Below are 57,757 nucleotides of genomic sequence, written 5' to 3' on the forward strand. Positions count from 1 at the left end.
CATAGCTGTGGACAGGGAGAGATTTTAGGACTACCAAGTCAGGGAGAATGAGTCTTACCTGTGCTCTCTGTATTACCAGCCACCTTCTGAGAAGCCTTGTCTGAAATGGAGCTTGAGTGGGTTGCAGTGGCAAAAGATACACAGGGCCCTTCACATGGCAAGTGTCTGGGCAGAGAGACAGAGCTGGTGATTATGAGGTATAGAGTGAAGGGCTTTGGGTCTGATAAACAGTAACCATCCAGATGAGAGCATGAAAGGCCAGTGGGCAGATGCCTAATGGCCCCATGGATCTCTCATCTCCAGATTTTGGGTTCTTCCTGCATGAAGTTACTGTAAGCAGGAGCAGAGGAGAGGAAGGAACTCAGATCTACTCCGTGGTTCTGTGGCAAGAAGAGTGTCAGAGAGCTGGATCAGGAGTAGAGTTGTAGAGTTGAGGAGGGCAGGGGGTCAAAGGGGAGAGTTCAGGAAGGGGCATGGGGGCCGGGTATGGGAAGGGGGAGGGGCTGAGGGAAGGGAGGAAACAGCTGCAATTGCTGAGGGGCAGAGGGGCTGTTCCAACTGCTGGGCTCTGCAGCTGGGTCAAGACCTTGGGGCCACTTTGGGTTTTGCTTTTCCTCTCTTTGGTATTTTCTTGTACTAATTCCAATATACTTGGAGGGGAGGTTCCCTGCCTCTCCCAGGTGTACAGAAGGTAGGGTTTGGAGGGACTTACCTTGATCATGAAGCTCTTGGGGTTGGCATATCCAATCTACTAATTCCCCTGTAGGCATAGGGCACCTCCTGGGGGGCATTCCACACTTCAGTGGCTCCTTTCAGGAGGGAGCAAACCTGGGGCAAGAGGAGCAATCACGGCTCAGATGGACCTGGCTCTGCCTGGCTCATGTCTCCCTCTCCCTCTCTTTCTTTTCTGGAATACACTCCCACCCCACCCACTCTTTACTGGAAACAAGAGTGCATGGCTCCCATTTCACCCAGGTTCCTTGCTCTTCCTCCTGTGGGTGGCACAGTGGAAAGGGCACTGGCTGGGAAGATGAGGCCTGAATTCCTGCCATTCCTGGGTGTGCCAATACCCATATGTGCATAAGGAACAGGGCAGCTTCTTTGTGCCTTGTGCCCCAGTTACCCTTTGAATCTAGCTTATTTGTTCCTTTATTTGAAAGAATATTTGTCACAAAAGAGCCAACAAGGGGATGCTAATGCATAGTGGTTAGGGTCTGACATGCTGGAGCTAGACAACCTTAGTTGGAATCTTAGCTTGGCCACTTAGTAGTTCTGTGACCTTGAGCAGGTTTCTTAATCCCCCTGTGCCTCCCTGTCTTCTGTGTAAGATGATTAAATCCATCTCACCATTGTGAGTGTTAAATAGGATAATATATAAAAATCATTGACAACAGAGCTGGCTATCCATCTGGACTTGGTAAATGTTAACCATTACTAGTATTAATCATGCATATTTACTCTAAAAGATTAAAATTTAAGATATTTTATTAATAGTTTACCCTTCCCTCCCCACCACATACACTCAGAGCAGGCAACATGGGGTACCCTGATTAGAAATCAAAGAATAAATTCTCTCTTTTTTGGAAGTATTTTTACCCTTTAGGACAGAGAGTCAATCTCCTTGGTCCTCCCAGCCCTCTGGGACATTACCTCAAAGTAGGCAAGAGTCCCTGCCTCCTGAGTGTAGGCTCTGGCAGCCCCCAGGCCAGAGGTGGGACCATCCAGGCCACGGTTGGCAGGGTTGGTGAGAGTGAAGGTACTGGCATAAGCCCCAAAGCCCACCATCAGTTTCTCAGCAGGGCATTTTGGTTTTTCCAGTAGTTCATTGCATAATCTTAGAGGAAAGGTAAGGAAGATGTTTACTAAGAAGCAGCTAAGCTTGTGCCCAGAGGCCTGTGGAATAGTCAACACTTTCTACTCAGTTTCCCAGCCACTTTGGACATAGACTCTTCCATAACCCAGCCTCATAGAAGGGAAAGGTGTACCCTCCCTTCTGGAACTGGGTGTTATAGGCACCCTTGTTAAGAGGTACATTATGTAGGTAGCAGGGCTCAGTGTCAATTAGGAATGAAATGTTCCATTATCCTTCTTCCCCTCATACTAGACTTGGCATTTGGGATGTAACTGGAGTTCAGTCATGCATCCTCTCATTTCCACAACTGGCAAAATATGGCATCTCAGAATGTTTAAGCATAGGGTTTTCCCCTGGGAGACTTTCCCATGCCAATTTTAAAGTCTCTGGTTGAATTCTGCACTGAAATCACATCTAATCAATTTATACATCTACTAATCATTAAGAAGGTTTATTATATAGCTACCTATGCCATACAAGTCAGGAAGATCAATCTTATAGAATCGGGAGAAAGTGGATGAAAAGTGAGGAAGATTAAGGGCAAGATAGATCATGAAATGTATTCTTAACATCAGTGAAAATGATAGTTATATTTTTTCCCCAATGTTTGGGATTATCCCAAACCACAGTGCTGCTTCCTCTGGTGTAAAAGATAAATGAGTACAATTAATCATAGGCATAAGGAAGTAGGCAACATGAACTGAGTTAAGAAAGCTTATCATCTTCATCTTGTCCATAAAGCTTCCTCAGGCTCCCTTTTACTCCTTGGCCAGAGATCTCAAGACTTGGTTGAAAATATCCATCAGAGCTGGTTGGCCCAAATCCTCACTTACCACACTAAAGTATTTGTTGTCTCCCTTGTCGTAGGGTCCTAAAAACAAGGGGCTGTCCTCTCCTGTGGAACCATCCCAGGAGACCCTAAGGTTATAGGTCATCACATTGATGGGGTCCATGTACCTTGGGAAGTGGGGGGTAGGATACAAGAGAAGAAAAATGACCCAAGGAAAATAATACTCTCCATCCTACTTCCCCTAAAGGTCCTAGTCCCAACTGAATATGGTTTGTAATCATGTCATGAAGGATTATGCTTTAGTATTCTTTACTCCATTCTGTCTCACCTTTATTTGAAAAGTTGATATATAGAAGACGCACAATCTATAACCAATAACTCATTGCACTCAGACCTTCAGGTCTTATAGAAGTTTGAAACTCAACTAACTTTTCCAAGTAGCCTTTTGTCATTAAGAATTTTGACTGGCTTCCCATGTCTCTCTCAGGCTTTGAGATCATCTTATTCTTTTGGGACAGAGCCTTCTCTCTCCAGGGTATCTGAGCATTAGCCAATCTATGGGGGAGGTCTCAGGGTTAATTAGCTCTGAACTTGGGCCCACAGGCCTGGAGGTTACTTACTTTGAATTTCGGGGATCTGATAGACAGTCTCAAGGGTACCTTTGCCAGCTGACATAGCCGCAGAAATCAGCAACCTGGGCTTGTTGCTCTGGGTGACTTCGTGCCCAAAAGCCTCATACATTTCCTATGAGACAGAGGAAAGATCAAGCTTTACTGGACTGAAGTTACAAGGCGTTCATTTGACATTTGGTGGCATCCTACTCCAGTACTTTTGCCTGGAAAATCCCATGGATGGAGGGGCCTGGTAGGCTGCAGTCCATGGGGTCGCCAAGAGTCGGACACAACTGAGTGACTTCACTTTCACTTTTCACTTTCATGCTTTGGAGGAGGAAATGGCAACCCACTCCAGTGTTCTTGCCTGGAGAATCCCAGGGACAGGGGAGTCTGGTGGGCTGCTGTCTATGGGGTTACACAGAGTCGGACATGACTGAAGTGACTTAGCAGTAGCAGTGCTGGGGTATAGTGATGAATAAAATAGTTTCTGCCCTGGAGGAGCTTTTTTGGAGGAAGGTATAGATAAGTAGACAGTCAGTTAAAATACAGCCTGGTAAGAGCTATGATCAAGGAAGGAAAAACTTCAAAGAGAACTCTGATGAGAAAGTTAAGGGATACCTAAACTGATACCTGAAATCTAGAGACAACCTGTGTCAGAGAATTTTAGAGCACTTGACGTCTGGATGAGACTGAGTAATCTGGGAGTGATTCTGCCTTGAATACAAAGTCTTACCCCTGGGTCCCGAAGTTCCAGCCTCCACCAGATATCAGGGTTTTCAGTTCTGTATTGCTGGAGATAGGAAGATTCCAGTGTAAATGAAATTCCCCAGGGAGAGTGAAGTCATCTGCTGACCACCCTCTTATCCCACACCTGAGCAGCCCCAGGTTTGCCCTATTACCAGTCTATGCTCTTGTGCTGGGAGCAAAGCTCTCTGTAAGAGCAAGGTACTCTCTTACTGGGGCTTCCCCAGTGGCTGAGCAGTAAAGAATCCGCCTGCAATGCAGAAGACACGGGAGTCGTGGGTTCGATCTCTGGGTTGGGAAGATCCCCTGGAAGAAGGCATGGCTACCCACCCTCACATTCTTGCCTGGAGACTCCTATGGACAGGGGAGCCTGGTGAGTTAGAGTCCACAGGATGGCAAAGAGTTGGACACAACTAAAGTGACTTAGCACACATGCACTCTCTTACTATAGGTACCTCCAGGACACAGTATTAATTAATACTCATTGAACAGATTCCTGTTTCTGGCCCTGAGAGTGGGCTGATGGATTCTGCTTTGACAGGAAGCTTCAGGGGAAGACAAGGCAGGCCATCCTAGGGAGGATGAAAGACTCTAAAAGCAGTCCCTTAACACAGATGGTAGGTGGGCTGGAGTTGTCGGGACACACAAGACTGGAAAGCTGAAAGTCTGAGTCTTGTAAAGGAAACAGCAGGGAATAGGGGCAGTAGAAGTGTCTACAGTTTACTAAATGCTTACCAAATGCCAGGCATGTCACACGCACTGCTCCTGTCACACTTATAATCAGGCAGGAACTATTAGTCTCACATTGCCCTCTAAGCAATATTCAGAAAAGTTAAGCAATTTGTTTCACATCACCCAGCTACCAAGGCTGGCAGAGCAGGATTCAAACCTAACTCCTCTATTCCATGGTGACTCCCAGCAGGCACCAGGTCCTTTGAGCTTGATCTTAAAACCTACCCACTGATTCCCAACTGGACCAAAGCGTCAATTAACCTATCTGATAAACTGGCCAAGCATTCCTGGATTCTGCCACTTACTAATTGTATGGTCTAAGGAAAACCTCTATATGATACAGTGTCCTCAATTTAAAATATCTGTTAAAACTTTGCTTCTGTTCTGAAGGTTACATTAAAAAAAAAATGAAAAGCACTTAGCATAAAGCCTGGCTCACCCAATTCATAGGTAGTCACCCAATAAATATGCCATGTATTTAATTGGCATGAGAGCCATCTTAAGTTAAACTGGTAGCTAGCTCATAGGGTGGTGTGGGACTTCACTGCAATGCAGCAAACTCCAGGAACTGTACTCACAATGAATCCCTTGTAGGTAATACCTTGTGGGACCTATAGAATATGATGCAGAGGGTCTGCTAAGAAAATAATCTAGGCAAATGACAGCAACCTGCCTCCCCTGGGGAGAGTGATGTTAACAACTCTGCCAATGAAGCATGAGGGTGATTGCAAACAGGACTCAAAGACTGGGCATTCTGATACTGGTATCTTTAAGGACTTCTGAAAGGCTTCCAACTCAGCCCAGAGCCCAAGCACAGAACTCACTAGTGCTTGAGTCTGTTAATGCTGGCATAGAGTGTCTCATCATTCCACTCGATGGTTGTGATCTGGTAGTTGGTCATGCCAGCAAAAGCATAGATGATGTGTGTGCAGAGGCAAGGGTCCACATTCTTGGACATGTAGCAGGCAACCCCAGAGCAGTACTGGCTCCAGTTAGTGAAGTAACAGACAATTTTGGTGGCTGTGCCTGGATTGGCAGGGAAATAAGAGATGGTCCCTGCCCTGACTAATGTCCCTTGTACCCAGGGACCCCTGATACTCTGCATCCATGGGGCACTTACCCAGCTGCAGCAGGAGGGCCAGCCCTAAAAGGAAGACAAGAGATAAATAGCAGGGTCATTATTTCCCTGGCTGGCCTGGGACAGCACAGAGCAGTAAAGTGAGAAGGGGAGTTGGGGCCTGCTGTAAGTCCTTTCCCAACATGGACCCCTGCGTGATGCTTTCAAGGAAGGTGGCTAAGGTAGGCATTCGGTGAGCTACCTGAAAGCTCAGATGATAGTGAGCAGTTCAGGAACTAGCTGTTATTTACCTGCTATTTATTCAACAAAGTCATATCAAGTACTGGTTTGTTGTTCAGTCTCTAAGTTGTGTCTGACACTTTCGTGATCCCATGGACTGTAGCCCACCAGGCTCCTCTATCCATGGAATTTCCCAGGCAAGAATACTGGAGTGGGTTGCCATTTCCTTCTCCAGGGGTTCTTGCCAACCCAGGGATTAAGCTGGCATCTCCTGAGTCTCCTGCATTGGCAGGCGGATTCTTTAGCCCTGAGCCACCAGGGAAGCCCAAATATTGGCTACTGTAAACAAAAAGAAAAATTAGGCAAGCTCCCTGCCTTCAAAGAACTCAGAACCTGGTGGGAAATCAAACCTATAAGCACAATCAAACCTCAGTGCAGTGCAATGACACAAGCAATAAAACTGGGATATGCAAAGTATTATAGAAAACAAATCAGGGAAGACCTCCCCAAGAGAGATAATATTTGTAATGTTCTCTGTGTTTCCTCTAGGTTTCTTCGGGATTTGTGCTTTCTTCTCCCTGTGACAGGGCTTCCCTGGAGGCTCAGACAATAAAGAATCTGTCTGCAATGCAACAGACCAGGGTTTGATCCCTGGGTCGGGAAGATCCCCTGGAGAGGGGAATGGCAACCCACTCAAGCATTCTTGCCTTGGGAATTCCATGGACAGAGGAGTCTGGTGGGCTACAGTCCATAGAGGTCCAAAGAGCTGGACATAACTGAGAGACTAACACACACACACACACACACACACACACACACACACACACCCCTATCTCTGCATGAATTACACTGAAGGCACTAGTTTATTGGTCTGCCCACTAGACTATGAACTCCCTGAGGGCAAGGACTGTGCTTACACTGCTGAAACTCCACTACCCAGTCCAGTGTTTGGAACATGATCTACTCTCTATTAACCTGTGTTGAATGAACAGACTCGAAAGATAATCCAAAGTGGTGGAGAAGAGCATAAGAGACAATAAAGGTGGAGAAGGGGTGGGCAGGCAAAGGTCACTTCTGGTAGCACTGAGAACTAGAACTCACCTTTTCCAGAACAAGCTTTGCTCTACTTCTCAACTAAAATGATGGTCTTAAATTTTATTTTCATCCAAGCTATTAATACCTAGTCATACCCAGGATGAGTCGTTGTGCCTGGCCCAGTGGCCAGTCTCACTGGGCTCCTATCCACAGTCTGGGCATCATCTCTGGGGGTGAGTTAGCACTGGAGGAATTGCATGAGCTCTTTTAGATCTTGTCTGCCTTCCTCCTTAGAACCCTCACACCTGTCCCCAGAGTGTTCATTCAGAAAAACCTCTGCCTCATCCATTTTTTTTTTCTGCTAATTGTTCCTGTTAATTAATCTTAGTCCAGTCTATGCACTGAGCTCCTTCTGTGGTTGGCAGAACATTGGGATCAGAATGGCTAGCCCAAGTCTTTTCATCATCCTACATGAGGAAATGGCCTTGTCCTCCTACACCAGAAAGATCCACTTTCTTTTACCTCTGAAGCTCTTGGGTGGTCACTTAGTCCTTCCCTCCTCCCTCTTTCCCTCTTCTTCCCTTCCTTCCCCACTATGTTATGAACCCAAAGAAGCTTCCAGAGAGAAAGGGGACAAGGAAGCCTTGGAAGAGAGCTAGGGTAGAGACAGAGTAAATGGAGGAGAGGAAGCCGGTACTTTGAAAGCTCAGCTGGGCCTCCTGGGACAGACTCACCACCAAGAAGCAGTAATTTGCCATTTTAATGGAAAGTGCTCCATGCGAGTTCCAAGGCTGAATGGGCACTTGACAGCTTTTTATAGGTAGCACTGCAGACCTTGCCACCACATACCTGGCTCCCCTCAGCAAGCAAGGTGGCAGCCCAGAAATAAAGGGACATGAGGGGTCACATGGTTCCCATTTACTCTCTGAATCTTATCTGTGTTTTCCTTCTTAGACAATCAACCCCAAGACACAATGGAGACTTGGTAGGAACAACCTTAAAAGGTTATTGACTGAAGATACATTTAGGAAAATGGCTTACCTGGCACAGGAATAAAGCAGGCCTTGGGTTCAAAGTCACTACAGGTCAGAGTGGGCCCCACAGGTCAAAAGGGACCATCTGGACTCTAGAGGAGGAGTGTGGACAAGCGAAGTGAGTCTGCCATTTGACCAGGATTTGTCCCTGACTGGACAATGGGAGATGGTCCTACCCAGCCTCCTGCTCTTTGTAGCAGCATATGTCAGGTAATGGCTAGAAGTTTGTGAGGTTTCACCAAGTCTGGAGTGAGAAAGTATCACTTTCCAAACTTGCTTCTGTTTAATTGAAGGTTGCTTGGTTTACAGAGGATGGAAGAAATTCAAGGAGGGGTGGGGCACACATTTCTAGTTAGGCTTTTATTCAGAAGGGAGAAGTAGCAAGGGCTGGGACAAGGCCCCAGAGAGCCATAAAAATCAGAGAAAACATAGCTGTAAAAATGGCTGCAGATCAAGGCTGAGAATCTCAATGTTTTAGGATCTGCCTCCCTTCACTCCACTCCACTCCCAGCCTAACTACCCAGACAGAAGGGGATGCACCTACAGGAAACCCACCACAAGGTCATATCCCAGGTGTCCACACTGTGTCTCAGGATCACTCAGCCCCAGAAGGCAATGAGAGGAGCAAAAGTGTGGTTTTACCTTTGGTGTTTACACCAGCCCCAGGACATCCAATTAGTCTGCCTAAAATCCCAGTTGTGGGTGGTATCACTGGCTGCACTCCGGGTGACACCTCTGACTTAGAGATCTACCAGGTGAGTGTTCAAGGTCTTCAGAAAGATGCTGATCAGACTGTTGGGAGCTTCTAATCCAGACTCAATCTGGATTCACAGAGAATACAGGGAAGGAACATACAGACTTCAATACAAGTACTCCCAGGGCTATTATCCAGTTTCCTCTGACCTTTCCCAGGCCTTAGACTCACTTGGCCTCTGGTCATTGACTGCCAAGAACTTGATGAATTAACTAACTAGAATTGGCCCAGTCCTGAAAATAATAACAGCTTATTTATAAATAAGTAACATTTTATGAGTAATAACATTTACTCAGTACATGCAATGTGCCAGGTGATTAATTCACTTAATGCTAACAAACAAACAAACAAACAAAAACCCCTTTGAGGCAGATACTATTATTGCCTTGCCATCCCTTTTACAGATTGGGGAAACTGAGGTTTAAGGGAACTTAAGTAAAATGCCCGAGGTCACACTGAGAAGCAGAGCTCAGATCCAAGCAGAGATAGCCTGCCCCTGGGACCTGGAAACTCTTACTCCACTCCCCTTCATCCATACCATCTCATGCAACTGTCAACTAAAAGGAATGTACAACCTGAGAGTTATGAGTTAAGTTTTATTTGGAGCAAAATGAGGACTGCAGCCCTGGAGACTGCACCTCAGTTAGCTCTGAGACACTGCTCCAAAGGGGTAATAGGGAAAGGTCAATATATAAGATTTTGGTGAAGAGGGAGTTCCATGCAATCAAGTGCTTACCTTATAAGAGGTTTTCTGTAGTCATGAGGAGTTGATGTCACCAAGAAGGGATTTAGTACTTTCCTAGATATGAAGCAAAGCTATGTCAAAGCTATAGTTAAAGCTATGGTTTTTCCAGCACTCATTTATGGATGTGAGAGTTGGGTCATAAAGAAAGCTCAGCACTGAAGAACTGATGCTTTTGAACTGTGGTGTTGGAGAAGACCCTTGAGAGTCTCTTGGACAGCAAGGAGATCAAATCAGTCAATCTTAAAAGAAATCAGTCCTGAATATTCATTGGAAGGACTAATGCTGAAGCTGGCCAATGCTTTGGCCACCTGATGAGAAGAACTGACTCATTTGAAAAGATCCTGATGCTGGGAAAGATTGAAGGCAAGAGGAGAAGGGGATGGCAGAGGATGAGATGGTTGGATGGCATCACCAACTCGATGGACATGAGTTTGAGCAAACTCCGGAAGTTGGTGATGGACAGGGAAGCCCAGTGTGCTGCAGTCCATGGGGTTGCAAAGAGTCGGACACGACTGAGTGACTGAACTGAACTGAGAGTTAATGAGATAAGATCGGTCACTTAATAGGAGAATTTTCCAAATGAGACTTTTGCAGAATTTATGTTTGTTTCCCTGGAGCACAGAGGGCCTCATTCTCTACCAGCTGCAGCAGCACAGGCTTCAGTGTCTGCAGAGGCAAGTGGCAAATGCTCTTAAAACATCAATGGTTCCTCTTTGGTAGAGAACACTTAGCCTTAAAAGATCTCCTTAAAGGAGTTGTTTTAGGGGTGGGGGAGAGGAGGAGAAGGTTGATCAGGGTTTCTCTCCAATCCCAGCTGAACAAAAGGTCCTAATATCCTTACCCTTCTCCTGGATATTTGCAAAGCAAATGGTTCTCTCCTCACAGCAAGTATGAGAAAGGAATGCATAGAGTTCAGGGCTTAGAGCTCAAGACACAGACCTTCCATGGACTCTTGGGCTCCATGAAAGGCCAAGGTTAATATGTTGGGCAGCTGTCCATGAAAACCAAAGTAACAACAAACACAAGTACCAGCATTCCTTACCCCTCATACCTCTGGCAGCAAGCATGCTTATTATTCCCATTGTACAGAGAAAACAGCAGGGGCAGGGCACTGAGAGGGTAAAGAACTTGACCAAAGTCACATGGTCAGCAAGTTAGAGCAAGGCCAGGATGTGCACTCAGGCAGCCTGACTCAATTATTTCACTCCTCTGCTTCTGGAGAATGCAATAATCAGAGGAAGCAAAGGACTGAGCCAGTGTTAGAAAATCAGAGAAGTGCCCTCAAGCAATGTTTAATTTATAGTAAAAAGATTGCAGATCTTGGGCAGCATTTAGGGGGCCCTGCGGACAAAGTTCCCCTAGTCTCCAGCACCGCTTGCCACCTCTGTTCTTTCGCAAGTGCATCTGACATTTTCTCAATCATAAAGGAATAAATCCCCTTTTCAACTTAAAAAAATGCACAATATGAGAGTTTCAAGTTAAGTTTTATTTGGGGCAAAATGAGGACTATAGCCTAGGAGATAGCACTTCAGATACCTCTGAGAAACTGAAGTAGAGATTACTAGGCAGTCAGTGTAGAACTCTGAGACCTCGGTCTTGTTTTCAGTAAACATCCAACTCCATTGTCCTGAATTCCTGGAATGTGTGTTTAGTCTAATAAATCATCAGCACTCAGATCCAGGGAAGGGCAGTAAACAAATTCTGTTCCATATGCTTGAGGGTAAAACAACTGAGGATCATTAATCTTAAACCATACATCTGGTCCATGGTAAAATGGCCAAAGGGCATGAAAAAGGGTGGTGACTTAATCCAAGGATCAAGAGAAGCCATAAAGATATTAAGTATCTTGACCTTTAAATTGATTGGTTAGAAATAATGTGATTTAAGGAAGGATATAAAAACTGGTGTAAGATCCACCTTGGGGGAACTTTTTACCTCCTCTCAGTATCTATACTGAGGGCTTTGTACTTTCCTCCTCTTTAATAAATTCTATTTGCTTGCTTCTGTGAGTGTTTGCATGTTCCTGGATTCCATTCTTCGGCTCCATGGACAAGAACTCAGATTCTCCTCTCAAAACTGCTCCAAAGGAGTAGGGGGAAGGACAGTATACATGTGATTTTGGTGAAAGAGGAATACATGCAATCGAGCACATATTTATTTTAATGAAGGTTTTTGTTAGTCACGAGGAGCAGTCATCACCATGAAGGATTTTTAGTGCTTTTTTAGACATGAGCAGATACAAGGATTGGGCTCATAAAATTGGCTCCTCAAAATGTCTAACTATCTGAAGACCTGCTCTGTCTGTTTTCAGAGCATGGAGTGCCTCATTTCTGCTCTCCATCTTGAGCTCCTTTCAGGGGGTATTGAAAATCAACAACTGCAGCAGCACATGATTTAATCCTCTAGAGGTAGATGGCAAGTGTCCATGTCAAGTGCCAATTTAGAGTTGACACCCAAGTAGTTCCACTCTCACTCTCCTTCAGATCCTATAGCCATCTCTAAGCACCTCCTCTGCAGAAATTCTGGTCCTGCCACCACTTAAATATATGACCTTACATTCCCCGAGCCCCACTCAGCTCATCTGCAAATTGGGCTTATATACCACCTTTATCAGCCAAGTGAATTAAATGTGCACAGCAAAGTGTTGCTTAAGTTTAATAAGGGACTTCCCTGGCAGTCCAGTGGTTAAGACTCCACACTTCCTCTGCAGGGGGCATGTGTTGGATCCCTGGTTGAGGAACTAAGATGCCATATGCTACACAGCCAAAAGTAAATAGATAGACAGATAAAAGAAAGTTTAGGGTAAAAATCATTTTCAATAAAGAAAGGGAAAAAGAGGGGAAACACAATTTATCCTGGAATTAGGGTGTCTGAATTAAAAAACAGCCTTAGACTTCAAGCAGCATTAGACCCTGCTTTGGGTACCATGCTTTAGATGAAGAATTGCATAGTAATATTTTAGGCTTTGTAGGCCATTCTGGGAGAAGGCAATGGCAACCCACTCCAGTACTCTTGCCTGGAAAATCCCATGGACGGAGGAGCCTGGTAGGCTGCAGTCCAAGGGGTCGCTAAGATTCGGACACGACTGAGCGACTTCACTTTCACTTTCATGCATTGGAGAAGGAAAAGGCAACCCACTCCAGTGTTCTTGCCTGGAGAATCCCAGGGACGGGGGAGCCTGATGGGCTGCCGTCTATGGGGTCGCACAGAGTTGGACACGACTGAAGTGACTTAGCAGCAGCAGCAGGCCATTCTGAGGGCTTCCCATGTGGCGCTAGTGGGAAAGAACCCACCTGCCAATGCCAGCAGCAGAAGAGATGTGTGTTCGATCCCTGGGTTGGGAAAATCTCCTGGAGGAGGGCATGACAATCCACTCCAGTATTCTTGCCTGGAGAAACCCATGGACAGAGGAAACTGGTGGATTACAGTCCATAGGGTTGCAAAGAGTCAGACATGACTGAAGTGACTTAGTATGCACGGACACAGAATCTGTTGCAGCTTCTCAACCCTGCCATTGTGGAGAGAAAGCAGCCATAGACAATATGTAAACAAATTAGGTGCAGCTGTGTTCCCATACAAGTTTATTCACAGAAGCAAGCAGTGAATTAGATTTGACCCATCTGCCACAGTTTGTTCCTCCCTGCTTTTGGTGTTTCCACTTTGGTCCTCCTCCAGCTGCAGCCTTCACTATGAGCTGAGTAGATGGCAGGGCGAAGGGCACATCCTTAGCCCTGAAGCCCACACCTGTGCTCTTTTTAACTCTAATCCGAATACCCAGGCTTCCTGCACAAGTAGCCAAACAGCCTGTTCCCACTTTCAGATCCTGTGCAGCCCTTTTCCCTGTTCACCTATCCTGAGTGTGGACCACAAGGCTGGTGTGAACACCCTTGCCAGAGGATCTGTGTATGCGCACGCGTGTGTGTGTGCACGCGCACTGGGGTGGAGTGAAGACAAACTTTGGATGCAAAAGCCGAGATGTCTGTGTTGCAGGAAGGGGGACCCCTTCCAGGGCCCAAGAGTATACTCTTGTCTAACACTCAGAAATGAATCATCCGAGGAGACACATGTTCTGACAAAGCATGCGATTTTATTGGAAAAAAGGCACCCAGGCAGAGAGCAGGAAGGTAAGGGGAACCCAGCAGGGCTGCTCTACCACATGGCCCTCAGTCTCGGGTTTTATGGCGATGGGGTTAGTTTCTGGGTTGTTTCCAGCCACTCACTCTGAATCAGGGTGCTTCTTGGTGGCACATGCATTGCTCAGCCGAGATGGATTTCAGTGAGGATTCTGGGAGGTGGTAGGACACATGGAGTCTCCTTTTGAGTTCTCCTGAATTCTTCCAGTTGGTGATGGCTTGTTAGTTCTATGTTCCTTACCAGGACCTCCTGTTGTAAAATAACTCATGCAAATAGTTACTATAGTGCCTGACAGGGTGGGCAGTTTCAGTCATTGTTTCCCCTAACAACTTCCCCTTTCCAACATCTGCCAGTGTGTATGTGAGGTCCTTGCTCTCTGAGTCAGGGCTTTAGATGTGAAGGGAAAGGGGCTACCAGTGGGCTGGGAACCAAGGGCACAAGCTGCTGCATTCTGGCACAGAATTCCCAGGAGTCTGGGAATTCTAACTTCAAACCTGGTCTTTTGGGTCATTGCAAAATCATGTTCGTTAAGAGTATAAATCATATTTTAACCCTTGGCTCTTAAATATTTAGACATATGATACGCAGGCCTACACTTGTACCCATAAATGGTGGGAGAGGACAGCCTTATACCACAAGGTCCAAGATTGCACAGAGGAGGCCACGCTGGCTGGAACAACATGCTTTTTCTTTATTGTGCCTCAAGGGAAGCAGTCAGCGCTGCAGGAGAACAAAGCCAGACCCAGTCTGAGGTCTGAGAGAAAGTCAAGGGGAAACTTGGAGAAGAGACATCCTGAGGGCCTCATCTAACCTCCAAGAATCCCACACATGAATTCCTGTAGCAGGAGTACGCAGCAAGGTCACCTTTCCTACTTAGCTATGAATTAAGCCTGGAAAGAAAAAGAAAGTATTTCAAATCCAATCAGTAACATAAGGCCTCAGTCAAGTTACTAAGACATAGATGTTCAGAGTTGAAAGGCTGCTGCCCAATCATATAGTTTAGGAGATTCTGCACTGCTCTGGGCCCTTCTCCAGGACAATATGGCCAGTCCTCTCCAGTTGTCTGTCTGCAGTGATTTCCAGTGTCCTGCTCCTCCACTGAGATGATGTCAGCACACCTGGTTGGTCAGCAGCACCCTCACCTGCACAAGAAGATATAGGATTTGCTTACAGAACCCAGGACCCAGGGATGGAGCAGCAGCCAAACCACCTGCTGTTAAGGCAATAATGGGCATGGTCATCAATAATGACCATGAGACCTCCTGACTGTCCACACTAAAGCAAGATCTGGAGAATGGACCTGCAGACACAGCGGAGGAAGGAGAGAGTGGAACAAATGGAGAAAGTAACATAGACATATATACATGATCATGTGTAAAATAGATAACTGATGAGACGTTGCGGTATAACACAGGAAGCCCAGCCAGGCACTCTGTGACAACCTAGAGGAGTGGGCTGGGGTGAGGGGAGGGAGACCCAAGAGGGAGGTGATGTATGTATAATTATGGCTGATTTGCATTGTTGTATAGCAGAAACTATCACAACATTTTTAAGCAAATTTCCTCCAATTAAAAAAAAAAAAAAAACTGTGGATGGGGAGAGAGGAATAGACCATTAATAACAACTGAGATTGGATCTCTCAGCAGTCAATTGGGAGCATAAAGTCAGATTTATTCTGATTTAGAAAATTAAAACAGGCTGATGATTTTGTAGTGAAGAATTGCAGTGGAGTAAATATTTAATGCCCACTCTACATGAAAAGAAAACCCTTAGCTTAGACTGTGCTCAATAAATGGTAGCCAAATTACTATTGTTATATATTGGAAGTCTTTGGAAGCTCACCAAAGGAACAGAATCAGACTAATCAATAAGAAAAAGGAGAACAGAAGGTCCAAAGGAATTTGAGAATTCATCAGTCCAAATACATGAAGACTACCTCCCCCAGTCTCCTGTGTCCCGCTCTGCCCAGCTCTCTGCCCACTCTCAGTCTGTCCTAAATTCTGTTACCTTTCTAGAGAGCCAAGGCTCCTCTTGACAGCTTGAACAAGAGGGTAGGGGCCCTGGCTGCAGAGTTTTCCAGTGAAGTCATCCATGTCAATAGACCAGATCATGGCGCCTCCCAGGTTTAGATTCTTTAGAAACTGAACCTGAGTGGAGCACAGGAGGGTATACTGAGGTTAGAAGGGGTCCTTAAAGGCCCAAGACCCACGTCAGGTTTGCAGGAGGGTTTGAGCTTAGAATGTAGCAGTAGATTTGCACCCTATGGAGTCATGGATTCTCTGAAGGAAAGGGTTACTTGGGAAGGCTTATAAAATGAAGACAGAGCCACCCACTATTAACCACCTGTCATGGAATAATCACATCCCAGGTCCAAAACCTAGGCCTCTAGGATGAGGAGTAGAAACTAGGAAATCACTAGCAAGATTTCAATTACAATTGGGTTGTCAATTACACTGATGCCTTTGTCCCACTTTGCACCTGGAAAGCAAACATCTTAGCAAGGTCTAAGAACAACCCTGTGGACTGTAGCCCGCCAGGCTCCTCTGTCCATGGGACTTTCCAGGTAAGGAAACTTGAGTGGGTTGCCATTTCCTTCTCCAAAGAACTGGTAGACTCAGAAATCTGGAGCCTCGTAATCCATGAGAAAGACTGAAGGGTCTGTCCTGGTCAACCAGATGGGTGACCATTCTGTATAGGCACCAATGTCTCCTTTGCTCTTTTCCCCTTCTTCTCCCTCCTCCCTTCTCTCCACTCCTTGCTTCTTCCCTTATTCCTAATTCTTTCTTGCACCTTTTCCACCTCTCCTGCACGTTCTATAAGGTGCTCACAGGTATGACTTAGAATCATGACTAGCTTTGCACCACAGAGGCTTCTCTCCTTCCGCACAGAGTACTGAGGCATTTGATCACACACCCTATCCCCCAAGCACCAGAGTGTTCTGCTGTCCTAGAGCTGCTTAAGCAAGAGCCTCTCGCTTGGGGACAACTGTCCCAGAGCCTCTTGCTCCCCCAGAACCCAGACGTACCTTGGTCTCCACGCTCTCCACATCATCATAGCCCACCCACTGGTTCCCCTTGACCGCATAGGGAACTTGCTGATCCTGAAGTCTTGTGATCTTGGCTCCTTGTAGGAACTGACAGATCTGGTAAGGAAAGGAGGAGCAAGAGGTTCACTAATGGGCTCTTCTTTAAGTTTATTGAGATAAAAGGGGAAGGTAAGGGTCTTGGGGACAATATCAGAATCTTTACTCCAGGAATCAATGAGAGAAATTATCAGATACAACACGCAGAATGGATGGTTCAAGGTCAATCTTTGGAAACTGTTGATGCTAAGGCCTCATCAGGAGGAACCACAAACAGATAGAGGGCAGAGAGTACTTGAATTCCACATCAGCCCTCAGTATTGATCAGTAAATCTTCCCATGTCTTAATTTGCAAAACAGAAGCAATTATAATTATGTATCTTATATACCTACTTTACAATATTGTTAGGATCAACGGAACTAATACATGTTAGGAAAAAAAGACAACTTTGAAAACAATAAAGTGCTTTACAGACACGTAGCGTCACAATGCCCATCACCATCATTCCCCACCTTGTAGCTTATCCCCACTTCAACTCCACTACTCTCCCTCTGTCCCTTCCCCCTCCCAATGTGCCTGTGCTGGGATTCCCCTTCTATCATCAGCTATTTTTCTCTTCTTGTTAGCAGAAGTAAGAGCTACTAAAAAAGATAAATCTTCATTGAAAAATGCATTTTAAAGCCACACAGAAAACTCATTTTGTTTTGCTTACTCTTTTTAGATTATTTACACTCATGTTTGCCTCGATGAGACCCCATGGACTATAACCCACCAGGTTTCTCTGTCCATGGGTTTCTCCAGGCAAGAATACCGGGGTGGGTTGCCATTTCCTTCTCTATTGCCTCAATGAGGGTGATAAATGGAAAGTTTAATATTTAAGGAAATACAAATTTGTCAAAGTTATAATGATGTAGGGTGATACACTGAACAATCAGTTTAAAATTTCCATGCAATAGGGGAGTGTGTATCCAGTGGTCTACACTTAAATCCTTCCAGCAGATTCTGAGCTCTGACCTCTTTTATTCCTTATATTAAGTGATTCAGTGAGGACTCTGATGGTGACTCATTCCCTTTTCCCCTTGTCAACTCAACTGATGGTTCTTCAGTCATTCTCCCGTGTGAGGTGAGACGAAAAATTGAGCATTACACTCAGAATATCTCAGTGGATGCCAAGACCATCAGTAGCAGTTCATAGCATAAGCCCATGCCAGTGATGAGGGAATATACTAGGACTCCAAGCGGAAACCAAGATGTAGGGTGTTATTCTTTCCTTACCTGATCAAACTCTTTCCTATCCTTCAAGATCCAGAATACATCTCTCCTCTTCTATGGAGCCTTCCCCATCACTCATTTCTGAACTTGTGGCCCTCCACATTGGCCACTTAATCATATCTAGTTTGCAGTACCTACGTAATGTTATTAACTCTGATAGTTTTAAAACTCTTATTTAACTAGTTTCATTTGTATTCTACATTCTTTCCACCTAGACTGTAAGCCCTTTGAGATAAGGATGAAGAATGAGTTCTAGCTCTCACAGGACCGTCTTTGCGATATGGGAGCAACCCAAGAGTTTCTGTTGGTTGAATTACTGTTTGAATCTTAGAGCTTCCTACACATTAAAAAATTTTTTCTCAAGATTGAGGAGCAGAAAGGAATGATGGTCTAAATAGTCAAACGTAGAGGAGAAATAGGCAAAACACTCTCCGACTTAAATCACAGCAGGATCCTCTATGACCCACCTCCCAGAATATTGGAAATAAAAGCAAAAATAAACAAATGGGACCTAATTAAAATTAAAAGCTTCTGCACAACAAAAGAAACTATAAGCAAGGTGAAAAGACAGCCTTCAGAATGGGAAAAAATAATAGCAAATGAAGCAACTGACAACTAATCTCAAAAATATACAAGCAACTCCTGCAGCTCAATTCCAGAAAAATAAACGACCCAATCGAAAAATGGGCCAAAGAACTAAATAGACATTTCTCCAAAGAAGACATACAGATGGCTAACAAACACATGAAAAGATGCTCAACATCACTCATTATCAGAGAAATGCAAATCAAAACCACAATGAGGTACCATTTCACACCAGTCAGAATGGCTGCGATCCAAAAGTCTACAAGCAATAAATGCTGGAGAGGGTGTGGAGAAAAGGGAACCCTCTTACACTGTTGGTGGGAATGCAAACTAGTACAGCCACTATGGAGAACAGTGTGGAGATTCCTTAAAAAACTGGTAATAGAACTGCCTTATGACCCAGCAATCCCACTGCTGGGCATATACACCGAGGAAACTAGAATTGAAAGAGACATGTGTACCCCAACATTCATCACAGCACTGTTTATAATAGCCAGGGCATGGAAGCAGCCTAGATGTCCATCAGCAGATGAATGGATAAGAAAGCAGTGGTACATATACACAATGGAGTATTACTCAGCCATTAAAAAGAATACATTTGAATCAGTTCTAATGAGGTGGATGAAACTGGAGCCTATTATACAGAGTGAAGTAAGCCAGAAAGAAAAACACCAATACAGTATACTAACACATATATATGGAATTTAGAAAGATGGTAACAATAACCCTGTATGCGAGACAGCAAAAAAGACACAGATGTATAGAACAGTCTTTTGGACTCTGTGGGAGAGGGAGAGGGTGGGATGATTTGGAAGAATGGCATTGAAACATGTATAATATCATATAAGAAACGAATCACCAGTCCAGGTTCGATGCAGGATACAGGATGCTTGGGGCTGGTGCACTGGGATGACCCAGAGAGATGGTATGGGGAGGGAGGTGGGAGGGAGGTTCAGGATTGGGAACACGTGTACACCCATGGCAGATTAATGTTGATGTATGGCAAAACCAATACAATATTGTAAAGTAATTAGCCTCCAATTAAAATAAATAAATTAAAAAAAAAAAACAGCCAAACACCTTTGATAGTTATCTCTATGATGTTAAGTCTGTCTGACTGTGGGACAGAATCTGACATATTTGACTGCTCCTTGCTTCTTTTTATTTATTTATTTTTAATTGAAAGTTAATTGCTTTACAGTATTGTGTTGGTTTTTGGCTCCTCTCTTCTTGAAACACCCACCTCTCACTCTGTTCTTTGGCACAGAACACTCCGGATTCTGCCTACCTTCTTGTAGATCTTGTCAGTTTCATTAAAGTTCTCCTCTTCCTCTGCCTAACCCTTAAGTACAAGAGGTCCTTGGGTTTTGCTGTTTCTTGCACTTTGGCTTCACATACCATCTTTATGCTGATAGTTTTAGAAGCTACATCTCTAGCACAGGCTGGCCTCTTGTGGTCCAAACCCACATACCAAACTACTCACCTTTTATTTATACATCCCACAGGCATTTGGATGTCCCACTTGCTCCTCAAACTCAGAATGTCCAAAACTGATCTCATGATTGGGACCAATGCCCACTCTGCTCCTTCATATCTTCCCCAACTCAGTAAAAATGGCATTACCCTCTACTTAGTTGCCCAAGTCAAAAACGTGAAACAGTCTCCTTTTTTCAATCTCCCATACCTGTTTCACCTATCCCCATTCCTCACTAGTGCCACCTCCTCTCCAGATTTCAGCTAATGTCACTTCCTCCAGGAAGCATTCCCTGATTCCCTCTCAAGTCAGGTGCAGAGCTCCTCTTACATGTTCCAATAGCACTCCATACTTTCCTTCCCAGCACTCAGGATGTGTTACTCTATTATTGTCAGATTGAAGCTGGAATGCCTATCTAGACACAGGGGGCAGCTAAGGGCACAGGGAAGCTCCAGATACCTCATAATAAGCGAGGAAGCCTGAAGACTTGGTGATGGGGCCAGCGGCTCCAGGACCAGAGGCAGGGGCCCCCACGGCAGTTTCTGCAGAGGCCAGTGTAAAGGAACGTCCATACGTGGGGATGCCCATGACCACCTTCTCTGCAGGCATCCCCTTGTTTATCCAGTATCCCACAGCATATTCCTAGAAAGAGGAGATAGACTGAGGCACAGCATGTATGGGAAAGAAACGTGTCAGGCCTTACTAAGCCTCCAACCCAAATTCACAGAAGGGACTCCATGATTCCTTCTCTACATCAGTAACTATGGAGGATCCCATTGGAACCAGAGTGTTTACTCTAATGCTCTTAATGCTCTTCAGCACTAAGTAACCAAGTCAGCTTTTTCTAATCATGAAAGAAAACTGAACAATGAATCAGAAAAGAAATCAGGCAAGTGACCTAGAAAACATGAAATCAAGGTTGTCACCATCTATCTTTCCCCTTTGAGTCAACAGCCTGTGGAATTTTTCTACACTATGATGGGTTGTATTACTGATGAAGGTGATGGGGGTTGTGGCCATCAGACACTAGCCTGTGAGGCCTTACAATAACATTAGGTCCAAGAGGCAAGATAAGAGGTTAGAGGCTAGTTTGGGCCTTACTGGCTTCCAGAAAAGAATAAGGGGTTACAGAAGGTAAGGGTACGTCTCCTCATCCTTAAAAATCGTCGAGAGAGAGGAAAGAATGAAGGGGGCTTGGTTTGATGTGACTTGATCATATGGTGTTCTAGAAAACCCCAGACTAGAAATCAGTATACCCAGCTTGGACTGATCTGTTTTGTAATTTTAAATATGAAGGCTTGGAAATATACAACCCAGACATTTCTTCCTGCCCAATTTTAGGAATACATCCACATGTACCATGACAACAAAACTGTTTTGTTAATGACTTTTTCCCCTTGATTTTCCATTTTCTACCTTTTCAGGATATTCACATCAGCAAGAACTTGAAGGGCCAATTAATCTGCCAGGTTTCCATTTCATCATCTGTGAAGTGAAACTAATGCTTCCTGACCAGCCACCCTCAGATTATTTTGAAGATCAAATTAAATAGGGAATGTGGGCACATACAGGAGAGTACTAAGTTCTGTGCATCCATGTGGGGTTCAGGAAATGTATTGAGGATGGAGAATTAAGAGAAGACTGGGGTGACTGACACCTCAAGTCAGAGAAAAGTTTAGGACATTTCAGTTGCAAAGTCCTCTGACATTTTCTAGGTGACATTTTACTATGCCTGGTCCATGCATTTTCCCTGTTCTCAGGGAAACCCAGCTTACAGGGTTATCTGAGTCCCTCTTGGGCAATGCATGTCTTCCTCAGTTCGAGGCAGAATTAACTCTAGATGACCTGCACTGGCCTCAGCTCCTCTCACAGCCAGTGTACCCAGCACTGTTTCTCCCTAAGACTCACCACATTGTAGTAGGAGCTTGTCCCTCTGTCCAGCTGTCCCTTTCTCAGGGGGCTGTTGTGGCCAGTGACAAGGGGCTTTTCCCAAGACCCATGGAAGTCAAAAGACAGGAGGTTGATGAAATCCAGGTCTCTAGATTGCCAAAAGCAAAAGAAGAGATTCTGCAATGAGCAGAGGTAGAAGCAACTACAGTCGACCCTTGAACACTGCACATTTGAGCTGCACAGTTCACTTTTATACTACAGAACTGTAAATACTATGGAACCACATGGTCTGGGGTTGGCTGAATCCACAGATGAGGAGGAACCATGGATACAAAGGGCTGACTGTAAATTACACATGGATTAGCCCTCGCTTTGTTCGAGGGTAAACTGTACGCGTATTTATGTAGAGCTTTGGATGCTGTTAGAAGGATTGAAATTAGCCATAATGGAGAAGTTCCTGGCTGGATGATGTGGTTAGGATAGTGACTTCATGCTTTCCCTTCTCCCTTCATCCCTTAGACATATTGACACGCATCACTTGCATCAGCCAGGCTGGCGGCAGAGAGATGGAGGGGGTGATCCAGTGCACTTACTTTGCCAATTCCTTGATCTGATAGCTGTTGTCAATCATCTGCCTCCCTGCAGAAACTCCTGCAGTCAAGAGAAGCCTTTCTTTGGTGGATTTTACAAAGTCCTGCTGAAAAGCTTCTGCTAACTTCTGTGAAAAACAAAAAGCCCACAAGTCAGTGCTCCCTCCCAGAGCACAGACCTAAGATTCTTACCTGATTTGAAATTTCTAGAACCACATTAGATGGAAAGATCGAAACTTTTCTCCCCATTCCCACATGGGGATGCCTCCTGCCTCAAGCTCAGGAATGTCCACATTACGCAGGGGGACCACCAGTCTCACTGTACTCAAGAAGAACTATCTGGGTTTCCTCCTAGTAGATTCTCTGATCCATGTGATAGAACTTTATGAGACTATCCCGGCGCTCAGGAGAGTCTATGGCCCTATACTCTCTTACATGGATGTTGCGTTGTTTCGGTGTTGTTTGTTCTATAAGGAGACTCTGTTCTTTGATGTTGTCCTTGCACTAAACTAGGTCCAAGGGCTTTTCCTTCATGAGTTGGGGCTTCTGGAAGGAAGGGACTATCTTCCAACAAGAGCCAGTCTCTTCCTTTTTTTCTCCTGATATGGCCGTGGGTTTCACATAAGGGTAATGTGGAGTTTGCCTTACATGAATCAGCACAGTGAAATGAGTGTTGTCTTTTACATTTGGGTAGATCCAACTTATGTCCAGTCCATCAAAGTTATGATTCCTCAGAAATAGGATTACAGAGTTGACAAATTTCAAGGTTGATGAAGAAGATTCAACCACAGGATGGAACCTGGTAGAAGCAAGACAGTTGTTTCTTGGGAAGAAGTAGACATAACACAACACATTTTTTTTACAGAAATCCTGATATAGTCTTCCTTTCCCCAATATTTTCTCACTATTTTTCTATCCCAACCCCTGCCTCTTTTGGAACAAATGGGGAGAGAAAGGATTGCTAGGCCAGAAAATCAATGGAGTTGGGTAGAGGAGGACTGGGTTCTGTGCAGCCCTTTCTGCAGGATAATGGAGCTGCCTATGGCAGAGACTCTCCTTGACCAAACTTAAGTCATTTGGTCACTAAGTCATGTCCGACTCTTTGCAACTCCGTGGACTATAGCCCGCCAGGATCTTCTGTCCATAGGATTTCCCAGCAAGAATACTGGAGTGGGTTGCCATTTCCTTTTCCAGGGGATCTTTCTGACCTAGGGATCAAACCGGTATCTCCTGCATTGGCAGATGGATTCTTGACCACAGCCTCTGGGGAAGCCCAAACTTTAGTCCAAGTCCTCTGAATTCTCTTCTCAACTTGGCCTTGACCTTGGGCTTCTGTCCCTATCTTTGCAGAATCCTAAATCAGCTTAATGAAAATCCCCTACCCTTGATATCAGATCACCCTCAGTATCATCCTCATCCCCCACCATCCCCCAGGTGATATCTTATCATCCTGGCCTGCCTTTAGCAAGAGTTCTGTTGAGTCAGTTTAGCAAGAATCTCCCTAGCCCTAATGTTTCCTCTTAGGAATTTTCCATCCACCAACACCCACAAACAACCTGCTTCTTGGCTATAAATCCACTTTTGTCTCTGCTATATCCAGCATTGAGTCCAGTACTATCCTGAGGTCTCCTTTCCCCTATTACAATACTTCCTGAATAAAATCTGTTTTTCTCTCTTTAATTACTATCCACCTCTGACTTTCTTTAACACCTTACACCCTTGAAAAAGCAATTTGCAATGTGATGGGCTGAGGGTCAAGAGATCTAGATTTGAGTTCCAGGTCAGAGTCCTTTCTAGTGACCTCTTTGTCACCAAGTAGCTCTCTGGGTTCAGTCTGGCCCATCTTTAAAATGGGACTGAAGACACTGATCCTGCCTCATCTATCTCAAAGTGACCTTATTTTGGAAAGCTTCCTAAAAATAAAGCTGGACTTCATAGGAACTTCTCTTTCCCCCCACAAGCAACCCAGTCCTGAATAAGCAACCCAGGTCTCTGCAGTCCCTTCTCGTGAAAAACCAGGAGGACCCTGAGCCACAGCAACCCTCCAGGGCTTTCATCTGAACTAGAATTCTTAAACCAGGAAGTTGACTCTGAGCTGCCCATGCAGAGGGCCTGTGCTCCACAACAAGATTTAAAATCCAAATCTGTAGACAAGATATCAGTATTTTCCAGAGGATATATCCTTTGACTTGAATCACCTCCCACCTCTCGCAATACCCCCCATCCCAGAAAGATTCAGAGTCTTGAATTCATTTGTTTCAATCAATATTAAATAGAGGATTTGCCTCTATGTTATAGCTTATACATGGGATCTAAAAAATGAAACAATCAAGTGTATGCAACAAAAGAGAAAGAGACTCACAGATGTAGAGAACAAAATAGTGGTTACCGGTGGGGAAAGGGAATGGTAGAGAGGTTAGATAAAGGTATGGGATTAAGAGACATAAACTACTATGTATAAAATAAATAAAGATATTATTATACAGTATAAGACAATATAGGCATTATTTAAATGGAGTATAACCTGTAGAAATATTGATTCACTATGTTGTATGCCTGAAGCTAATATAATATTGTAACTATACTTCCATAAATTTTTTTTTAAAAATGAGGATTTTGTTCCTGAATATAACTCAGCAGCACAGTGGAGGAAATAGTAAAACCAGGCCTATTAGCTGAAAACCAATGGTAGAAGTAGGTTTGTAACTTTTCTCTTGTATTTCAAACGTGTTCCCAGTGCTTAGAAGAAAAGCAAGGGATACCCCTTTTAGAGAGCAGTTGCATCTGATGCTCGATTAGAGGTGTTCTGATGCTTTGGGCAGAAACCTCCAGTTTTAGGAAAGACAACCATTCAACAGAGAAGCAAGTCTGTGTGGTACACATTTTGAAGCACTGCTGCACGCACCTGACACAAAGGCTGCCATTTATCTAATAATAGTGACAAAGTTAATGAATAACAATAATTATTGCAACCACTGGGATCTTATTGCACACCAGCACAGCATAAACAGTTTGTTTGTATTGCCTGCCCTCACAACTTCATCTTTAAGTTGATTCTGTTATTTTCTTCATTGTGGATTTTTTTAGAAAATGAAGCATAGTGACATTATAAAATTGCCTTTAAAAAATAAGAGAAGAAATCGCCTAAAGTCGAACAACTTGCACACAGTTTGCATATAGCTAAAGAGAAATCCAAACCAAATTTTTTAATCTCCAGAGTCCTGGTTTCAACCACTAAACTAATATACAAGGAGTACTTAGCAAATTACTTATTGAAAGATGAATGCACGCACGTAAGAATGAATGAATGAAGATATTTTTAATTGAATCAAGGATAACCAAGTATTACGAATGAGAGAGAATTTGGGAATCAGAAGGATAGTTACCATGAAAACCCATTAAAAACTGACAGGAGATCATGATGAAGTTAATGTAGAACCAAATAAGTTAGATAGGTTGATCTTTTTTCTGTCTGTGTGTAGAAATTGTGTTGCTAAGTATTTTATAAGTTTTGAACTGGTAAAGACTTTAAAAATTAATTAGGTCAATCCTATTATTTCATAGGTGAATGTATTCAGGATAAAAGAAGAAGAGAAAGGAAGGAAAAGTTGGCATTAGTTAATTGAATGATAACCAAGGCAGGCACACGATATACGTTACCTCATTCAAAATCTTTGCCCACACCTTATGAAATAGATGTTGTGATGTACATTTTACAGATGGGTAAACTGAGCTCAGAGAGGTATGTTAACTTCCCCTAGGTAACTCATCTACATAGGTCTTCTGATGTTACTTCTTTCCCCTGCTTACTCCAGCTATAGAGAATACTGACCAGCTGCACAAAAAAGTCTTATCAGATTTCTTGTGAAAGCTGAAAACCTCTGCTGGCTAAGATTAAGCTCTCTCAGCTTTTTTAAAATCCTGGCACTTAAAAAAAAATTAAAGCAGAAGAAATTCAAAGTTAGATTAACTGCATTTGAAAATTGCAAAAAGATGCCTTTCTTCTTTACAGATTTGTGTTTATTTAGCTCTTGATGCCAATGGAGTATCATTTGCTTGTGAATAGAAGTATAATTTGTAATATATGTTTCAAATTAATAGCTGTTCTGCTTTTAAGCAAGACCGACCCAACTGTTCCTACGCTCTGCACTTTCAGGCCATCCAGCTACACAACCATGGCCCAGGAAACTATGGTTTCCTGACAGCTGCTAGTCAAGGACTTGGTTTTAGGAAAGCACTCGCCTGACCCCCACTCAAGGTGAAAGGCAAGCCTTCAAATCCCTTAAACCCTTAAAAAATTAAATTTCCCAACTAAAGCTGTCTCCCCATAGTCCATCAGGTGAGCAACCTTCATGTGAATAATTGAGTTTACTGAACGCCGCTCCCGGCTCAGTTTCCTAAGCTCCTGCAGAGCTCCTTCCAAGATGTCAGAAAACACAGGGCGATGCCTCCCAACCTGTGACAAAACTCAGATCGGTTTTGCCATCTAAGCCAAGGAAGGACCTTTCTAAAGCTCAATTCAGTGTCTCTTTTGAAGAGTAGGAAAAGCAGTGACAATTAGAAACTGCCCGTACCATGACTTTCCTGGTGCTCCAGTGGTTAAGAATCTGCCTGCCAAGGCAAGGGATGCTGGTTCGATCCTTGGTCTAAGGAACTAAGACGCCACATGCCATGGGGCAACTAAGCCCGTGCACCACAACTGCTGAGTCCACATGCCGCAACTACTGAAGCCTGTGTGCTCTAGCCCGTGCTCCACAAAGAGAGAAGCCACCACGATGAGAAGCCTAAGCTCCACAACAAAGAGCAGCCCCATTCACCACAGTTAGAGAAAGCCTGTGCATAGCAACAAAGACCCAGGACACCATCCCCAGAAAAGGAAAACAGAGAAGAATGAACATGGCGGAATGAACAAAAAATAAAGAGACTGTGAACTTACCCTTTGGAACCAAACAGATACCCTCCAATAGACAACAGAATTTTCAGTTTGGGATTCCTGGAATAGAAGAATAAATAAGCTGATCATTTCTTTGCTGGCTGCCAGGGAAAACTTTGCCTAGAGAGTTAGGGCTAGAGTATGGATAAATGGGCCCTGTCTGCTTAGCAGCTAAGTTTAGTGAAAGGACGAGGCAGAGGGAAGAAGAACAGGAAGGATTGGGGTTATACCCAAGGAAATACACATGAATAAATGCACAAATGAGTGAATGGAGACAGAAGGCCTTAGGCCCAGTTTAGAGCTATCTTCTCTCCCCCAAAACCCACCCTGGGTGCTCCCCACTCCTCTCCTACTGACTTGGTTTTGAGACTGTTGATGGTCTGGTAAAGCTTCGCCTCATTCTTGTCCTTGATGATGACCTTGTTGTTACTGATGCTGGCGAATGAGTAAATGAGGTGAGAACATAGGAAGGGATCAGTGTTCTCAAGGGTGAACTTCCCTGGCTCCTGCCTGTCTTGTGACCAGTTGGTAAAGTAGCAAACCAGTTTGTAGGCACATCCTGGAGGAGAGGGAAGAGGGACAATGGGGAACCCAGTGTGATGACCTCAGAGCCCAGACTGCCACAAGTTTCTTCCCCAAAGCCATTGCCTCCTTTACTTATTCAGTCAGAGCCTCTGAGGGTCATTCAGCCTGGGCCCTCTGTGCTGGAGTCTCTTGAGCATCCATACTGCAGTTAAGAGACATACTGAGAGACATATATATCATTCACGTGGCAAACATTCCCAGAGCACTGAGATTTAGTGTGGATGGATAGATGGATGTCACAGTGATATAAGTGGATAGAGAGATGATACACAATACTGAGGTTGGTGAGAGACATAGAGAGAGGCTCAAAGGACAGAACAGAGCCATGGATGCACAAAGAGATACACAGAATGAAAACTCAGAGTCATCAATATGTTAATGTCAGAACTTAGGAGAGTCGTAAGAAGAGACATAAACCCAACAGCAGAAAGGACACAGCCCAAGGGACCCAGGAAGATGTAAACTCACAGATTACTTACCTTCCTGAAGAAGCAGCAAGACCACTAAACCTGTAAGAGGTGGACAGGAAGGACATTTGTTGAGCCCAACGTGGTTCTTGCCTCAGACTGTGGTAGTGAGTGTGTGGGTGTGCCTACGTGAAACATATAGCTGTGCTTCCTCTGAGCGATCCAACCACAGCTGCTGAGGTCCCTCTATAGGCTTTGAGGCACCTAGCCCTTGGGTGTCTTGCAGAGTCTACAGCCCTACAGAAAAACATTTTCCAAGCTGGGAATTCATTCGCTCATTCATTAATCCAACAAAAATTTATCGAACCACCTGCTCTATGCCAAGTGTTGCCCTGGATACTAGAGAAACAAGGATGAAGTCAATGCCGTCCCTGTATTCAAGGGGCTCACAGCCTAGTCTAGAACTGAATAAAGTTAAGGTGACCAAATAGTTTATTGTCCAATCGGACTCTTTGGAGAGTGAAAAGGAGCATTATTAATCATTTCCCTGTGGGCAACAGTGGGGACCAGAAGTCTCCTGGGTGAACTGAGATGAATAGTCACCCTGTGTACAGACAGCTAACTCTTAAGGTGAATTGAGGAGTGTGAGCTGGCTCTGGTAGTGCTCTAAGCCTTCCTGTTTGAGGTCCTGTCCAGCCTCTTCTCCACAGGACACCTCCCCTGGAAGGACTTCATTTATTCTGCTAAGGCAGGACTTTTGTCCTGGAAACCTCACCCAAAAGGCAAGAGACCTTGAACTATGACCCCTTCCCTGGGGACATTGTCTAGAATTACCCACACTAGGACATTTGAAGGGTTTGAAAATGAAGGAAAAGGCACTTAAAAATGAAATGAATGGTGGCAAGAACAGCAATGGAAGAGATATTTGGCAGTGACATATGACATTTGGCATATAATATGCTGAATGCTGCTTGGCATATTATAGTCTTGGGGTAGGTCTTAAAGAACATAAAACATTCATAGACAGGGCTTCCCTGGTGGTCCAGTGGTTAAGAAACTGCCTGCCAATGCAGGGGACAAGGGTTCAATCCCTGGTCTGGGAAGATCCCACATGCCACTGAACAACAAAGCCCATGTGCCACAACCCCTAAGTCCATGCGCTAAAGCCTGTGCTCTGCAACAGGAGAAACCACCATGATGAGAAGCCTGTGCCCCACAACTACAGAGTAACCCCTGGTTATCGCAACTAGAGAAAGCCCACGCACAGCAATGAAGACCTAGAACAGCCAAAAATAAATAAATAAACCTTGGAAAAAAATGAGATGAAACTTGGGTGACAGCTGCTGAAGTGGGTGCCTTCCTCACAGAGCTTGGGGCTGGGGAACTGAACTCGAGGGTTCTGTCCTGCTGATTCATGTCACTTTTAGGCAGAGCAGGTAGGGATCTGGTCCTCCGCACACCAGCTAAGCAGGTAGGAGAATGCTCATTGCCTCATCTGCTGTCAGGTTGGCCTCCAGGCCCTTTTCAAAATGCAGGCTCCCTGTGGGCTGCTCCCCCAAGGACTCAAGGCTGAGAACCTCAACAGGAAACTCAAAATGCTCTTGCCATTTCCAAGTGGGTAGGCATGGCTCAGGAGCATGGACAAGCAGGAAGAGGTAAGGACATGATGAAATGGGTCCTTTTCCTCCATAAGGCACACTCTTTCTCCTCCTGGCACACTTCTCTTCTTCACCCATAGCCCTGTGTATTTAGTCTCATCCTCACCTTTATCCAATTTCCCAGCCACCATGAAAGTCAGAGTTTTGGATCAGAACTTTAGAACTGAGAGATGGTTTTAGAAAGCATCTACCAATGAATCATTCTGCAGACAAGAAATATGAGGTCTCCAAAGTTTTAAAATGTGCAGAAAGTATAGTCCATGAATCATGGGACTCCCAAGACAGTGTTCATACATCACCATCTGGACAAGAGACACCTCTGTGCAAATGCATACAGACTGACGATACCCTTGATGGGCTGAAGGGCTTTGGCCTCTGCTGCTCCCTTGCCCATCTGGGAAAGATCCAATGGTCCCTGATGCAGTTGTCTTGGCTCAATAGGTATTGATAAGGAGGTAAACAGAGAGATTGGAGTCCCAGAAGAAGACGACCACTTCTTCTATTGGTCCAAGTTATCTAGGTTATACCTTCTCTCCTCTCCAACCTTCTGCTGAATTATCAGCCCAGAGCTCACCTTCCCAGAAAGACTTCTGATCCATGGCGATCACTCCCATATCCCTGGTCAGTTTCTCTGGGATGCTCATTCTCTGGGCCTTTTATGCCTCTGAGTTTTTATGGGAAGGAAGCAAGAAGTCCAGGACATTCCAGGGACTTCCCCTGGCAAAGCTGCCTTGTGAAACTTCCTGGCAATGAGACTCAGGTTTGAGCAATGCCAATTGTCCAAAAAAATATGCTGCAGTGGGGAAAACCACTGAGAGGTCCTTTTCCTCCAGTCTCACCCGAAGGTATATGGTCCCTGGGAAGGGAAGGAGATGGTACTTTGGTTTGCCTCCTTGTACTGCTTTCTGGCTCCCAAATCTTGCTACCCCTTCATCCAGGATCTGTCTCCTTCTTCTTTCCCTCACCTCCCTCCACACTCACATCACCAGTGGCCTACTTATGCTTGGTCATCATCCCAGTTGGTTCTACCCTAGCAGCTCTTCTTCACATGATACCACCCAGTGATGCCTTCTCTGTGGAGCCCTTCTTGCTCTTCCCTGAGCCCAGGGAAGCTGGCTCTTCTGCTCACAGTGCAATGAATTTCTTCTCATGTCTCCATACTATACTGTAATGCACTGGTGTACATGTCTATCTCCCCAATTTGACTGTGTAGTTCTTAAGTACAAGAATTAAGTGAAACAAGAAAAACAAAAACCTCGACAAGTACTTATTGAGGAACCTCCATTAACTTGTTAGAATTGAATAGTACCCCAGATTCTAAGGTGCAGACTCTCAAGGCCCTATGCCGTCTGCTCCCTGCATTCCTCTCTCATCTCCTGGTTTTCTCTATGGGTGTGTCTCTCCCTTTTCCTATCCCTGTTCTCTCGCTCTGTATTAGTCCCAGGAGGCTTCTCTCCAGCCTTGAGCCTGTTGTTTTTCACATATCAGATGTGGGTCACATGGAAAAGAAAAATGGGCTAGATCCATTTAAATTCCTGCCCAAGGAAGAGCAACGGGACTCCAACAGAGAAAGTCTGCTGTTTGAAGGGACACACCTGAAAAGCTGGGGCAGATGGGAAGCAGCACCTGGAGGGAAATGCACAAATTCTCTGAGTTCAGTTCAGTCTCTCTGTCATGTTCGACTCTCAGGAGGGATAAATGTCAGCTTCAAACATCGGCTAGGTCCTGGAGGCATGATGCCCTCTTAAGCCCACTCCAGTTAAGTGACAACTATCCTATTCCTCTTTCCACTCCTCTCCCTCCCCTACCTCTGACTAGTGCTGGTTTAGAAATCATAACAGCAAGTTGCAAAAAGACAGGGCAGAAGAGTAGACCAAGAAAAAAGAAAAGGAAGGTGAGTTTAAGCAGCATCCCATAGCAGGCTGGGCTGGGGAACAGGATCCAACTCAACATTCAATCAAGCTTGGAGTCTTGGTTATTGTCCATTACAAATTGGTGCTTGCCAAGGGCATTTGCCAGTGACTGAACAAAAACAAGGATGTTTGCTGTCTGCCTCTGTGGAGAATGAACCCTGTGCTGCTGCAGCTGTTGACCTTCAGCACGCCTCAAGGAAGCTCAGGGTGGAGAATGAGCCACTCTGTGCTCCAGGGAAACTGGTAGAACAGGTCTTTTGATAGTTATTTTCAGAAACTGATTTCGTGATCCCAGTCCTTGCATCTCCTCATATCTAGAAAAGCACTAAATTCCTTATGGTGATATCAGCTCCTCATGACTAGCAGAAAACCTTTTATAAATTAAACACTTGATTGCATTGAACTCCCCCTTCGCTAGAATCATATATATTGACCTTCCCCCACTACATCTTTGGAGCAGTCTCTCAGAGCTATCTGAGGTTCTGTCTCTTAGGCTGAAGTCCCCATTTTCCCTCAAATGAAACTTAACTCTCAACTCTCAGGTTGTGCATCTTTTTTTAGGTGACATTACCATCTGGACTGGCTAGTAAACTGAACTGGGTTTGGAACTTAGTGACTACAGAACTTTTATTACCTACAAGTCAGGAGAAAAATCCAGGAAGAGGGCAGAACTATCCCCACTGAGAAATAAGCTTAAAGGGACCAGAACAAAAAATAAAGTTGTTTTGATGATTCTAGTAAGTCCTGCTAGTTTAATGTATCAGCCGTACTGGTTCACATCTTAAGAAATCTACTGTGTGGGTGCATAAGTGCTCAGTCGTGTCTGACAAGAGACACGAGACTGAGACCACATAGACTGTAGCTCAGCAGGCTCCTCTGTTCCTGGGGTTTCCCAGGCAAGAATATTGGAGTAGGTTGCTATTTACTCCTCCAGGGGAATCTTCCTGACCAAGGGATCCTTGAACTCACATCTCCAGCATCTTCTGAATTGGTAGGCAGATTTTTTTTTTTTTTTACCACTGAGCCAAGAAATCTAGAGTTATATCTAAATAGAAGCATAAAATAAAATACTCATTTTCTTTACTTTTTTCCCACTTAATATATTTAGATATAGCAAGGAGAGATAATTTCTTATCTTCCTACATGAACAATGCAAAGAAATAGAGGAAAACAATAGGATGGGAAAGACTACAGATCTCTTCAAGAAAATTAGATACTGAGGGAACATTTCATGCAAAAATGGATGGAAACAGTCTAGACCTAACAGAAGCAGAAGATGTTAAGAAGAGGTGGCAAGAATACACAGAAGAACTATACAAAAAAAAGATCTTCATGACCCAGATAACCACAATGGTGTGATCACTCACCTACAGCCAGACATCCTGGAGATGAAAGTCAAGTGGACCTTAGGAAGCATCACTACAAACAAAGCTAGTGGAGGTGACGGAATTCCAGTTGAGCTATTGCAAATCCTAAAAGATGATACTGTTAAAGTGCTGCACTCAATATGCCTGCAAATTTGGAAAACTCAGCAGTGGCCACAGGACTGGAGAAGATCAGTTTTCATTCTAATGCCAAAGAGTATTCAAACTACTACACAATTGCAGTTATTTCACATTCAGCAAGGTAATGCTCAAAACCCTCCAAGCAAGGCTTCAACAATATGTGAACCATGAACTTTCAGATATATGAGCTGGATTTAGAAAAGGCAGAGGAACCAGAGATCAAATTGTCAGCATCCACTGGATCATAGAAAAAGCTAGAGAATTCCAGAAAAACATCTACTTCTGCTTCATTGACTACGCTAAAGCCTTTGACTGTGTGGATCACAACAAACTGTGGAAAATTCTTAAAGAGATAGGAATACCAGACTACCTCACATGCCTCCTGAAAAACCTGCATGCAGCTCAAGAAGCAATAGTTAGAACTGGACATGGAAAAGTGGGCTAGTTCAAAATTGGGAAAGGAGTACATCAAGACTATATATTGTCACCCTGCTTATTTAACTTATATGCAGTGTATATCATGCGAAATGCAGGGCTGGATGAAGCACAAGCTGGAACCAAGATTGCCAGGAGAAATATCAATAGCCTCAGATATGCAGATGACACCACACTTGGGACAGAAAGTGAAGAGGAACCTAAGAGCCTCTTAATAAAATTGAAAGAGGAGAGTGAAAAAGCTGGCTTAAAATTCAACATTCAGAAAACTAAGATCATGGCATCTGGTCCATCACTTCTGGCAAATAGATGGGGAAAAAATGGAAACAGTGAGAGACTATTTTCTTGGGCTCCAAAATCACTGCAAATGATGACTACAGCCATGAAATTAAAAGATGCTTGCTTCTTGGAAGAAAAGCTATGACCAACCTAAGCAGCATATTAAGAAGCAGAGACATTACTTTGCGACAGAAGTCCACATAGTCAAAGCTATATGGACTGGTTTTTCCAGTGGTCATGTATGAATGTGAGAGTTGTCCATAAAGAAGGTTGAGCGCCGAAGAATTGATGCTTTTGAACTGTGGTGTTGGAGAAGACTCTTGAGAGTCCCTTGGTCTGCAAGATCAAACCAGTCAATCTTAAAGGAAATCAACCCTGAATGTTCATTGGAAGGACTGATGCTGAAGCTGAAGCTCCAATACTTTGGCCACCTGATGTGAAGAGCTGACTTGTTGGAAAAGACCCTGATGCTGGGAAACACTGAAGGCAGGAGGAGAAGGGGATGACAGAGAATGAGATGATTGGATGGCATTACTGACTTGATGGACATGAGTTTGAGCAACTTCCCAGAGTTGGTGATGGACAGGGAAGCCTGGCATGCTGCAGTCCATGTTGCAGAGTCGGACACAACTGAGCAACTAAACAATAACAGCAATACACTTAGATACCCCTCCAAATCAGCCCCTGTCTAACTCAGTCTTTTTTTTTAATTTTTTTTATCAACTTCATTGCATTCCTTTGTATGGCTATACCTTTATTTACTTCCCATTTCCCATTGATAAACATTTAACTTATCTCTAGATATTTTTGTTATTTAAAATAAAGCTAAAATGAGCATCCTTGAAAATATCTACTCTTTATATGTGCAGGAGTCTACTATAGGAGAAATCCTTAGCAGTAGAATTGATAGGTCAAAGGGCATTTGAATTTTAAAATTTTGAGAACTATTGTAAAACTGCCTTCCAAAGAGTTTCATATCTCTCAACTTGTTATGTCTGCCAATTTCATAGTTGACAATGTTACCTCATTATTTTAATTTGCATTATTTTAAATAAGTATTTTATATTAGCAATCATTTACATTTCATTTTCAGAGCACTGCCTGAATATTTTTTGTCCATTTTTCTATTGGATACTTGTTTATTTGAAAGACCTCTATGCAATGAATGAATTAACCCTGACTTATATATAAAGTGTATTAGAGCTTTGTCAATATGTTGTAAATGTATTTTCTCAGTTTTTTGTTCGTTTGTGGTGCTTTTGCACATAGTATTTTTTATATTTATGTAATGAAAACTAATCTTTTTTTTTTTTTTAGTGAGTTTTAGCTTTGGTATCTTGCTTAAGCAAACAGGCCTTTTTAACCCAAGATTATATTTTTAAAAGTTACTTTATGTTTTCTTCTAACATCTGTGACTTACTTTTTACATTTTTGATCTATGTGGAGTTAATTTTTTTTTAATGTATGTAGATCCAGCTTTTTTCCCCCAGAAAGTTAACTACATGCTTCAATATTATTTATTGAAAATTCTTTTTTTCTTCATTGACTTGAAATGTCACTTTCAGGTGGCAAACTGACTAGGTAAGTTTCCTTATTCTTTGCCCCTATATTCTGTTCATTGATGAATCTGTGCATTTTAACATGTAGCTTATCTCATTACACTTTATTTCTGCTTTTTAAAATATGTAACATTATATTATGCCATGTACATTTCTTGAGAACATTTTCTCTTACATGCGTGCATATCTAAAGGAGCTCTCCAAATGAGTTAGATATGAAACATAGACCCAAGATAATAAAATATAATATTAAATGGAGTCATTTTGTGTGGATACCAAATCATAGAATATTAAAAAGCTGATATTCATCAAGCCATATTGTAGAGGAGGGACGTGTACACGAAAAGCAACAGTTTTAATTCTGGAATCCATTCCTACCTATGCTGATTCTTCATGGCCCCAGAAGCCAGCAGAACCTGGTTCAATTTGAAAATCACTCAGCTCAGTCCACTAAGAGGGAGTCAAGAAAATGGTGTAGAAAGCCTTAATTTTCTTCTAGTTTCTTCAGTGAGTTTTACAAAATATAGCAGAGAAAAATATTAATATTGTGTATAGTATTAGCATTATGCATACAAAAGTGTTCATTCTCCTTGCAAATTAAAGTGAGACTTTGGAAAGCATTTTTGTTTGTTTGTTCATCTATTGTTTAGGAGAAAGCAGTATGGAGATCTGAGAATTTATATAGAAAACCAGTGTGTTTGTGTTTTGGGTGAATATAGAGCTTTGTACTTTTTGAAACTGGACTAGATCAATGGTTCCCAAATAGTTGTCATTGGCCAGTGATGAACTAGCTACAGTCAGAGTTAGGTAGCCTGGGAAAAGTTAAGTTTATCCTAATACAATCACATTTGTTTAGTTAGAACTTGGAAAAGTAGGGGACTTACTATAAAAATCAGAATTAGATTTCAGTAGTTTCAGTAGACAAAGATCACCTAGGATCTTTCCAGTGGCTTATACTTAGTCAAGTAAACTAGAATAGGTGATAAGATTGAAACTGTTTTGGTGTCATTTTTGGGGCTCCAAAGAACTCCAGTACCATAGCCTTTTATGTCTTAATACAGAAAGAATTGAGTGTGAGCCAAAGTGATAGGTAAGTGATTTATTAGAATGGCTGGAGGGCATCACCGATGCAATGAACATGAACTTGGGCAAACTTCAGGAGATGGTAAGGGACAGAGAGGCCTGGCATGCTGCGGTCCCTGGGGTCTCAAAGAGTCAGACATGACCGGGCAACTGAATGACAACATTAGAATAGGATGCTTGTTAGGCTTACAGGTGGATACCGTGCCCTGAGAACTTACTGGGCTACAGTTTTATAAGCAAAGGAAAAGTGGGGAGGGGAAGAAGAATTTGTTTGCCTTTCTTGAGCAGATGTCATACTTTCATCATCAGCTCCTTTTCCAGGTTAAGCAGGGGAGTTTTCTTATTCCTGAATGGTCAAGTTAGGTTCACAAATTGTTTTTTACTGTGTGTAGAGAGCATGTCCTAGGGGTCATTAACTTATGGAGCTCGCTGGGCAGGAGGTGAGGCTCATGCCACTACTTGTTTATTGTTTGGGGTCATGTCCTGTGCTTCTGCAGCATAGTTTCATTGCTAAGCAAGCTTGCTTGGTTTTGAGGTTAAGCAAACTTGTTTTCCTGAGTGATCATTAACTTACAGGGGTCTCCTATATTTTTCTACTTACAATCTCCTAGTGGGATTAACTATTTAACTACATGCTTTGTCCCTTTACTCGATTCCTGTCAAGATCTTATAGAAATTTTCTAGTACTTATGAAAGATTTTCTGTCACAGGGCAACCAAGGTGTGAAAAATAACTATGTCATCACTGGATGGTGGTGCTTCCGTGTTTCCCAGGCTGAAATCTACACCCAACATATCACCTGAATTTTTTACTTTGAGCAGTTAATTTTATGAGGGCCCTTGAATTGTAGTCAGTCAGAAATGGAGGTGACTCCAAGGATTATGCTGTCCAGCAACTTTGACACTGAGCTTCATGGAGTCTGGAATTCCTTGGATTCCCTCAAAGGCAGCCTGTGCGAACAGATGGTTCCAGGCACTCATGCCAGCTTCAATCAGAACAGTTTCATTTTTATGTTTGTATACATGCAGCTTCTCTAAACTTATATTTTAAGACAGCGTGCTGGATTATTCAAAACAACAACACATTTTTTTTGTAAACAACCTATCAGTTTTAATTTCCTCATTTGGAAGAAGAGAAAATCATGGCCTATAAATGTTTAATTACAGGTCCAAGATTATACCTCTAATTAAAGACAGAACCTGAAATTAAACCCTTGACTTCTTAACATCAATTTGGTTGTTTTTGATATTTCCACAAGATCTCATCATTTAATCTAATTTATTTGACCAATAATTTATATGGTTTGAATGGAGGTCTTCCCATCCTGTAGCAGGTATTTCCTGCCTTTCTAGAAAATTAACCTTAGTATTTCATGAGTGTCTCTGTGAATTATACACTGGCTTGTATTTCTTTGATCGTGTTCATCTCAGTTTTTTAATCAGATGGCCAGGTCCACAGACAGTATGTTAAACAAAGTAATTCAGGATTTATCTCCTCTTTCCAGGAAAGAGGAGATAATAATATAATAATATTAATAATATAATAATAATATAATAATAAAGTTAATATACTTTATTATTAATATGTTGGTAGAAGAAGAGATGGAGAAAGCAATGGCAACCCACTCCAGTACTCTTGCCTGGAAAACCCCATGGATGGAGGAGCCTGGTAGGCTGCGGTCCATGGGGTCGCTAAGAGTCAGACACGACTGAGTGACTTCACTTTCACTTTTCACTTTCATGCATTGGAGAAGGAAATGGCAACCCACTCCAGTGTCCTTGCCTGGAGAATCCCAGGGACCGGGGAGCCTGGTGGGCTGCCGTCTATGGGGTTACACAGAGTCAGACATAGCTGAAGCAACTTAGCAGCAGCAGCAGCAGCAGCAGCAGAAGAGATGTATCTTTTCTTTCTCCCTTTATCTTAATTCTGGAAAATAATAAATTTGTCCCCAAGACTGAAAAAGGGCTTCCCAGGTGGCACTAGTGGTAAAGAACCCACCTGCCAATGCAGGAGACGTGAGAGATGCGGGTTTGATCCCTGGGTTGAGAAGATCCCCTGGAGGAGGGCATAGCAACCCACTCCAATATTCTTGCCTGGAGAATCCCATGAGCAGAGGAGCCTGGTGGGCTGAAGTTCATAGGGTCCCACAGTCGAACATGACTAAAGCAGCTTAGCACACAGCACAGACTAAAAAAGGAAACTTAGTCAATAATATTTTGCTTTTCTCTATCAAGGTCATGGCAGTTGTTTGCAGACTTTCTTCTTAAACAAGTCTTCCAGATTCAAGTTGTGGATTTTATTCACAGAAGTCCCACAATAGAGGGACTTCTGCTCTGTTGTTACATTGTTCAAAAAGCTTATATTACAGACATTCTTTACTAGATTCATGCTTTTACAACAGGCATTAGTATGTTCTAGACTCAAAGCTCCGCTGCGGAAAAGAAGAATATGAGTGAAAAAAAATGAGGTCTGAGCAGTGAGTAAGGTTTGCAATTATTTAGCATTCAACAAGTTCAGCAAACTTTATGCAAAGTCTATACTTTGCAATGAATTGCTAGAGGCTTTATAAAGGATGCATGTGGTCTGCCTCAACAAACTTGTACTTATGGAGACAAATTTATAAATATAGTTGACCCCTGAACAACACAGGTTTGAACTGCATGCGTCCACTTATATGCGGATTTTAAAAAATAAGCTCATACTACAGTGCTATACAATCTGTGGTTGAATTCGCAGACATGAACCCATGGGCCAACTGTAAAGTGGCCTTTTGTGGACTTTTGACTGTGCAGAGGGCTGCCATCCCAAACTCCCACATTATTCAAGAATCAATTCTACGTCTAAGTATAATACTAATGTTACAGGAAATGAAGTATAGTGGTCCCTTCTCTTGCATGGTTTTGCTTTCCTTGGTTTCATTTTCCACGGTTTCAGTTACTTGTGGTCAACCAGGATCTGAAAATATTACGTGGAAAATTCCAGAAATGAACAACTCGTAAGTTTAAAATTGAGAGCTGTTCTGAGCAGCATGATAAAACCTTGGTCCATCCCTCTCCAGCACACCTGGTATGTGAATCATTACTTTATTCAGAGTGTAAATGTCCTCTACCCACTGCACTCGCTTAGTCGCTTAGGAGCCTTGGATATCACATCTGTCTGAGCACTGCAGCACTTGTGTTCACATAACCCTTGTTTTAGTTTATAATAGCCCAAAGTGAAAGAGTAGAGATGCAGGCCATTAGGATACTATCCTACTGTGCCTAACTCATAAACTAAACTTTACAATACGTATGTCCATATAGGAAAAAAAAGTATATATCAGGTTTAGTGCTATATACTGTTTCACATCCATACATGACCACAGGAAAAACCATAGCCTTGACTAGACAAACCTTTGTTGGCAAAGTAATGTCTCTAATTTTGAATATGCTATCTAGGTTGGTCATAACCTTCCTTCCAAGGAGTAAGTGTCTTTTAATTTCATGGCTGCAGTCACCATCTGTAGTGATTTTGGAGCCCCCAAAAATAAAGTCTGACACTGTTTCCACTGTTTCCCCATCTATTTCCCATGAAGTGGTGGGACCAGATGCCATGATCTTCGTTTTCTGAATGTTGAGCTTTAAGCCAACTTTTTCACTCTACACTTTCACTTTTATCAAGAGGCTTTTGAGTTCCTCTTCACTTTCTGCCATAAGGGTGGTGTCATTTGCATATCTGAGGTTATTGATATTTCTCCCGGCAATCTTGATTCCAGCTTGTGTTTCTTCCAGTCCAGCGTTTCTCATGATGTACTCTGCATATAAGTTAAATAAACAGGGTGACAATATACAGCCTTGACGAACTCCTTTTCCTATTTGGAACCAGTCTGTTGTTCCATGTCCAGTTCTAACTGTTGCTTCCTGACCTGCATACAAATTTCTCAAGAGGCAGGTCAGGTGGTCTGGTATTCCCGTCTCTTGAAGAATTTTCCACAGTTTATTGTGATCCACACAGTCAAAGGCTTTGGCATAGTATATGCAAGTATTCAATATGTAAGAAAGTATACCAAGCAGAAAATTAAAGTAGCTCATCATCCTCTAAAGAAACCACTGTGACTGTTTAATACATATCACACCTAACTCTCTTCTTTCTCTCTCCCTGTCTCTCTCCACATTCACACACATGCACTCAACCATTTATGATAAAGCATCCTCACAATGGTCAATCAGGATATATCAATTTCTATGCCTTTTTCAACAGCTACAATTCCCCACTGACGGATGTTTTAGTTCCTAAACTTCACAATTACAGTAAATACTTCAATGAGATGAGTTTGTACCAAGAAAACATGCATTTGCTACTTCTATATTACTCTTCAAAATGCTACTCAGATTATATTCCTTCTAACAGTATGTAGAATGTGTCCATCATCCCCTTTCTAACAAATAATAGTTATTATCAGTTTTTTATATCTTTTCAATTAAACAGTGATGCCTTATTTTAATTTATATTAAAATTAAATATTGGGTAACTATTTAATTTATTTATTGGCCAGTACTATTGCCTGACCATTCTACTGGATCGTCCTTTTTTTTTTTTTTTTGGTATTGTTTTTTAGGAGTTTTCTCTATATTACACATATTAACCTTTTCTTTCTCATATTTATTTCAATTGTTATCATTTTGTTTACTCTATATTTTGTTTATATCTTCTTTGTGCAGTTAAAAAAATTTGTTTTGAAATCTTATCTGTTGATCTTCATTTATGTCTTATGCATTTAACCCAGGAAAAAGGACATAGGTGAGGGCTATGTCAGACGCAGGATGAAGGAAGAGAGAATAAAATGCACCCAGCACAGCAGTGCAAATTGAAATGAAGACTAACCGGAGAATGGCTGCAGTGCCCTGAAAGGAACAGGACTGGTTTCCTGCCAACAGCAAACCTTCAGATAGGTCGAGAGAGAGAGGGTGTGGGCTTTGCTAGGTAGGATGCAGAAGAAGAGTCAGAAACATGCACTGCAGCCAGACCTCAGGCAAGTCTCAGGTGGAAACAAGAGTCACTGAGAGCTTTCACCAGCATCACAGGAACCAAGAATCATCAGATGGGGGCGGGGAGTGGGAGTGTGAGGATGTCCATTTTGGTTATACAGCCAGATTTCAATGCCAACTCTGGGTCACCTTGATTTACAGGGGCCTAGGAAGGCAAAACTAAACTCCAATACTTTGGCTGAAACTCCAATACTTTGGCTACCTGATGCAAAGAATTGACTCCTTGGAAAAGCCCCTGATTCTGGGAAAGATTGATGGCAAGAGGAGAAGGGGATGACAGAGGATGAGATGTTTCGATGGCATGAGTTTGAATAAGCTCCAGGATTTGGTGATGGACAGGGAAAACCGGCATGCTGCAGTCCATTGGGTCACAAAGAGTCGGACACAACTGAGAGACTGAACTGAGGAAGGCAAAGTTCAGCTCTGTTTCAAGCCCCAGGAAAGACTCAAATTCCTAAAGGTGGGGAAAAAAATTTTATTTACTAAGTCAAGGTTTGGTCAAAAATACACTTTTTAGGGATTTGCTTGAGGAGGAAATTCAGAACCCAGTTCTGCCAGAAGAGGAAATACACGTGAAGGATGACTTTTTATGAGTCAGTGAGGAAAGTGAGGCACTGGCATTGGTTTAGGTAGAATTCTGGGTCCAGGCCCCTGCCGTGCGGCTGAACCATCACCAGCCTGGACTGGGAGAGTGCGCGGGCAGCAGGAGGCCAGGGGTAGTAGCGCCCTCTGGTGGTAGTTTGTGGGAGGCTCAACTCCTGGGCACTGTCTCCCCCTCGCCCTCGGTTTCTTCCTGGGATAAAAAATGTCTGAAAAGTTGGGAGGATTAATAGGGAAGGGAATAGGGAGATAGGAGTGAGTCAATGACACCACTCAATGTGGAAATAGGTACAAACCAAAAAAGGGGGGGTGGTGGGGAGAAACAGAGGTAGAACACCAGGGAAAGTCAGAGGGAAAAAGGATGAAGAAATGTTCTGTTTTAAATATGGCAAGTGGGTTTTTCTTGTTTGCCCCAACTTGCACACATTCCTGAGGCTTGGCACCTTCCCACTTTGCTATCTGGGACCCGATTCAGGCCTAGGCTTGGTGCAACAGAAAGGGGGCTTTTGTTAATGTGTCTCAAGGCAGAGGAAGACACAGGCTCTTTCAGCACATGTCAGCCTGGGGACAAATGGGATGTGTGCTGAGAGAGGCCCCACTACAGGGCAGGGAGGCTAAATGAGGCCAAGGGCCCATGACGGGGAGGAGCGAGAGCAGGTTCAGAAAGAGGTATTTCCTCCCTGGTGAGAGGAACTGGCCTGTGACACACCCAGAGGACCTAAACAGAAAGACCCATACCTCTCAAAAGAAGTACCCATCTGTCTGAGAACCCTTTTTGCTGTTAAACCTGAACTAAAAATGTCTTCTGGACTTTGTGTATGAGACAGGACAACAGTAATGTAGTTTAATAATGGACTCTAGCCCTTCTCCCTCAGAGAAGGCAATGGCACCCCACTCCAGTACTCTTGCCTGGACAATCCCAGGGACGGAGGAGCCTGGTAGGCTGCAGTCGATGGGGTCGCTAAGGGTCGGACACGACTGAACGACTTCACTTTCACTTTTCACTTTCATGCATTGGAGAAGGAAATAGCAACCCATTCCAGTGTTCTTGCCTGGAGAATCCCAGGGACGGGGGAGCCTGGTGGGCTGCCGGCTATGGGGTCACACAGAGTTGGACACGACTGAAGCGACTTAGCAGCAGCAGCAGCAGCCCTTCTCCCTGGAGAAGGAAATGGCAACCCACTCTGGTATTCTTGCCTGGAAAGTCCCATGGACAGAGAAATGTGATGGGCTATAGTCCATGGGGTCACCAAGAGTCAGACATGACTTAGTGACTAAACGATAACAACAACAGCCCTTCTCCTTTCTGCTAAGTGGAGTGTGAGGTCAGGACTGTTTCTTACAGAAACAGACTCTCAGACATAGAGAACAGGTCTGTGGTTGCCAAGGGGGAAGGGGGAGGGATGGAGTGGGAGGTTGGGGTTAGCATATGCAAACTACTATATATAGAATGGATGTGTGTGTGTGTGTAAAACAAGGTCCTACTGTGTAGCACAGGGAATTATATTCAATATCCTGTGATAAATCATAATGGAAAAGATATAAGGACTTCCCTGGTGGTCCGGTGGTTAAGAATCTGCCTTACAAAGCCAGGGGTACAGGTTTGATCCCTGGTCCAGGAAGATCTCACATGCTGAGGACCAGCTAAGCCCGTGTGCCACATCTACTGAGCCAGTGCTCTAGAGTCCAGGGGCTGCAACTACTGAGCTCACCTGCTGCAACCGCCGAAGCCTGGTCACCTAGAGCCTGTGCTCCACCACAAGGGAGTAGACCCTGCTCACTGCAACTACAGAAAGCCTGCAGGCAGCAAAAAAACACCCACTACAGCCCAAAATAAATAAATAAATCTTTTTTAAACAAAGGGGGTTTCCTAGCTTCACATCTTTGCAGATGCACATGGGCCAATACCTTACACAAAGGAAGAGCGAAGGGTCTTCTCTCAAAAGCCTTCTTTGCTTGAAAAAAAATAAATAAATAAAAAAAAAATAAAAAAGAACGTATAGATATGTATAGGGGCTTCCCTGATGGCTTCATGGTAAAGAATCCACCTGCCAATGCAGAAGATGCAAGAGACGTGGGTTTGATCCCTGGGACAGGAATATCCCCTAGAGCAGAAAATGGCAACCCGCTCCAGTATTCTTGCCTGGAGAATTTCATGGACAGAGGAGCCTGGCAACTATAGTCCATGGCGTCGCAAAGAGTCAGACATGACTGAGTAGACGCACGTGCTCATGCATACATATGTATAACTGAATCACTTTGCTGGATAGCAGAAACTAACACAACATGGCAAATTAACTATACTTCAATTTAAAATACTGTTTCTTTCTCTCCCTCCTCCTCCATAACTTCAAGGCTTTGCTTCAAACAGAATAAGATCTCAGTTAAGTCTTTATTAAATAAACAGGGGTGAGAATAAATGAATAAGCCATTCATCTGTGTTCTTCCAGTTGGCTGCTGTCCACAGTAGGCCCATTATCAGTAGTGCATCGTTGTTGAACAGATGAATGAGCAAGTGAACTCTTGAGACCCCAAGTTGGTGGTTGCTAAGCTGGTGGGAAGCTGAAAGATGTTGCATAAAGGCTTGCCTAGGTTGAACCACTGGTGGGAACTTGGCTCAAATACAGGATGTGGGCTGAGTGCGTCTTGCCTTTCTATTTTTGAGGGTGGGGGTTGAGCACTGAAAGAGCCTCTGATTTGTTAGTGGGCCCCGTGCAGGGGCTGCTAGATCTGCAGAATTGAAAGTCGAGGGAGGAAGGAGGAAAAGAAGGATGTAAGCACCAGCCAGAGATGAAAAGCAAGCTGTTGTGAGGGGGTTCGTGCCATAGAAGTTGGAGTCAGAGTCCTGGAGGGGCCTGAGGTAAGCGTACATCATTGCCCATGGACCTGCTCCAATTCTTGCAGATGCAGGTCAGAGAAGACAAAGTTCTTTACACAATAGGTATAATAAGATGACCTCCCCTGTGGGGTTGTCTGAGGGATTAAATTTGATCATACACGTGAAGCATTTAGTATAGTACCTGTATGAGAATGTACACTCAATAAATCTGTTATTTTCCAACACCTTCTGGATGTTTATTTCCATTTTCTGTCACACTGATGAAGAAGGGAGGTAGAGAGCCGTGAGGAGACAGAACCTGTGTAGTAGGGTGACCTTCCTGTGAGGTCATCACCCACTGCCTGACCTCGAGACCCTGGCTGCAGGGAACCTGGACTCCACGTAGCTGCCCAAGCCCAGCTGTGGTTCCCTATGACACAGGTTAGGTTCTCCAGTAACAGGTGTGGAATCACAGCACAAGTCATTTATCAGGAGTCATCACCTGTGAAAGGAAGGGATGGGGTCAGGACGGGGCAGAGGGAGAAGCTGCCTCATGATGCAGCCCTGACAAAGCTTTGGCCAACCTGGCCAGGAGCTCTAGAACAAGTGGTGTCCAGCTGAGTTGTCCTCCTTCAGACTAAAATGCCTAGGCCTTTCTCCTCCCACCTAAATTAGCCCCCATATATGGGCTGCCCTGGTAAGGGCATGACCTTGGCAAAGGGAGACATCTATACCTGATGCAGGCCCTGAAGCACCAGCAGCAAGATGTGCTTCCAAACACAAGTCCCTCGAACTCCGTGCTCCTGGAGAAAAGAGGCCTTTTATTTGTGACTCTCAGCCCCTCCAGGCCTGACACACAGAGGCAGGTCTTTATTACTCGTTTTTTGATGCATGCTGTTTGCTAACATGTTACTGTTCACAGTTTCCTAGACCTGGGCTCATCTTGTTGCATGTTGGCGTGAAGGGCCTTTGGGACAGACTTGAAGCAGATGTCCAAGTGGGGAGAATCACAAAGCTCATCCCACTGGCTGCCGCTGGAGTGTCTCAGTGCTTCTAAATGGTCTGTTACGACTTAGACACAGACACAGGGGGTAGATGACCATATGAAGACAGAAGCAGAGATTAAGTCACACTGCCCCAAGTTAGGGATTACCTGGGGCTGCCAGAGCTGGAGGAGACAAGGAAGGGTCCTTCCTCAGGGGCTCTGGAGGAAGTGTGGCCCAGCCAATATCTGGATTTTGGACTTCTGGCCTCCAGAACTTTCTGGAGAACAGATTTCTTATGTTTCAAACCAAAATAAATAAATAAATGGTCTGTTACATGTGAACCTGAAAGACCTTTCCCAGATAGTCTGAAAGCAGGGTTGGGGAAGCATTGGAAGGGAGCTGGCTGAAGAAGAGTCAGTATTCCAAGCATTAGAAGACAGGGACCAAGTAGGGAAAAGTGCTCAGAGGCGCTAAGTTGGGGGAAAAAATGATATGGCTGAACATAAAGACCAGCCTGAGAATGAAAAACACCTGGACACACCTTCTGTTACCAGCAACAGCTTTATCTTAGGCAAATTATTTCCCCACTCTGAGTTTCAGTTCCTCCACCACGTGCCAGTATGTTTACACTCAGCTCCATATCCTAGTAGCTAGTGCAGAGGCTGAAATGCACTGTACGTTTAAAAAGGGTTTGTCACCACTTCCAGTGATGACTGAGTAACCCTCATGCCATAAACTAGAGAACTAGATCAAACTGTGAAACCATTATTTCACATATTTAAATGCAGGCAAACAGTAGGCGGCAGGCAGTGCAGGACTATGACATCAGAGAGAAGGAAAACAAGTGAGGTGAGCCCAGCTGCTCTCCTGGATTTCCGCCTTGGGACCATTTCCTGACTGCAGCACAAGGAAGGGTAACCTGTTAAGAGAATCGTGATCTCGCTGAGCTGAGAGGACAAAGATTAGAGTTGGAAGAGGCTGGGAGATACAGAAATTGTGCAACAGAGTCCCAGAGACAAGGGAGCAATACAGAAAAAGAGCTTCAGGAATCTGTGTTTCCTCTGGATCCTCACAGAACGCAAAGTGTATGCACAAAGTGTTAAACTCTAGAAGAATGGGTGAAGATGTATCACAGAGGGGAAAAAAAAAAAAAAAAAAAACCGCTAGAGAGCCGAAAACTAAACACCCACTAGAGCCTGCACAGGGCTGGGAGACATTAAGTAAGACTGACCAGAGCAGAAAGTCTTGGTTGAGCAGTTGGTAAATTAAACTGGGACCTCAGAAGGTTCAATCCTTAGTAAAGGACATGCTGGCCCAAAGACGCTGGAGACCTTCTCTAACAAAGCCTGAACACAAGCTTCAAAACACTGAAGCCAATCTGCCAGTAAATTGACTGCCTGCCAACAAAATCTACACACTCAATGACATAACAGTTCCCGTGTTCAGCATCCAATAAAAAAATTACTAGATATGCCAAAATACAGGAAATATGACTAACAACCAGGATGAGAATGTTATATGTATATAGACATAGAAAATGGAGATTGACACACAAAGTCCTTAAAGCAGCTATAATTAGCACGTCCAGGAACTTAAAGAAAAACAGAAATACAACTGGCAACTAAAGAATGCTGTTCACCATCTGGCCTTACAATGATTGAGTCATTAGCCACTAAAGTCACTGACCTTCAACATGCCCTGAAAGCAGTTTAGAGCAGAAATCAGGAATGAGGCACTTTGTGCTCTGTGAAAATTGGCAGAACAGGCCTTCAGACAGATATTTTCAGGAGATAATTTTATGAACCCAATTTATTGCATCTTCCCATACTTAGAAAGCACTAAAATCATTAGCTAAGATATTCCTGCCGTGTGACTAACAGCATGCTTGACTGAATGTACCCCCTTCTGCAAAATCACATGTATGCTGTCTCCCCCTTCTTTTTCCAAGCAGGCCCTCAGAGCTCTCTGAGAGACTGTCTCTATGGTTAGAGTCCTCAGTAAGTCCCCAGAAAAAACTGTAACCCATATCTTTCACACTGTGTTTGTATACCAGTTGAAATAATGAAGAGAGAAATAGAAACCATAAAAAAAAAAAAAGGAACCTCAAGAGCTAAAAAATATAATATTCAAAATGATGAACTGGATGGGCATAAAAGTAGATTAGATCCTAAAGTAGAAAGTAAACTTGATACTTTACTGTATAGCAGAGATTGATACACATTTGTAAGTCAATTATGTTTCAAATTAAAGTAAAATTAAAAGAAAAAGTAAATTTGAAGGTGACATGACAGAAACTGTCTAAAACCAGGAGTGAAATCAGACAGGTGCCCTGCAGGTCACTCTAAGGACATTGACTTCTACACTGAGCAACGTGGACACCATTGGATAGTTTTGATGAGGGGAGTGATACCATCTAACTTACATTTATGGGATCATTTTGGTTGCTGTGTTAAAAATAGACTAGAGGCAAAAGGGTAGATGCAGGTGGTCTGTCAAGGGAACACAACATTATTCTGAGTGAGAGAGAATGGTGGCTTAAACCAGGTTAGTAGCAGCAGGGACAATCAGTTCAGTTAAGTTCAGTCACTCAGTTGTGTCCAACTCTTTGTGACCCCATGAACCTCAGCACGCCAGGCCTCCCTGTCCATCACCAACTCCCGGAGTCCACCCAAACCCATGTCCATCACAGATGGCATTTTTTTCATGCACTGAATTTGGAATCAAGATTGATGTCAAGGTGTATAATATACACTGAGCCATTAATTTCTTCTGGAGAACAAGAACTATACATCAGTATGATATATATGACAGGAAACCTAAGTACCTAAACAAATAGAGGCTTATTTGTTTCACATAACTGGTTAGACCAAGGATGTTCAACTACTCAAGGTAACCATTAGTATACCAGCCTTTTGCTGTCTTTCCCTTAAACCATACTTAACAGACTGTATCTTTGTCCTTTTTCTTGTGTCCCATGGTCCCAAGATAGCTATTGTACTTCCAGGCATGATGTTGGTATTTCAGGAAAGAAGCAATGGCAGAAGGCAAAAGGGGCTCTGGCAGTTGAATCTGTCCCTTTTAACTCACAAAAGCAAAAACTTTCTTGGAACCCCCATCCAGCAAACTTCCCCTAGTATCTCATTGGGTCAAGTAGCCAAACTTAGGAGAATAGATCGCTATGTACGGTCTAGGAAAATTCAGTCCTTGTGGTCGGAGTAAGACATCTTCTCTCCCCAAATTCAGAAGACTTCTGATAGCTAAACACATGGAGGTTTTTTAGCAGAGTAGAAGGGGCAAGCTGTAGGAAGAGTGTTAGGTTGGTGATAGACAATTTCTATCATAGATTGCTTTTTGCAATTTGGTTACAAACCCTGCCCAGTGTTCGGCAGAGGTACATAATAAACATGTACTGCTGTGACGCTGGCATGACGGTGGTGATTTTGGAAGACTTCATAAACAAGCTGACTGAAAGACAGAGGAGGGAGATGGAGGGGAGAAGGGTTGGCATGATTGGTTTCAGTTTGTTCAAAAAAAAAAATGATGTGTGATGGGAGCAATGCTCTGGGGACTTGGATAAATATATCTCCCCTGCCAGATGTTTGAAGCATTGAAGATTTGTCATTTTAAATTTCTAAATGTAGAGATGTCTAAAGAGCTTCAGTGAATTTCAAAACTATACGTGATCCTCAGGGCAGAGTCTGTAGAGACGGCAGGATAGGCTGGCCCTCTCATTCATTTTAGGTTACCTTGAGGAACAGGGGAGGTAGGGAAGTGTAGAGTGAAGAGCCAATATAGTAGCCGTGAGGGGGGAAAATGGATTTTATATTAAAACTGGAGGCAGAATTCCTTCTGGAGAAGACTTTTATTGTTGCTAGCAAAACACTTGCAGAGTCACTCAATTTTGCAAAGTTAGGTCTCAGAATCTGGTTTAGAGAGCAAAACATGAAACAAAGAAAACAGAACTTCTTTGCAAAATAAAGTACGAAACATGTTAAGTTCTGGCTGGCTGAACAGGAAAAGAGATAAAGGGAACCTGGGAACTGGGAAGGAAAGGGGGGAAATTAAAATGAATGGGAGACGGTTATGTAACCCTCCTAGCCAGTGGGCTTTACACCCTCTCCTCAACACAGCTTTCAAATGGCAGAGTCAGGAATCCAAAAGCCTGGTGCTCCTTCTACCTCCAGCCAGCAGGAAAGAAGAGTTCAAGTCTGAGCTGGGAGGCAGTTGGTTGGTCATTCACAAACCCTCCCATCTCCATCTATGGAAAGATTTTGAGGTGAAGGCATACCTCAGCCCTGAACTAAAATGTCAGGTGCTCTGGCAGGAAGCACATAACAACCTTGGGGAACAGTTTCCTCTGGTTAGTGTTGTGGGTGAGGGTTCCACCTACTTCCCCAGAACAAGCTGGTAAACAACCATCCCCCCTCCTTACCGCCCCCCCTGCTCCCCCCCCACACACAGGTCTCTTGCAACCTGGACTCTGTTGTTAGGGCAACCGATACTTTCCATTTCCTGATCAGCCAGGGACTCTGGGCCCCTATAGAATAAGTAACAATTTGCATTTGGTTTCCTTTGTATATTACACAAGACGTGGGGAGGGGGGCAGAAAGCAATAACAACAAAAAGAGCATTCACTATGGGACTCTGCTCACGGTTTCTCACCTACTCGAAACTTGATTGCTGCTCAGACCTCACAGCCTTCATGCGGTCCATGACGGTGCTCAGTACTGTTACCTTCTGCTTCCTCTCAGCTACAAGGACACTCATGAACTCTGTATATGGCAGTAATATCAGCTTGGATAATCCAGTTACTCAAAGCGTGTTCATAACTAAAATTTCCATTGGTCCTCGCAAGAAGCCTGCAATTTACATCGGTGGGAACTCCTCTGAACACTTGAGAGGGGATCTCCTCGGAGCCAGGTTCAGTTTTGTGGGGTTCAATCCACAACACTCAGCAGCGCGCCTGGGACACAGGAGATGCTCAGGAAATGACAGCTGCATGACAAAGTGTTAGAGTGAGATATGAAGTGAGGAGAGAAGGGGAGAAATGAGGACGTAGGCTGCAACTTTTTTCAACTCTTAGAAAAGTGTGATATAGGCATCCACTAGGAGGATAGGAGGCCCGTCCCTATCCTTGCATCTGTATGTCATCCCAAGAGTGCCAGCTCCCTGAGGGCACAGGATGTGTGTGGCTCCATTCAGCAGAGTGCAGTTTGGGACACATGTTAGTTTGGTTCAGTTCAGTTCAGTCAGTTCAGTTGCTCAGCCGTGTCCGACTCTTCGCGACCCGATGAATTGCAGCACGCCAGGCCTCCCTGTCCATCACCAACTCCCGGAGTTCACTAAGACTCACATCCATCGAGTCAGTGATGCCATCCAGCCATCTCATCCTCTGTCGTCCCCTTCTCCTGCCCCCAATCCGTCCCAGCATCAGAGTCTTTTCCAATGAGTCAACTCTTCGCATGAGGTGGCCAAAGTACTGGAGTTTCAGTTTTAGCATCATTGCTTCCAAAGAACACCCAGGACTGATCTCCTCCAGAATGGACTGGTTGGATCTCCCCTTTTGGTATGTATAGCTAAATAGCCATGAGGCACCTATGTGAGCCTGTATATGCGTACATACACACGCCTTTGTGTATCCATCTCTTTAAATATGACCAAGACATAAGACAAAATAATATTATCTGCAGGAGTCCAAGGGTGGGGCAGGAGAGCAGTCTCGGAGAACCAAGTGGGCAGCCTCAACTGTGAGGAGATGCTGTCCTGCCCCCAGCCTCTCTACCCAGCCTCCTTTCTCTCTTCCCTGCCCCTTGTGACCTTCTGCCTTTTTTCGCTTACTTGTCTTTCAAAGTCTTTCATCATTTCCTTAGCTTCCCCTACACAGCGGCCATGGTCAAGGTTGTTCAGCACAGCTCCTTTCTGAGCTGGGCTGGGGTGAGGGGAGAAGAAGAGACTCGTGGGTGTGTGCTGGGGGCTCTGATGTTAGGGTGAACGTGGACAACTGGAGGTCAATGTCATTAATCAGTGAACAAGTATTTATTGATCTCTGTGTTCTAGGGCTGTGCTGAGTGCTCACTGCTTTCTGTAGTATCTGCTCATTAAGGGAAAAAAGGGAAAAAATTGAAGACAGTTATCTATCAGACCCCTTCATTGGGTTAAAGACAAGGGCTCCTGAAAACCACTAACTAGCTGTGTGATGAAAAGGCTGTGCACACACACACACACACAGTCTGGGAGGCCACAGACTAGCAGGGATTTTCCTACTGCTGAGACTGTACTTGCAGAGGTGGCAGCCCTTGAGAGGCCATAGGAATGCCTCTGAACCTGTTCCTTCTGACTGGACATTCTACAAGCCTGGGTTCTTTCTATCAATAAATGGCCAGAATATGGTGAATGAGACAAATGAGAAAGAGAAACAAAGAGATTTTACTGCAGGCAATAAAGGTATTTCATTGCAATTTTGACAAGGAGAAGAGAAGTTAAAATCAGTGAATTAAAATGTACTGAGATGAAAGGGCTTCCCTGGTGGTCCAGTGGTTAAGACTCTGTGTTTCCAGGTAGGGGCCCCAGATTCCACCCCTCGTCATGGAGCTAAGATTGTGCATGCCACATAGTGTGCCTGAAAGAAAGTTGACTGAGATGAAAACATCTCAGTAAAAGTGTTACAAAAGATTACTGTCCAAAATAGCAAAAAGGTGATAGAAGATGTACTATGTTGTAAGAAAAGCTATAGAATTGAGAAGACTTCATAAGAATAGTTCAGTTTATTCATTTGTGGCTCATCTAGAATGATCTTAGAATTATTAGGTAAGCTTTGTTTAGTCATCCAGAGTCTCAGACCAAACTCTGATTCTGAAATGTTAGTTACTACAGTCATGGGACTAAGGGTTTTTTGTTTTTTTTTTCCTTGGTTGGATGAGAAAAATATGTAGTTCTAAGAAAATGTACAAATAAACAAGGAGACAATAAACAGATAATGGTGGGGTCAGTACTTTTGGTAAATTGTGTTCATTGAGGTAAAGTGATTTATCTTCATGGTGCTGCTCTGGTTGGACTTCCCCAGTGGCTCAGCAGTAAAGAATCCTCCTGAAATGCAGGAGACACAGTCCAGTATTCTTGCCTGGAAAATCCCATGGGCAGAGGAGCATGGTGGGCTACAGTCCATGGAGTCACAAAGAGTCAGACACGACTGAGCGCACACACACTGCTCTGGTTTTGTTATATCTGTTGCCAAATTTAGCAGGTGGATTTGTCTGATTTGCAAGACTCGTTTACATGTTTAGAAGATTCGCTTGTTAGATTAATGTATCTTCCCTGCCAGAAGTCTGAAGTGTTGGACAACTGGTCATTAAAAATTTTTTAATGTAAAAATGTCTAAGGATCTTTGAGGAATTACAGGGCCATACATGGCACCCCACTCCAGTACTCTTGCCTGGAAAATCCCAAAGAGTCGGACACGACTGAGCAGCTTCACTTTCACTTTCACATGATCTTCAGAGCACCTTCTTTACCTCTACAATGGTGAATGGTGGAGTTTTTTGTTTTTTTTTTTTTTTTACCATTTCAGTAGAACTGATCTAGGGGGTCATTTGTATCTCTGAGGACTTTTAGTAGCTGGGACACTGATCATGGGAAGCCTCTGTCCCATATGGAGAAAAGCAACAACAACAAAACCCACATAGACTTTGAGGAATTCCTTCATGTGGAAGGTAGGGCATTTTAGGAGCACCTGTCAGACTGGCCTGACTGTAATCATACAGGATATCTATCTGAGGACGTGAGGGAAGGCTTTGAGGACCAGACCACTTACTTGTCAGTTCCATAGAAGCCTCCACAGAAACTGCTGGTGTACTCACCCGCAATGTCTCAAGAACCTGGAGGTAATGTTCCCATCTCAGAGTGAATGAAAATTTCACTCTACCTCACTGTGTGACCTTGGGCAAGTTTCTTAACATCTCTGAACTTGTTTCTTCATGTATAATGCAAATATTCTAACACCTGGCTGAAAAGATTATTAGTAATGCTGATTTGAAACAATATTTGTAAAATGCTTAGCATAGTTCCTAGAACATATAAAGAGCTCAAACCATGAGAACTATCTGTTCCTGTTAAGAGACTAGCCAAGGAGAATTGGAAAGCTCCTAAGTTAAAATCAAGGTTTAGGACTGTAGTTCAGCTCAACAAATATGTACTAACCGTGTGCTGATGCTGTAGTCGTAGCACTGGAGATTGATTCATACTTGTTCAATAAATATTTATTAAGCAGGTGTTTGTCAAGGACATTGGTTATTCCTACTGGTCACTCAGAGCCCTGAATAGTGTTGAAAGACTTAGTGTTTTGTTCTTTTTCTTGGGAATGTATTTTGCATTCAGAGACATTTTTAAAAAGATAAGTAGATACTGTTAAGTGAAAGAAGCCAATCTGACAATGTACAGGCTACATGATTCCAATTCTATTACATTCTGGAAAAGGCAAAACTATGGAAAGAGTAAAAGAACCACTGGTTGCCAGGAAGGGAAGGAGGCAAGAATAGGTTGAAACATAAGGGATTTTAAGGCACTGAAACTACAACATATGTTATTGTAATGATGGAGACACATCATTACACATTTGTCAAAACCCACAGAATCTACAAGACCAAGAGTTAATCCTAATATAAACTATGGAATTTAGTTAATAATAGTGTATCAATATTGACTCATCAGTTGTAACCAATGGAGTACAATGCAAGATACTAATAATAGGGAAAACTGGGTGTGAGTGAAAGATATGTATAGGAATTCTCCATACTTTCCATTCAGTTTTTCTATAAACCTAAAACTGCTCTAAAATTAGTCTATTAATTTTTTTAAGTAAGTAGAATTTTCACAATTCATTGTATATCCCAGTCCTACCTCCCGGAGACTAGATTTCATTCCACAGCTGGAATACATGTTTCTCCTGTTTTGGAACTGTTCTATATTTCTCTTAATCTCAGCATCTCTATGTTAGTATCTTTCACACAAGAATGCAAACTTCGTGAGGACAGAGACCATGGCTTATTTTTTGTGTGTGAGATAAAGATAAGTCTTTATCAGATAAGACTGTTAAAGATAACAGTCTTCTGTTCAGACTTCCCAGTTTCTTCCCTTTCCAAGTGCTTTGGGTATATTAACTCGTTTAATCCTTAAAGCAGCTCTGTGAGGTAGGTCGGTCTTATCCTTATCAAATATGAGAAAACTGAGCCACAAAGAGATTAAGAAACTTGTCCAGTGTAAAAAGCTAGGAATTGGCAGAGGTGGGATAGCAACCCAGGTATCTGGATCCACAGTCTGAAGTCAAAAGTACCAGAAAACCCCAAATTTTTTAATATAAATTTATTTATTTTTTAATTGAAAGATAATTACTTTACAAAATTGTGTTGTTTTCTGTCAAACCTCAATATGAATCAGCCATAGGTTTACCTATATCCCCTCCCTTTTGAACCTCCCTCCCCAAAATGCTTTGAACTGCAGATTATACACATTTGGGGAGTGATGACATCATTTTCAGTTCAGTTCAGTTCAGTCGCTCAGTCACGTCCAACTCTTTGCGACCCCACGAATTGCAGCACACCAGGCCTCCGTGTCCATCACCAACTCCTGGAGTTTACTCAAACTCATGTCCATCGAGTCGGTGATGCCATCCAGTCATCTCATCCTCTGTCATCCCCTTCTCCTCCTGCCCCCAATCCCTCCCAGCATCAGAGTCTTTTCCAATGAGTCAACTCTTTGCATCAGCTGGCCAAAGTATTGAAATTTCAGCTTTAGCATCAGTCCTTCCAATGAACACCCAGGACTGATCTCCTTTAGAATGGACTGGTTGGATCTCCTTGCAGTCCAAGGGGCTCTCAAGAGTCTTCTCCAACACCACAGTTCAAAAGCATCAATTCTTCGGCGCTCAGCTTTCTTCACAGTCCAACTCTCACATCCATACATGACCACTGGAAAAACCATAGCCTTGACTAGGCGGACGCTTGTTGGCAAAGTAGTATCTCTGCTTTTGAATATGCTATCTAGGTTGGTCATAACTTTTCTTCCAAGGAGTAAGCGTCTTTTAATTTCATGGCTTCAGTCACCATCTGCAGTGATTTTGGAGCCCCCAAAAATAAAGTCTGACACTGTTTCCACTGTTTGCCCATCTATTTCCCATGAAGTGGTGGGACCAGATGCCATGATCTTCGTTTTCTGAATGTTGAGTTTTAAGCCAACTTTTTCACTCTCCTCTTTCATTTTCATCAAGAGGCTCTTTAATTCCTCTTCACTTTCTGCCATAAGGGTGGTGTCATCTGCATATCTGAGGTTATTGATATTTCTCCCGGCAATCTTGATTCCACCTTGTGCTTCTTCCAGCCCAGTATTTCTCATGATGTACTCTGCATGTAAGTTAAATAAGCAGGGTGCCAACATACAGCCTTGACATACTCCTTTCCCCATTTGGAACCAGTCTGTTGTTCCATGTCCAGTTCTAACTGTTGCTTCCTGATCTGCATATAGGTTTCTCAAGAGGCAGGTCAGGGGCTCTGGTATTCCCATCTCTTTCAGAATCTTCCACAGTTTATTGTGATCCACACAGTCAAAGGCTTTGGTATAGTCAATAAAGCAGAAATAGATGTTTTTCTGGAACTCTCTTGCTTTTTCCATGATCCAGCGGATGTTGGCAGTTTGATGTCTGGCTCCTCTGCCTTGGGGTGCCTTAAACGAGCGTATTTTTTATGCAGTGATGGAATGGAAGGAAGCATGGAAGGCACTGCATGCAGCAGGACTGGCGCTGTTTGTGAGACTCGTGCTTTTCCATATCACCTGTGTGTGTGACCGTGTTGGGTGCCATGAAACATAGACTTAGAAAGCTCACTGCCTTAATCTGTAAGATGAGTGGTTACCACAGTCAGGTAACAAGAAGTGCAGGTCTGAGGCAGCTCCAGGCTCCTGCCAGCCCAGCTGTACCTGGCTTCCATCCCCAGCAGATTTCCCCTTGACTAGGAAAGACCTCCCTACCTTTCATTGGACCAGAACTGAGTCGCCTGCCTGCTATCAATCATTCTCAAGAAAGGAGACTGGGACTGCCATGATCAGATCTCATTGATCTGACATACCTCTGATCAAAGACTCTTTCAGAAAAAAAAAAAGAGAGAGAGAGAGAGAGAGACTGGGAGTTAAGTAATCTGAGTATTAGTCCTGAAAGAACTTCAGTTCAGTTCAGTTCAGTCACTCAGTCATGTCCGACTCTTTGTAACCCACTGTACTGCAGCATGCCAGGCCTCCCTGTCCATTACCAACTCCCGGAGTCAACCCAAACCCATGTCCATTGAGTCAGTGATGCCAT

At 43.5% G+C, this 57,757-nt stretch overlaps 1 protein-coding gene across 1 annotated transcript; it reads right to left on the reverse strand.

Moving 5' to 3' along the window:
- Positions 1-13,664: 13,664 nt before the first annotated feature.
- CHI3L2 (chitinase 3 like 2) lies at positions 13,665-31,755 on the reverse strand. Its single transcript, XM_027536207.1, has 11 exons — positions 30,783-31,755; positions 28,623-28,652; positions 27,916-28,117; positions 27,562-27,618; positions 23,274-23,424; positions 22,629-22,753; positions 22,054-22,183; positions 20,605-20,787; positions 16,757-16,873; positions 15,739-15,878; positions 13,665-14,873 (listed from the first exon to the last, which is right to left on the reverse strand). The coding sequence occupies exons 1-11, from the start codon at positions 30,850-30,852 to the stop codon at positions 14,870-14,872; spliced, it is 1,209 nt and encodes a 402-aa protein (XP_027392008.1). The 5' UTR covers positions 30,853-31,755; the 3' UTR covers positions 13,665-14,869.
- Positions 31,756-57,757: the final 26,002 nt, after the last annotated feature.

The sequence above is a fragment of the Bos indicus x Bos taurus genome, chromosome 3 (assembly GCF_003369695.1).
Source record: "Bos indicus x Bos taurus breed Angus x Brahman F1 hybrid chromosome 3, Bos_hybrid_MaternalHap_v2.0, whole genome shotgun sequence".
Lineage (NCBI taxonomy): Eukaryota > Metazoa > Chordata > Mammalia > Artiodactyla > Bovidae > Bos > Bos indicus x Bos taurus.

What these genes read in the sequence shown, in the direction of transcription:
- CHI3L2 (XM_027536207.1), bottom strand. Translation starts at nt 30,852, where the DNA reads ATGAGCATCCCAGAGAAACTGACCAGGGATATGGGAGTGATCGCCATG. An exon ending in ATTTCACTGTGCTGATTCAT is followed by an intron (nt 22,754 to 23,273) that starts GTAAGGCAAACT and finishes TGTTTTTCACAG; the next exon opens with AAGTTAGCAGAAGCTTTTCA. An exon ending in TGGAGAGCGTGGAGACCAAG is followed by an intron (nt 15,879 to 16,756) that starts GTACGTCTGGGT and finishes TGCTCCACTCAG; the next exon opens with GTTCAGTTTCTAAAGAATCT.